Consider the following 72,089-nt stretch of genomic DNA (forward strand, 5'->3'; position numbering starts at 1 on the left):
GGTCCTTTTCCATAGTGAATACTGAAACCTCTGCTACCTCCTCTAGTTCCATACACACAGTTGGTTGAGAAGGATAACTAATCAGCCATGATCAAATTGCAGAGAAGATTTGATTGTCTAAATGGCCTAATTCTTCTCCTATGTCTTATGGTCTTATGATCTAGACCCAGCTGGAAAATGGGCAAAGATGGAATTTAACCTAGACAAGAGTGAAATGATGTATTTTGGAAAATCAGATTTGGCTAGGATATACACAGTGAATGGCAGGACCCTGGGGAGTGTTACTGAACAGAGAGAGATTGTGGGTACACATACACAGATGTCTGAAAGTTGTCACATGGGTAGGCAAGGTGGTGAAGAAGGCATATGATTTGTTTGCCTTCACAGCTGATCATTGACATGGTGCTATAGTTGTACAAATCATTGGCGAGGCCACATGTGGAGTTTTATGTGTGGTTCTGTCTCCACACCATAGAAAGGATGAGTGGTAGAAAAGATTCACAGGAATGCTGTCTGGACTGGAGGGCTTAGGTAATAACCGGATAATCTGCCTCTGTTTTTCTTGGAGTGTAGGAGGGCAGGTGACCTTATAGATGGACTGCTCAGGTAATGGCAGGGGTCCATGGCATATAAAGGATTGGGAACATCTTTTCAAGAGGATTGTAAATTCTGAGAAGCATAAACGGTGTGGATAGTTACAGACTTTTCCTCTGGGAGGGGAGTCTAAGAACAGAGGGCACAGGTTTAAGATCAGAGGGGAGCAATTTAAAACAAACTTGCAGGGCAAATTTTATTTCACACAGAGGGTGGTGGGCACCTGTATTGTTCTGCCTGGGCTGGTGGAGGAGGCAAATACAATAGGGGTTTAAGAGTACATGAATGTGTGGAGAATGGAGGAATATGGACATTGTTTAGGCAGAAGAGAACATTTAAGTTAGGCTTTTAATTATTAGTTTAATACTGTGGGGAGAAGGCAGGAGAATGGGGTTGAAAGGGAAAATAAATCAGCCGTGATGGAATGCGGCACATTCTCGATGGGCTGAATGGCCTAATTCTACTCCTATGTTTCATGGTCTCATTTAATCTAGCAGAACCTTGTGGGCCAGAGAGCTTAACTATGTTATATTGTCCTATGTTTTAATATGTCCCTTTTGCAACAGCTTCAGTATTGCTGAGGGATGATTCCTCAATGCTGGTATGATGTAAACCTTGTAAGTATACCTTGGGAAGGTGGTCACCAAGCTACAGATGTCAAAACATCTGTAACTGTGTCATCTAAAATCTAGCAGATGTGATCGGTGACCACACCATCTTCCTCTCCCTTCCTTTGCACGATGGTTTCTGCTTGACCTACAAAACATCAGGTCTAGATAGCATTCATCATTAAGGACCCCCATCACCCAGGACATACCCTCTTCTCATTGATACCATCAGGGAGGAGGGACAGGAGCCGGTAGCCACAAACTCAACATTTCTTCCCTTTCACCATCAGATTTCTAAGTGGACAATGAACCCAAGAATACTGTTTATTTTCTCTTCTTTTGCACTACTGATTTAATTTACATATGTTCTTATTGTAATTTATAGTTTTTATTATTATGTACTAAACTATCCTGCTATTGCAAAACAACACATTTCACTATATATGTCAGTGATATTAAACCTGATTCTGATTCGGATTCTAAACAGTTAACCAGGGTTTACTACACAAACTGAAAAACAAACAATATTCAGAAACATTAGCTTCCCACTGTAGGAACCAAAACGTGCCAACTTCGGATAGCTCAGGGCTAGGAAAAAGTGGTGATTCTTCTCCTTAATCCTTAACAAACCATTAAAGTTTCCACGAATGAATGTCTGCAGACCAAAACTTGGAAATGAGCCCGGAAGTCTGCTGGGCACTATAATTGTGCAACACTTCAACTTGCAAAGACATGGAATTTGTGTCTTACCCTTGTTTTGGCTCATTGCAATGCAATGCCATGCCTTGTTTATTTGTAAACACTCATTATTTGCCAACAACTCCCAGGACATTTCATTGGTATGTTATTGGCTACAATTTGGCATGGCAGAGTTCGAGGCCATGCATTAAAGAGATTTTAAGGAGTAATTTTTAAAAATGTGTGTGAAAGAGAGAAATGGAGGGACTTTCAGAATTAATGTCAGAGATTATTCAAGATTCAAGATTGGTTAATGTGATTTCAAGTACACAAGGTGCCTCAATGACCCGGAGAGCTATGTTGGCTGGAGATAGGGCTTTATGCTTTGGTTCATTGTAGGGTGACCCATGCCAAACAGGTCAAAGGGAGAGGCCAGCCTAAAAGTGGTCCAGGTCGGGGGTTCAACCTGACTAGTAAAAGAAAACTGTTACAGAAAGAGCAAGGAAGAATCCTTCTGCATCTGAGTGTGACGGTATTCCTGAGTCTCCACCTGGGACTTGTATGACCGACAATAGAGAAAACGGAGAGGAAGCTACTGGGACAATGAAGGAAGCCCTGAACACCACCAGAGATGGAGGACTTTCACTGCCTTCCCAACCAACAGCAGTGTAATGGCAGTAGGTAAGCAAGCAAGTCCAGTACACAAGCATAAAGGAGAATGAAATAGTTGTTACTCCAGATCCAATGCAGTACAAGAAACCACAATAAGATAAAGAACACCATACTAATAAAAATACAGTAAATATAAGTACATAAGATAGCATGTACACATAGATAGATTGTATACCCATAAAATGACACTAGGTGACTGACAGGAACTGATAAATTAGTGGTAGTTGGGTGGGTTAGTGCATCAGTTGGTTCCTACAGTGGGAAGCTAATGTTTCTGAAAATTGTTTGATCAGCCTTACTGTTTGGGTAAAGGAACTGTTTTGACTCTGGTGGTCCTTGCATGGATGCTACGTAGCCTCCTCTCTGATGGGAGTGGGGCAAACAGTCCATGAACAGGGTGGGTGGGATGCTTCATGATGGTTGGATAAACTTTATTAATATTGTACATTATGTGAGCATTACTCTCTCCACTCCAAGTGTAATTTCATATAAACTGTTCATTTGACATCCTCAGTTTTTTAATGCTACTAAGGAGATTTAGTTGGGATTAAAATGAGAGAGTGGGTCGGTATCATTGTCAGTCCTCTCCAAAGTTCGAACTATTGTGTTTGTGCTGAGTTGAAAATAAAATAGCTCCAAATGTGACCCTCCCACTGTGGGGAACACAAAATCAATTGCAGAATTCTGAAAATTAGGTGACAAAGGACATTTGCAGTCCAGGCTTCTGCTCCAGCTTGAAGGTCAGTGACCAGGTTTGCAGGTGAGTCGGAGGCATGAGGATGCGTGAAGGCTGGTCAGTCAGCTCGCCCAGATTTCAAACCTGCAGTTTGGTACCCTGTCATCGGCTAGTCTGCAGCTTGATACCAAATATTGGAGGCTAAAGGTCGATTAGTGGTCAAGGAGGCAAAGCCCATTGGCCGAAGCCTGGACTCACGGCTGGAGGCCTGTCCTGGAGTTGGAAGACTGCCTGTGTGTGTGTGGGGTGGGAGGGAGGAAGAAAAGTGGCTTATCTCGTTGTTATTGTCCTGTTGCTTGTTGTGTTTTGTTTGTTGTATCCTGCAATGGTCTGCCGAGTTTTGTGGACATGCTATTTTGGTACTGGAATGTATGGTGACACTCGCAGTATGAAAAACACAGCATATCCCTGGGTTGTGTTGGATGTGAACATACATGATACATTTCACTGTATGTGTTGATGTACTGTGATCAGTAAATTAATCTGAAAATTAAAGTGTTGGTTACATGTTGATTAAGCAATGAATCAGCTTCCCACACCACAGATCGGGTTTGGAACTTCATAATGACCGGACGTGGACAATGAGGGGGGCGTGTAGCAAAGGCAAAATCCTACTGTGCAGGGGGAGAAGCTATCCACCATCCAAGACTTATATACAGAAAAGATCCCACCTTTGGTTGTTGTCCCATTCCCTTCAGGGAAGAGGCTTTCAATACTTGATAGGGTTCAATGACATCCCCCCACTGTTCTTCTAAACTCCAGCAAGTACAGGCCCAGAGTCATTGAACTCCCCTCGTACATTAACCTTTTCAATCGTGGAATGACTCTCGTGAACCTCCTCTGGACCCTGTCCAATGCTAGCACACCCTTTCTTAGATAAGGGGTAGGTAAACTAAAATTCAGAATGGCATTTTCTAAACATCATAGTGATGAATTAAATATAACTCCTCACGAAAGTGGATCAGATTCACATGACTTAAAAGATACAAAAAGAGGGATAGATCAGTAGTGCCTTAGGGCCTCTCTCCATGTTGTATGGCTCTATCACTCTTGGTTTGATTTCAACGTTTAAAATAAATTTGGATAGGTATATAGATGTATATAGAGTATGGAGGGATATGGTGCAGGTGCAGGTTGATGGGACTAGATGGATTAATAATAATAATAATAATAATAATAATAATAATATTTAAAATACTTTATTGATCCCAAGTGGGAAATTCTTTCGTTACAGCAGCAACATTTAAAAACACACTTAACAGTGTGCAGAATAAAGTACAGAATAATAATATACACAATAATAATTTACTAGTGTACAATAATAATGTAGGAAATAATAGAGCAGAGACTATTGTACTATGATGTGTTCTCCTGTCACACAGAGATGAATTGTTGTATATGCTTATTGCATTTGGTAGGAAAGGTTTTCTGTAACGATCCTTGTGACAGCGAAGTTGAATGAGTTTGTTCGAAAGGGTGCTCTGCTGCTTATTTAGTTTGGTATGAACTAGATGGGCCGAATGGCCTGTTTCTGTCCTTCTCCAGCATGTTTAAGTGAAATGATTTGAACTAACTTGAATTTATGCAATAGACAGATTATTTCTTCTGAGAAACACCTGAAAATCATATCTTCTACTTCTTGAGATGGAAATAAGTTTTTAATGATATTTTCAGTCATGGTCCAGCTCTGAGCTAACAAGCGTGACTGGTCAGACAAGACTGTCATGGAGAAATGCTCCTCCATCAATGAGTGATGGTATTCCTGCTTCTCCACTGGGACTCACATGGCTGACCCTGAGCCACACCCAGGCACAATAGAGATGAGAATGATGCAGGACATTCATTGCTGCCCTAAACAGCAGCAAATGTTACAGGCAGTCATAGTTAGATCTGAACAAACTTTCCGCAACTAAAGTATTAATTTTATAGTGTCTAAGTGTCTTATAATTTTCTGATGATTGTTTTTAAGAAGTCAATATGATAATGATTCTCCAAGATCTAGCTCAGTCACAGGCACATGATCCAAATCTTTATTTAGCTCTCTGTTTGAAAAGTTAATTAAAATTGTGTCCTGTTCAACAGTCTGAGTGAATTGTTGAGGCAGCTTGATGAAATCACAGCTGCTGGATGCCAGGGTCCCCTTGAACTGACATTTGACTGGCACCCGAAAGGAAAACTCTTGCTGGATCTTCCAACTCTGCCATCAGCTTTCTGAACGGTCCATGAACCCATGAACAACACCTCGATATTGAGCTCTCTTTCTGCATTATTGTTCATTTTTTATATATTGTTATTGGAACTTATAATAAATTTTACATATTGCTCTGTGGTGCTGCCACAAACCATCAAATTTTATGATGTATGTCAGTGATAATAAAATTTGTGTAACAAGGTTACATGACATGTGACACCGTGTAATGTAACAGTTCACATGACACATGACAGTGCGTAACATAACAGTTGGCTTGACACGGGACATCGTGTAACATAACATATAGCATGGTACTTGACAGCACATAATGTAATGGTTAGGATGACGTGTGACAGCGCGTAATGTAATGGTTAGCATGACACATGACAGCCTGTAGGTGAAGGTGTTATACACACTGAGACTGTAGGTAGGGTGGTACACACTTTAAGTCTTATGTGGGGGTGGTGTGACACATCGAGACTGTAGGTGGAGGTAGTATGCACACATTGAGACTGCGGGGGGGGCGTGGTACATACACACTGAGACTGTAGGTGTGAATGGTGCACCTTTTGAGACTCAGGAGGGGGTGGTACACCCACACTGAGACTGTAGGTGGGGGCAGTACACACACGCTGAGACTGTATGTAGGGGGGTACACACTGAGACTGTAAGTGGGGGTGGGACACACACAGACCAAGTGGGAGCAGTCACACAGACTGTGAGACTGTATGTAGGGTTGTACACACACAGAGTACAACTGGGAGTGGTAAACACACTGTGAGACTGTAGGTGTGGGTGGTACACACATAGTGAGGCAGTAGATAGGAGTGGTACAACCCACACTAAGACTGTATGTGGGAATGGTGCAGGCACACTGAAACAGTAGATGGGGTTGATACACACAAAGGCTGTAGGTGGGGGTGTTACACACACTCAGACTTTAAGTGGGAGTGGCACAAACACTGAGACTGTAGTTGGGAGTGGTACACATACACTGAGACTGTAGTTAGGAGTGGTACACACACTGAGACTGCAAATGAGATTTTAAGTGGGAGTGGTACACACAGACTGTAGGTGTGGGTGGTACACACATACATTGAGACTGTAGGTGGGAAAGGTACACACAGACTGACACTGTAGGCAGGGGTGGTAGACAAACATTGTGACTGTATATGGGAGTGGTACACACACTGACTGTAAGTATGGGTGGCGTACACACACACAGTGAGACTGTAGGGGGTGGTACACTCTGTGGAGTATCAGCAGTACTTTGTTGTGGGGGTGTCCTGTGGTGTCTGGGTCTCTCCAATGTGGCTACAGAGTATGGTCCCTCTCCCCCATCACCTAGACTCCTTTCTCATCCCCACTCCCTAACCTGCCAGTTTGTACTGCTCCCCCTCCCCCAACGTCTTATTCTGGCTTCTGCTCCCCTCCTGCCCAGTCCTGAGGAAGGGTCTCTGTCTGAAACGTCGACTGTTTATTCTCTCTCCATAGACGCTGCCTGACCTGCTGAGTTCCTCCAGCGTTTTGCGTTCGTGTGGCTCAAGGTTTCCAGAATCCGCAGAATCTCTTGTGTCTATAATTAACGACTGATCTCCCTCGAAGCCCCGAGCTTTACCTGCCCGGAATACTAATCGGGGACCATCTGCGCTGGGACGGCGCCGAGCCTCCAGGGCGGTACTGGCGTCCGCGCTCGCTTCTCCGGTACACTAACAGGTAGTTTTACACCCCAACTCTGGGCAGCAATTAACGCTGACAGAAATCGCCTCGGCAACTCTTCCACTCCCCCTCCCCCCCTCAGCCGTCTACCTCGCTCATTCAGTATCTTCTCTCAGACAGGAGCAGGTCTCCTGTTCCTTGCCGTCTACCGCCGGTGAGTACCGGGCAAACCCGTGGGGCTGATGTCTGTGTACAGCGCTACTGGGGGTAGATGTTGCCGTTTGCTCGAGTGGCAGAGGTTACGTTTGCTCCGGGTTCTCGGTAATATCGTGTGATGGGCGGCGGTCGGTAGCGGGGTGGGAGCGAAGTCACTGTCCCGCCGCGGCCCGGTCCGGTGGGCTGCCACCGGGAGAGCCGGGTCAGCCTCCGCCCATGCGGATGTGAGACAATAGGGCTGGGGCAGAGGGTGAGCTTCTCGCCGGCACAGAGGGCAAGAAGGCAACAGTTAACCCTCCATCGTCTGAAGCCCCGCAACCGTTACCGGGGTCTCTCCTGCTCTGTGCAGCCGGGAAACCTGTCCATTATTGAGTGCCTGATGTCCGAGGATGGACCAGCCCAGTGACACCCACTTCTGAACGAAGGGCGAGAGCCGATTGTGTAGTTCAGGTGAAATGCCACGGAGTAGAGCGACGGTTCTCCCAGTAAATTCAGCGTGAAAGGGATGGATTAACGGCCATTCCCCCTGGGGGCGAGTGCAGGGAGGGGAGGGTGTGAGGGGGTGTGCAGGAAGGGGAGGGTGTGAGGGGGAGTACAGGGATGGGAGGGGAGGGTGTGAAAGAAGGGAGTGGAGGGCACGGGAGAAGGACTGGAAAACTGCAAGTGTCACTCCACTCTTTAATACCAGAGGATGACAAAAGAAAGTGTTGGGGTCTATTATTAAGGATGAGGTTTCAGGGTACTTGGAGACTAATGGTAAAATAAATCCAAGTCTGCATGGTTTCTGTAAAGGGAAATCTTGCCTGACAAATCTGCACTGAGTTCTTTGAGGAAGTAACAAATAAGGTGGACAAAGTAGAGGCAGTGGATGTAAGTTACTTGGACTATCAGAAGCCGTTAGATAAGGTGCCACACAGGAGGCTGCATAAAGAGATAAAATCCTGTGGCATTACAGGAAAGATACTGGCATGGATAGCAGAATGGCTGACAGGCAGAAGACAGTGAGTGAGAATAAAGGGGCCTTTTCTGTTTGGCTGCCAGTGACTAGTGCTGTTCCCCAGGGGTCAGTATTGGGGCCACTGCTTTTCACATTGCCTGTCATTGATTTGGATAATGGAATTGATGGCTTGGTAGCAAAGTTTGTGGATGATATGAAGACAGGTGGAGGGGTACATAGTGCTGAGGAAGCAATGTGATTGCAGCAGGACTTGGACAAATTGGAAGAATGGGCAAAAATGGCAGAGGGAATACAGTGTTGGGAGATGTACAATAAGGCATTTTGGTATGAACAATAGCGTGGACTATTATCTAAAGGGGAGAAAATTCAAACATCAGAGGTGTAGAGGGACTTAGGAGTCCTCATGCAAGACTCCCATAAGGTTAATTTACAGGTTGAGTCCATGGTAAAGAAGGCAAATGCAATGTTGGCATTAATTTCAAGGGGACTAGAATATAGAAGCAAGGAGATAATGCTGAGGCTTTACCTATCAGGCACTAGTCAGGCCACAATTGGAGTATTGTCAACAGTTTTGGACCCCATATCTCAGAAAGGATGTATTGTCATTGGAGAGAGTTCAGAGGAGGTCCATGAGGATGATTCCGGGAATGAAGGGGTTAACATATGAGGAATGTTTGGCAGCTTTGGGCCTGTTCTCATGGGAATTTAGAAGAATGTGGGGGGGGGGGGGGGTTCTCATTGAAACCTACCCAATATGGTCACCAAATTACAGGAAGGATATTAATAAGGTTGAAAGTGTGCAGAGAAGGTTTACAAGGATGTTGCTGGGACTTGAGAAACTGAGTTACAGAGAAAGGTTGAATAAGTTAGGACTTTATTCCATGGAGCATAGGAGAATAAGGGGTGATTTGATAGAGGTGTATAAAATTATGATGGGTATAGATAGAGTGAATGCAAGCAGGCTTTTTCCACTGAGGCCAGGGGAGAAAAAAACCAGAGGTCATGGGTTAAGGGTGAAGGGAGAAAAGTTTAAAGGGAACATGGGGGGGGGGCTTCTTCACACAGAGAGTGATGGGAGTGTGGAATGAGCTGCCAGATGAAGTGGTAAATGCAGGTTCACTTTTAACATTTAAGAAAAACTTGGACAGGTAATGGATGAGAGGTGTATGGAGGGATATTGGCCGGGTACAGGTCAGTGGGACTAGGCACAGCCAAGAAGAGCCAAAAAGCTTGTTTCTGTGCTGTAATGTTGTATGTTCTGTATTGAAAGGACTAGATAAGGTGGATGTGGAGAGGATGTTACCTATGGTGGGGGTATCCAGAACTAGAGGGTGCAGCATCAAAGTTGAGGAGCGACTTTTTAGAACAGAGGTAAGAAATAATTTTTTTTTAGCCAGACAGCTGTGGAGGCCAGGTCTAGGGGTATATTTAAAGGGGAAGTTGAGGGTTTCCTGATTTATCAGGGCATCAATAGATATGGCAAGAAGACAGGTGTATGAGATTGAGTGTGATCTGAGATCAGCCATGATGGAATGGCAGTGCAGACTCGATGGGCTGAATGACCTAATTCTGCTGCTATGTGTCCACCATACTCTATAGAAGAGCAGCAGAGTCCAGACCACATGCTCACCTCAAGCACTCAGCAGTAGAAACGAGAATTCCTTTGTCCACCCCCTGACTGTTCCCTCCCCTTGGGAGCAGATAGAAGCAATTCCATGCAACACCCAGGAGGAAGGTGAGAGAGGGGAGTGTGGAGAGGGGATGAGGTGAGAGAGAATGCAGGGAGGGGAGGAGGTGAGAGAAAATGCGCGGGGAGGGGGTGAGAGAGGGAGTATGGTGAGGGTGTGAGAAAGGGGAGTCGAGGGATGGGAGGAGGTGAGACGGGACTGCAGGGATCGGAGGGGATGGGAAGGGAGGTGAGGGGATGAGAGAGAGTGTGCAGGGAGGAGAGGGGGTTGAGAGAGGGTAGTTGCTTCCTGAAGTGAGACAGACACTGTTCATTCCAAGCTTGCTCTGCCGAACAATGAGACCATACTGTTGGAGAACTTTAATATCTGTTTTAACAGCTGTGGTGAGAGGAAGAGGGAGCTCCACAGTGAGGCTGGAGTTTAACATCCGTTTAACTGCTGTGACTGGAAGAGGCATCTCCACAGTGAGGCTGGAGCTGGGTTTGTCTCGAGGGGGAGAATTCAGGGTTCCCCACCCCCTGTAGAGCCAGAATGTTGGATGCTGGTGTGGATGGGGGTGGATTCTGCTGGGCTGAGGTCTGAGTGTAAAATTCAGCATCAAGGCCAGAGGAATGTGGACATTCATGAGACCGAGGAGTCGGGAGCTACTGTGGGAGGTGGGTCTGAGGTGAGAGATGAGCTGGGAGCTTCCGAATGGCTGCCTCCTGCTCTCATGTCTTGCGTGGGTGTTGCATGGAATTGCTTCTATCTGCTCTCGGGGGGGGGGGGGGAGCATTTAGGGGGTGGACAAAGGAATTCATGTTTCTACTGCTGAGTGCTTGGGGTGAGTGTGTGGTTTGGACTCTGAGTTTTGGCTGCTCTTCTATAGAGTATGGTGTGCACCGAGATGGGTTACAGCTTCTAAAGGGCTTGTGTGTGACACGACTGATACCTATGGCCCACCGGTCAAAAAGCAGCTCAGTTCCTGAACAATTGGCATTAGTTTAATACTAAAAAAAAAACAATCTTGGCTCAGAACTTTATCAAATGTCCTCATCTTGTCATCGGTTAATGTCACGAATTGGTCAAGGATTCAACAAGGTGTTGATTATTTTCAAAACGGGGAGGAGATTCTGAAATCTGAGATGCAAAGGAACTTGGGAGTCCTCGTGCAGGATTCCATGAGGGTTAACTTACAGGTGTAGTTGGTGGTAAGGAAGGCAAATGCAATGTTAACATTCATTTCATGAGAATATAAAAGCACAGATGTAATGCTGAGGCTTTGTAAGCCATTGGTCAGACCGCACTTCAAGTATTGTGAGCAGTTTTAGGTTCCATATCTGAAAAGGATGTGATGGCATTGGAGAGGGTCCAGACGAGGTTTGTGAGAATGATCCCAGTCGTGAAAGGGTTAACACATGAACAGCATTTGACGGCTCTGGGTCTGTACTCGCTGCAGTTTAGAAGAATGGGGGGAGGGGAGGGCAGGGGGGAAGGATCTCATTAAAGTCTACCGAATATTGAAAAACCTAGATAGTGTGGACGTTGAAAGTATGTTTCTAATCATGTGAGAGTCTAGGACCAGAGAGCTTAACCTTAGAACAGAGGGATGTCTGTTTAGAACAGAGATGAGGAGAAATTTCTTTAGAGAGAGTGAGGTGAATTGTGGAATTCATTGCCACAGACAGTTGTGGAGGCCAAGTCATTGAGTATATTTAAAGCAGAGGGTGATAGGTTTTTGATTAGTCAGGGCTTTGAAGGTTACAAAGAGAAGGCAGGAGAATGGGGTTGAGAGGGAAAATAAATCAGCTATGAGAAGAATGGTGGAATAGATGGGCCAAATGGCCTCGACTCCTATGTCTTATGGTCATATAGACCCAAGAGGTGGGTGCACAGAGGTGAGAAGAGGCTGCTGATGGAGTATTTTTGGATGGCTACTTTTGGGGAGGAAGAATGGGCAATGGGTGCTGACGGCTACACGGGCATCACAGACCTCAGTGCCTGTACCTCCCAGCAGGGTCAGTGGTTGTGCATCAGCAAATTTTGGTTGATTTATTATCCCTCTCAGCCCCAGTCTCCTGCCTTCTCTACATAACCTTTGATGCCCTGACTAATCAAGAAACTGTCTGGCTCAATATGTACCCCACAGCTCTGGTACAGCCCACACTGGGCTCCTTCCTTACAGCCAATGCCTCCCAGCTGGAGCACCCATATTTCACCGAATCCTATTGAGAGCCCTGCTATTGCTATCTGATCCCTGACCAGTCCCTGATATGCTTCTATATCAGTGCTATGTTTTGAACCGTGGGAAGAAACTGGAGCACATGGGGAAAACATACAGAGATCTCTGGGATTGGACTCTGAATACAACACCCTGGGCTGTGATAAAGTCATGCTAACCATTACACTACTGTGGCATCCAGAGTTCTCCTTGAACTTCAGGCCTGAAGCCCCTCCCCCCTCCCCATTAGAATATATCCATTTTCAGCTTCTTTGCTGGTTTCTGTCTGTTTACCCTGTGGCGAAACTGCTTGTGATGTTTGTCTTTTGAAGTGCAATGTGACTGCAAGTCGCTTTCACTGATTGAATGTGGCGCCAAACACCAGGCGGTGTTCACCGAGCACCGGAGGAGCCCAGTATCTGCTGATGCTCATTATCCAAAAATACAGTGCTCCCAATATCACATCGTTGTTCAGCAATCAGTTCACGTTCACGTCTATTATCATTCACCCATACGCACTGTCTACAGCTAAATGAAACATTGTTCCTCTGGGACCAAGGCACAAAACACAGTACATACTGTCACACACAGCAGATGTAGTTACGATCCAGTGCATACAGTCACAAAATAACAGGGCCTGGAGACTGACACAAATTGAGAAGTGCATGTTTCGTAAGACAATCTAATGTTATTGTCACCATTATAATAAAACAAGCAGTCATATAAATATGTGAAGCAGCAGCAATAAAAGATTGACCAATGCAGGATGAGAGTGTGTATGTGAGTTGGATGTGGGGGAGGAGGGGGTTAGCAGGGCATTCAGGCAGGGGTTCATGTGTGCCGGGGGGCAGCAGGGTGCTAACAAGTCTCAACAGTGTGGTGGCAGAAGCTGTTACCCAGCCTGACAGTTCTGGTTCCTGTGCTGTGCTACCTTCTGCCTGATGGTAGGAGGTCAGAGAGATTGTGGGGAGGATGGGAAGTGTCTTTGGCAATGCCAGGAGCACTGTGTATGCTGCTCTTCTGATGAGTCCTGTCTATAGAGATGAACCAGCTGCGTATATGATTGGTTTTTACCGAGTAGCACCATGGTAACGTGGCAGTTAGCACAACACTATTATAATTTGGGTCGTCAGAGTTTGAGTTAAATTCTGGTGTCCTTTGTTAGAAGTTTGTGTGTCCTCCCTTTCACTGCCTGAATTCCCGCAGGATGCTGCGGTGTCCTCCCACAGTCCAAAGCCGTACTGGTTAGTTGGTTAATTGCCCAGTGATTAGGCTAGGGTTAAATAGGTGTGTTGCTGAGCACCATGGCTGCTTGGATTGGAAGGGTCTGTTCCGTGCATCTCTCCAAGTAGATAAATAAATGTCCCGAATGGAGAAGAGGAAAGCCTCTCTCAGTGCCACAAGTTCCGTTTTAAGCTGCACTCACCGATCTGGAGAAATAACATACAACCTAGATGTGGCACGCATACCAAACGCTGGGGGAGCTCAGCTGGTCAGGCAGCATCTATGGAGGGGAATAAACTTCCTATGTTTCAGGCCAAGACCCTTCACTCCTCTTGCCTGACCTGTTGAATTCCTCCAGCATTTTGTGTGTGTTGCTCAGGATTTCCAGCATCTGCAGAATCTCTTGTGCTTATGGGTAGATGGAGCACAGCTCTCAATCCATAGATAATACTCGATGCAGGCAGCCTGTGAAAGGCAAAGTATGCACAATCTTTGATTGCCATAGAAGACTAGAGCCTGGAATGATGTATTGCAATATTCCTGCCCAAAGCAATGTTCCACCGTTTTGGGATGTAGCAGAAGGAGGCTATACTATAACAGAACATCACAGCCATTTGTATTCACACGCAGTGGCCACTTTATTAACCAATCACGTGGCAGCAACTCAATGCATCAAAGCATGTAGACATAGTCAAGAGGTTCAAATGTTCTTCAGACCAAATGTCAGAATGGGGACGAAATGTGATCCAAGTGACTGACCATGGAATGATTGTTGGTGCCAGATAGGGTGGTTTGAGTATCTCAGAAACTGCTGATCTCCTGAGATTTTCATGCAGAGCAATCTCCAGAGTTGACAGAGAATAGTGTGAAAACCAAACAAAAATCCGGTGAATGGCAGTTCTGTGGGCGAGAAGGTCTTGTTAATGAGAAAGCTCAGAGAAGAATGGCCAGACAGGAAAGTGACAGTAACTCAAATAACCACTCGTTACAACAGTGGTGTCAAACCTTAACATGGATGTGCTGCAGCAGCAGAAGACCACAAGCATACACTCAGTACAGGATGTCCTAATAAAGTGACCACTGAGTGTATATTACCACAATGAGGTATGTTCCAATTTGTTAATAGATTTAGATTCTAAAAATTTAGATGTGTTGTGATTCTGGATGGCAGGTTTGATCAGAGTTACATTTTGAACAAGATGGTAAGGTTTTTAAAATCCAAGCATTGTCTTGGATCCAAGGAGTTAATGTGGTTGAGTGAGCACGACAGTGAGGTTGAACTGCTGGTCTATCCACTGCTAACAGAGTATCATCACAAAGAAGGTACCATTGTGAATTATTACAGGATTCACAAAAGTGATATTCGAGTGTACTGTTGCTACTTTCTAAAAGATTCAGAGGTACCAGTCAAGATTCTAAATGCCAGGATTATTATGATAATGATTTTCAGAGCTTACAATGTGAAATTTGTGGATGGATATCATTGTGGTGATTGAAGATAAACGAGATGCAGAGTAACAAAAGGATGGGCTCTGATATAATACCCTGCTGAGAAGGTCACCCACTCTCTCCAGAGGACCCGAAGAAGTTGTTTCTCATTAGTGCCTCTCGCCTGCATAAATTGGTGAGACAATATTCACCCCTTTGTTGCTTGAAGCTAAAGCTTCATAGCCATAAACTGTTATTGTGAGATCAAACAGAAACTAATTAGATGAACGTATAAGGCAGAGGAATTTTAAGAATCTCATGGTGTGGAGATTTGTCATGCTTTGCAGAATCAATGCATTCCTTTCAAGACTTCCATCTTATTCCTTTTTTTTTACTGAAGATTCTCTTATGCGAACAACAAATATCAAAACTGCTTTCCAACTGAGTGTCAGAGTGCAGTGATATAATTACTTTTAAAGGAATTATTTTGAAGTGCAGCATTACGCAAGCCAACCTTTCCTGTGTTTGATTCTGTTTTGGAGGCTCACCCTAACCCTAAATTTCCCATGTAAACTTTGAAAGTTATTGCCATAATAATTCTGGCATTTATAATCCTGACCGGTATCTCTGAACCTGTCAGCAATGCTTCCCTCCGTGCATAAGATGTGATTTTACTGTAGATGTGCTGGGAACAGCGTTAAGATAAAAAAAAAACCCTCTTCTGTAAGGAAAGGATTACAGTGTGAACGGAAGTCCACGTAACTTCTGCCACTTTCTGGCAACTATTTTCAGTCAAAATTACTTGAGTAAAAGTAAAAATCTAATTGCCTTTTGATTCAATTCATTAAATGCAGTGGAACGGAAATAGACTGTCTTTTAAATAATTTAAAAGAGGGGGTAAGGTTTTAAGTGTTTCCAAATGGATTTGGATTGTAGACACGGAGAGGGTATGTCACACAGATTAATCAACATGTTCAAATACCCAGAGCAGCAGTCAGAATGTTTAAATTTAATTATGTAAAAATATTCCAGAATTAATTGTAGTTTTATCGAATGGCACTGTGAAACTAATGATTGTTATAAAAACCCATTTGGTTCACTAACAGAAAGGGCACAAAATCCTCCTTCCTTTCTTGATTCCAGAGCTGGTCTAGTTAGGTGGTCAGGCAGAGTAACAGCTGTTTGGTCAGCCATCTAGATCTTGTGACTGAGTGATAAAACAAGTGTGTTTGAGAAATGAAACATTTCTTTCCAAAAGTGTGTGCAATCTGCTCAAATTTAGAAATACTCAGAAATTGGCATTAAACTGAAAATTTTGTGTAGAAACAGAGCCGGAGTACTAATTATTCTGCAAAGTGGACCCACCTCTCTATATACAGACTATATTTCAACCACAGACTTGCGTGTGTGTGTGGGGAGGGAGGGATGGAAGAAACAGCTCATAGCTCTGACGGTGTCAGAGTGACGAAACATGCAAACTGCTTTCTAATTTTTGACGGGTTCCTGTCACCACCCCATCTCTCTGGTAGTGAAAATGAACCTAGTCTCAATAACAAAGGGAGTGGTCTCACAAAATGGTTCTGCACATGGATATGCGCCTGCTAAAAGATACCAGAACTGCTACAAATGGTGTTTTATTCCGCCTTCCAACACTAGGACTGAATGTACTAGAATTGATTAGGGTCTGCCCGATACCTGACAGGGAAGTGGGGGAACTGGAAAGCAATGCAGAGAGTGAGGAACAGGGGTAGATGGCAAAGGGAGTCCTTTCTGCTTGGGTGCTGGTGACCACTGGTGTTCCCCAGGGGTCTGCATTGGGACTGCTTTTTATGTTATATGCCAATGATTTGATAGAATTGATGGTTTTGTGGCCAAGTTTGCAGATGATATGAAGATAGGTGGGGGCAGGTAGTTTTGAGGAAATAGGGAGGCTACAGAAGGACTTAGACAGATTAGGAGAATGGGCAAAGAAGTGGCTGATGGTATACCGTGTTAGGAAGTGTGCTGGTCTTTCAACTTGCTCTATGATCAATCTAACTCTTCCTTCCTACATAGTTCTCAATTTTTCCATCATGCATGTGCCTATCCAAGTTTCTTAAATGTCCCTATTGTACCGCTCTACCACCACACCTGGCAGTGAGTTCCACACACCCACACTCTCCATGTAAAAAAACTACTTCTCTCTGACATCCCCCCTATACTTTACTCCAATCACCTTAAAATATTTGTCCCCTTTCCACCCTGGAAAATTATCTCTGGCTGTCCACACGATTATGCCATTTATCATCTTATACATCTTTATCAAGTCAACTATAAATTCTTAAAATTTATGTAAATTCTTTAAGTATTTTAATTAAATATTCCAATAATACACCTCTCAGCAACTGCTTTCAATGAGCTATCATAGTAGAGTGTGGGGAATCAGGTATGGGACCACTCATGAGGTGCTTTTCACATGATGTACAGCCTCTGGTTGAGAAAAGGACAGTCTTTGGACTCACACAAAAGGTCAGCAAAAAATACCTTTCACAGGAACCAGCAAGCCTGCCACAGACTGGATGCACAGATGTGGGCAATGGAGACTTCTTTGTTGAGAGATGTGGGCACAGCTGGGCATTTATTGCCTTTTCCCTTTTGCTCTTGAGTTAGATCACCACAGAGACCTTTTTCCTCATTGGAGTGTTGGAATTTTGAAAAGCAGTGCTGGTTTGGACAAGTGCAGGGTGACGATGCTGAGGCATTAATGTTCACTGGTCTGAGTTAGTGTGGACAAAGTTTAAAGCTTCCATTATAAGTCAGGCCATAATGACTATCCAGTTGAAGTTTAATTGTCATTCATGCATACACAAGAATACAGCCAAATGAAAGAGTGTTCCTCCGAGGCCAGGTGCACAACACAGTACCAACAGTCACACACAGTGCACAGCACATACTGTTCCAATAGCAGGAAAACATGCAGCCACAAAAAAATAACATACTCTACTCCCTGAGTGGCATGGTCTGTAGATTGATGGTGCATGAAGGTAGTAAAATCTGAGAGAAGGGAGTTAGATTCTATAGTCAGGAAGGACACACACACACAAGACTGTAACTCTGTTCTGACAGGGAGACAGAGAGACACACACACACACACAAGACTGTAACTCTGTTCTGACAGGGAGACAGAGAGACACACACACACACACACAAGACTGTAACACTGTTCTGTCACATCTCACAAATAACAGCAGCATTTCACTTTTAGTATCTGTATTTGGGATCATTTTACTTTTGTTTTATGAAGTGCATTTGACCTAGATAATGTGTGAAGGTTAAGACAAGCCGTTTGAGCTGCTTCTGATGACGTATGCTGGACCTTTTTACACTCAAGGCTTCATTGTTAGGAGTGGAGGACACTGAGTTAATCTGTGTCCTGATGCAGTTCCTAATCTTTACAGGATGGAATAAACTGCTGAATACAGGGAATGAAATCCCACACCTAGAAACTGGAAAAACACAAGGCTATGGATGCTGCAGTAACACAAAAGTGGGTGCAGAGAAGATTTACCAGGATGCTCTCTGGATTAGAGAACATGTCTTATGAGGATAGGTTGGGCAAGCTAGGGCTTTTCTTTCTGGAGTGAAGGAGGATGAGAGGTGACTTGATAAGAGGCACAGATCAAATCGACAGCCAGAAACATTTTCCCAGATGGCAATGGCTAATACAAGGGGACATAATTTTAAGGTGATTGGAGGAAAGTTTAGGGGCGGATGTCAGAGGTAGGTTTCCAGCATAGAGTGGTGGGTGCGTAGAACACACTGCCTGGGGAAGTGGTAGAAGCAGACTCCTATGAAACTCATAGATAGGCATGTGAATGATAGAAAAATGAAGGATTATGTGGGAGGGAAGGGTTAGATTGGTCTTGGAGTAGATTATAAGGTTGGCACAACATCATGGGTCAAAGGGCCTGTATTGCGACACTGTTCTAAGTTCTAAGTGGCAGCAGGTTAGGGAAGACTACATTGAACATCACCACTTCTTCATCCGAGGACCATCCATGTGAACTGTTTGAAGCAAAGAATATCTCTAGCTGAAGTTGTCTAGTTAATTAGCCTCAGGACTGAATCCAGACCCTTCTTGTTCTCTCCAAGATGGCAGGGCCCTTGCAGAGGTAAGCACTGATGGAGGAGAACTGCTGCATTCATCATGCTTCCTTAAATCACGGAAGGAGGCTATTCAGCCTATCAAGTCTGTGCTGGATCCCAGAGCACACACATCAGTTCATTGCCCCACCTACCTCTCACGTACCCCACTTTGGGTTGTGGGAGGAACATCCCCATTGAGATTACAGGGAGGCCACGCAAACTCCACACAGACTGCGCCAGAAGCCAGTCACGGAGCTGTGGCAGCAGCACGACTTCTTGTGCTGTTTCACTGCCCTGAGATGTCTGTGTACACCCAGTGACCACTTTATTAGGTACACCTGAACACCTACTCATTAATGAAAATATCTGATCATCCAGTCACGTGGCAGCAACTCGAGGCATAAAAGCATCAGAATGGGGAAGAAATGTGATCTAAGTGACTTTGACTGTGGAATGATTGTTGGTGCCAGATGGAGTGGTTTGTGTATCTCAGAAACTGCTGATCTCCTGGGATTTTCACACACAATAGTCTGTAGAGTTTACAGAGAATTGTGTAAAACAAAAAAACACAAAAGAAAAGATCCAGTGAGCAGCAGTTCTGTAAGTGAAAACATCTTGTTAATGAGAGAGGTCAGAGGAGAATGGCCAGACTGGTCCAAGCTGACAGGAAGGTGACAGTAACTCAAATAACCACATGTTACAGTGGTGGTGTGCAGAAGACCATCTCTGAACACATAACACATCAAACCTTGAAGTGGATGGGCTGCAGCAGCAGAAGACCACACTGGGTCCCACTGCTGTCCCTTATAAAGTGGCCTCTGGTTGTATATTACATGAATTAGCTGATTCGAGAACATAATCTGAATTTTCAGGAACAGCCACAAGCAAACGCTCACCAGAACTTTCTAAATGCCATGCACAATCTATTCAGAAAACAGTTTATTCTATTGGGAACTTTGATTGTATTTTTTAATTCATCATGGTCAAGATGACATGGCCAGCAAATTCTATTTTCTTTCTAATGATCTTCTTGTCAGCGAACATAAGAAATAGGAGCAGGAGTAGGCCATCCGGCCCATCGAGCTTACCCACCATTCAATAAGATCATGGCTGATCTGTCCGTAAACTCAGCTCCATCTACCTGCCTTTTCCCCATAACCCTTAATTCCCTTACTATGTAAAAATCTATCTAACTGTATCTTAAATATATTTAGTGAAGAAGCCTCAACTGCTTCCCTGGGCAGAAAATTCCACAGATTCACCACTCTCTGGGGGAAAAAAAACAGTTTCTCCTCATCTCCATCCTAAATCTTCTCCCCTGAATCTTGAGGCAATATCCCCTAGTTCTAGTCTCACCTACCAATGGAAACAACTTTCCTACTTTTATCTTATCTATCCCTTCCAAAATTTTGTATGTTTCTATAAGATCCCCTCTCATTCTTCTGAACTCCAGAGAGTACAGTCCCAGGGGATTCAATCTCTCCTCATAGGTTAACCCCTTCATCCCTAGAATCATCCTGGTGAACCTCCTCTGCACTGCCTCCAAGGCCAGTATATCCTTCATCAAGAATGGAGACCAGAACTGCACACAGTACTCCAGGTGCAGCCTCGCCAGTATCCTGTATAGTTGCAGCATGACCTCCCTGCTCTTGAATTCAATCCCTCTAACAATGAAGGCCAACATTCTGTTTGTCTTCTTAATAAATAACCTGTTGTACCTGCAAGCCAACTTTTTGTGATTCATGAACAAGCATGCCCAAGTCCCCCTGCACAACAGCATGCTGCAATCTTTCACCATTTAAATAATAATCTGCTCTTCTATTATTCCTTCCAAAGTGGATGATCTCGCATTTACCAACGTTGTATTCCATCTGCCAGACCTTGACCCACTCACTTAACCTATCTATATCCCTCTGTAGACTCTTCACATCCTCTGCACTATTTGCTTTTCCACTCATTTTAGTGTCATCAGCAAATTTTGACTCTTCCAAGTCATCAACGTAAATGGTAAACAGCTGCGGGCCCAGCACCAACCCCTGCGGCACACCACTCACCACTGACTGCCAACCAGAGAACACCCATTTATACCAACTCTCTGCCTTCTATTGGTTAACCAATCTACTATCCATGCCAATACACTTCCTCCGACTTTATACATCTGTATCTTATTTATAAGTCTCTTGTGCGGCACCTTATCAAATGCCTTCTGGAAATCCAAGAGTACGACATTCACCTGTTCCCCTCTATCCACTGCACTCATTATGTCCTCAAAGAACTCCAGTAAGTTTGTCAAACAGGACCTGCCCTTCCTGAATCCATGTTGTGTCTGTTAATGGAACCACACCTCACTTCACCAACTGAAAACTTCCAGTCCTTTAGCAACCAGAATTTATGGTTTGTGGAGAGACTTCTCACCAAGGCCAACTTTTGGATTGTTGCTATCTGTGAGGTGTGATGTACAGTTCCGGCTGGTGAATGGTACCAACCCAGATTTTCAAGACCTTAACCTGATGGAAAGTAAAGGCAAATTGACCCTGAAGTCTATGACCTTAGGACATCAAACCAGGGGAAGGAGCCCTGTGATCAACACAGAACAGTACAGCACAGGAACAGGCCCTTCAACCCACACTGTTGTGCTGAACCAAATAAATTAGTAATCAAATAGCTAGCCCCTTCTGCCTACACAATGTCCATATTCTTCCATTTCCCTCACATTGGTCAGTCTGTCTAAATGTCCATTTCCCCTCACATTCATCTGTCTAAATGTCCATTTCCCTCACATTCATCTATCTAAATGTCCATTTCCCTCACATTCATCTGTCTGTCTAAATGTCCATTTCCCTCACATTCATCTGTCTGTCTAAATGTCCATTTCCCCTCACATTCATCTGTCTAAATGTCCATTTCCCTCACATTCATCTGTCTGTCTAAATGTCCATTTCCCCTCACGTTCATCTGTCTAAATGTCCATTTCCCTCACGTTCATCTGTCTAAATGTCCATTTCCCTCACATTCATCTGTCTAAATGTCCATTTCCCTCACATTCATCTGTCTGTCTAAATGTCCATTTCCCCTCACGTTCATCTGTCTAAATGTCCATTTCCCTCACATTCATCTGTCTAAATGTCCATTTCCCTCACATTCATCTGTCTGTCTAAATGTCCATTTCCCCTCACATTCATCTGTCTAAATGTCCATTTCCCTCACATTCATCTGTCTAAATGTCCATTTCCCTCACATTGGTCAGTCTGTCTAAATGTCCATTTCCCTCACATTCATCTGTCTAAATGTCCATTTCCCTCACATTCATCTGTCTGTCTAAATGTCCATTTCCCCTCACGTTCATCTGTCTAAATGTCCATTTCCCTCACATTCATCTGTCTAAATGTCCATTTCCCTCACATTCATCTACCTAAATGTCCATTTCCCTCACATTGGTCAGTCTGTCTAAATGTCCATTTCCCTCACAGTCATCAGTCTAAATGTCCATTTCCCTCACAGTCATCTGTCTAAATGTCCATTTCCCTCACATTCATCTGTCTAAATGTTCATTTCCCTCATTCATCTGTTTGTCTAAATGTCCATTTCCCTCACATTCATCTGTCTAAATGTCCATTTCCCTCACATTCATCTGTCTAAATGTCCATTTCCCTCACATTCATCTATCTAAATGTCCATTTCCCTCACATTGGTCAGTCTGTCTAAATGTCCATTTCCCTCACATTGGTCAGTCTGTCTAAATGTCCATTTCCCTCACATTCATCTGTCTAAATGTCCATTTCCCTCACATTGGTCAGTCTGTCTAAATGTCCATTTCCCTCACATTGGTCAGTCTGCCAAAATGTCCATTTCCCTCACATTCATCTGTCTAAATGTCCATTTCCCTCACATTCATCTGTCTAAATGTCCATTTCCCTCACATTGGTCAGTCTGTCTAAATGTCCATTTCCCTCACATTCATCTGTCTAAATGTCCATTTCTCTCACATTCATCTGTCTAAATGTCCATTTCCCTCACATTCATCTATCTAAATGTCCATTTCCCTCACATTGGTCAGTCTGTCTAAATGTCCATTTCCCTCACATTGGTCAGTCTGTCTAAATGTCCATTTCCTTCACATTCATCTGTTTGTCTAAATGTCCATTTCCCTCACATTCATCTGTCTAAATGTCCATTTCCCTCACATTCATCTGTCTAAATGTCCATTTCCCTCACATTCATCTATCTAAATGTCCATTTCCCTCACATTGGTCAGTCTGTCTAAATGTCCATTTCCCTCACATTGGTCAGTCTGTCTAAATGTCCATTTCCTTCACATTCATCTGTTTGTCTAAATGTCCATTTCCCTCACATTCATCTGTCTAAATGTCCATTTCCCTCACATTGGTCAGTCTGTCTAAATGTCCATTTCCCTCACATTGGTCAGTCTGCCAAAATGTCCATTTCCCTCACATTCATCTGTCTAAATGTCCATTTCCCTCACATTCATCTGTCTAAATGTCCATTTCCCTCACATTCATCTGTCTAAATGTCCATTTCCCTCACATTCATCTGTCTAAATGTCCATTTCCCTCACATTCATCTGTCTAAATGTCCATTTCCCTCACATTCATCTGTCTAAATGTCCATTTCCCTCACATTGGTCAGTCTGTCTAAATGTCCATTTCCCTCACATTGGTCAGTCTGTCTAAATGTCCATTTCCTTCACATTCATCTGTTTGTCTAAATGTCCATTTCCCTCACATTCATCTGTCTAAATGTCCATTTCCCTCACATTGGTCAGTCTGTCTAAATGTCCATTTCCCTCACATTGGTCAGTCTGCCAAAATGTCCATTTCCCTCACATTCATCTGTCTAAATGTCCATTTCCCTCACATTCATCTGTCTAAATGTCCATTTCCCTCACATTCATCTGTCTAAATGTCCATTTCCCTCACATTGGTCAGTCTGTCTAAATGTCCATTTCCCTCACATTCATCTGTCTAAATGTCCATTTCCCTCACATTCATCTGTCTATCTAAATGTCCATTTCACTCACATTCATCTGTCTATCTAAATGTCCATTTCTCTTACATTCATCTGTCTGTCTATATGTCCATTTCCCTCGCATTCATCTGCCTATAAATGTCTCTTAAAATTCCCTCCACAAACGAGAAAATCTGCAGATGCTGGAAATCCAAGCACACACACAAGATGCTGGATGAACTCAGCAGGCCAGGCAGCATCTATGGAGAAAAGTACAGTCGACATTTCAGGCCAAGACCCTTCAACAGGACTGTAAGGAACAAATGTGACCCAAACACAATGCAGTCCTGTGTGCGTTCCACCAGCATTTTGTGCGTGTCACAGTCCTGTCAAAAGGTCTTGGCCCGAAACATTGACTGTTCGTTTTTCCATAGATGCTGCCTGGCCTACTGAGTTCCTCCAGCATTTTGTGTTTTTCTTAAAATTCCCTTATGTATCTGCCTGCAACACCAGCACTTTCCAGGCACCCACCACTCTCCGTGTTTTTTTAAAAAAAACTTGCCCCTCACATCTCCTTTGAAATTTCCCCCTCATACCTTAAATGCATGCCTTCTGGTATTAGATATTTCAACCCTGGATAAAAATATTGTTGATGAGTTGACAGTTGTTGAACTATGTGCTTCCATTCAGTACTAAGTGAAGTTCTCCCCAAATTAAAGGAAGCCTTAATACCCATATCCCAGAATAAGACTGTCTGTTTGACTCTGATGATAATGACTTCCAAAACATCCTAGTGTGTGAACAACTGTAATCCAAACAACACAGGACTCTGAATCTGTGAGTGTTACTGAGCTCGGATTAGATCATGAGATCTGCGGCGAAGTTGTATGTGATGGTGTGTGTGTAGTGAATTATAAATACACCTCTTATGAAAACTCTCGTGTGTGGTAATAATGAACTCTACTGATATGGGTATCAAGTAGAATATCTCAGTTTTACCAAAATGACCGTGTTATTGATGTTGGGCTTAGGCGGTAACGGGACGAGGCGAGGTAGGTTTACCTGTGTTAATTGCGGAAAGGAAGAATGTGTGTGAGGCCGGTTTTCTGTGCTCGCTGTCAGATGTGGGAGGTCCTGGAGTCTCCCAGCCTCCTGGACAGCCACATCTGCACTTGGTGTGTCGAGCTGCAGCTCCTAATGGACCAAATTATGGAAACGGAGTTGCAGCTCGATGACCTTCATCTGGTCAAGGAGAGCAAGGAGGTGATAGAGAGGAGTTATAAGTAGGTGGTCACATCGGGGCCACGGGAGACAGACAAGTGGGTCACAGTCAGGATAGGGAAGGGGAAGAGTCAGGTACAACCTCTGGCTGTACCCCCTGACAATAACTACTCCTGTTTGAGTACTGTTGGGGGGGACAGCCTACCTGGGGGAAGCAACAGTGGCTGTGCCTCTGGTGCAGAGTCTGGTCCTGTGGCTCAGAAGGATAGGGAAGGGAAGAGGAAGGTAGTAGTGATAGGGGGTCATAGTTATAGTTAGGTGGTCAGACTGGTGATTCTGTGGATGCAGGGAAGAAACTCGGATGGTAATTTGCCTCCCAGGTGCCAGGGTCTGAAATGTTTCAGATTGCGTCCAAGATATCCTGCAGTGGGAAGGAGAACAGCCAGAGGTCATGGTACATATTGGTACCAATGACGTAGGTAGGAAAAGGGAAGAGGTCCTGAAAAAAGACTACAGGGAGTTAGGAAGGAAGTTGAGAAACAGGACTGCAAAGGGATTACTGCCTGTGCCACACGACAGTGAGTATAGGAATAGAATGAGGTGGAGGATAAATGTGTGGCTGAGGGATTGGAGCAGGGGGCAGGGATTCAGATTTCTGGATCATTGGGACCTCTTTTGGGGCAGGTGGACCTGTACAAAAAGGACTGGTTGCATTTGAATCCCAGGGGGACCGATATCCTGGCGGGGAGATTTGCTAAGGCTACTGGGGAAAGTTTAAACTGGAATTGTTTGGAGGTGTGAACCGAACTGAAGAGACTGGGGAAGAGGCGGTTGGCTCACAAATAGAGAAAGCTTGGAGACAGTGTGTGAGGGAGGATAGGCAGGTGATAGAGAAGGGAAGCACTCAGCTGGATGGTTTGAAATGTGTCTATTTTAACGTATGGAGTCTGTGAACAAAGCGGATGAGAGAGTGTGGATCAGTACTTGGAGCTATGATGTATTGGCCATTACAGAGACTTGGATGGCTCAGGGACAGGAATGGTTACTTCAAGTGCTGGGTTTTAGATGTTTCTGAAAGGACAGGGAGGGAGGCAAAAGAAGTGGGAGCGTGGCACTATTGATCAGAGATAGTGTCACAGCTGCAGAAAAGGTGGATGCCATGGAGGGATTGTCTATGGAGTCTCTGTGGGTGGAGGTTAGGAACAGGAAGAGGTAAATAACTACTTCGTGTTTTTTATAGGCCACCTAATAGTAACAGCGATAACAATGAGCAGATAGGGAAACAAACCCTGGCAAGGTGTAATAATAACAGAGTTGTTGTGATGGGAGATTTTAATTTCCCAAATATCGATTGGCATCTCCCTAGAGTGAGGGGTTTAGATGGGGTGGAGTTTGTTAGGTGTGTTCGAGAAGATTTGTTGACACAATAGGTAGATAAGCCTACAAGAGGAGAGACTGTAGTTGATTTGGTATTGGGAAATGAACCTGGTCAGGTGTCAGATCTCTCAGTGGGAGAGCATTTTGGAGATAGTGATCATAATTCTATCTCCTTTACAATAGCATTGGAGAGAGATAGGAACGGACAAGTTAGAAAAGCGTTTAATTGGAATAAGGGAAATTATGAGGCTATCAGGCAAGAAATTGGAAGCTTAAATTGGGAACAGATGTTCTCAGGGAAAAGTATGGAAGAAATGTGGCAAATGTTCAAGGGATATTTGTGTGGAGTTCTGCATTGGTACATTCCAATGAGACAGGGAAGTTATGGTAGAGTACAGGAATCATGGTGTACAAAGGCTGTAATAAATCTAGTCAAGAAGAAAAGAAAAGCTTACAAAAGGTTCAGAGAGCTAGGTAACCTTAGAGATCTAGAAAATTATAAAGCTAACAGGAAGGAGCTTAAAAAGGAAATTAGGAAAGCCAGGAGAGGCCATGAGAAGGCCTTGAAGGGCAGGATTAAGCAAAACTCTAAGGCATTCTACAAGTATGTGAAGAGCAAGAGGATAAGACATGAAAGAATAGAACCTATCAAGTGTGACAGTGGGAAAGTGTGTATGGAACCGGAGGAAATAGCAGAGATACTTAATGAGTACTTAACTTCAGTATTCACTATGGAAAAGGATCTTGGTGATTGTAGTGATGACTTGCAGTGGACTGAAAAGCTTGAGCATGTAGATATTAAGAAAGAGGATGTGCTGGAGCCTTTGGAAAGCATCAAGTTGGATAAGTCACCGGGACTGGATGAGAATTACCCCAGGCTACTGTGGGAGACGAGGGAGGAGATTGCTGAGCCTCTGGCAATGATCTTTGCATCATCAATGGGGATGGGAGAGGTTCCGGAGGATTGGAGGGTTGTGGATGTTGTTCCTTTATTCAAGAAAGGGAGTAGTGACAGCCCAGGAAATTATAGACCAGTGAATCTTACATCAGTGGTTGATAAGTTGATGGAGAAGATCCTGAGAGGCAGGATTTATGAACATTTGGAGAAGTATAATATGATTAGGAATAGTAAGCGTGGCTTTGTCAAAGGCAAGTCGTGCCTTACGAGCCTGATTGAATTTTTTGAGGATGTGACTAAACACATTGATGAAGGAAGAGCAGTAGATGTAGTGTATATGGATTTCAGCAAGGCATTCGATAAGGTACCCCATGCAAGGCTTACTGAGAAAGTAAGGAGGCATGGGATCCAAGGGAACATTGCTTTGTGGATCCAGAACTGGCTTGCCCACAGAAGGCAAAGAGTGGTTGTAGACGGGTCATATACTGCATGGAGGTCGGTCACCAGTGGGGTGCCTCAGGGATCTGTTCTGGGACCCTTACTCTTCGTGATTTTTATAAATGACCTGGATGAGGAAGTGGAGGGATGGGTTAGTAAGTTTGCTGATGACACAAAGGTTGGAGGTGGTGTGAATAGTGTGGAGGGCTGTCAGAGGTTACAGCTGGACATTGATAGGATGCAAAACTGGGCTGAGAAGTGGCAGATGGAGTTCAACCCAGATAAGTGTGAAGTGGTTCATTTTGGTAGGTCAAATATGATTGCAGAATACAGTATTAATGGTAAGACTCTTGGCGGTGTGGAGAATCAGATCTTGGGGTCTGAGTCCATAGGATGCTCAAAGCAGCTGCGCAGGTTGACTCTGGTTAAGAAGGCATACAGTATTTCGGCCTTCATTAATTGTGGAATTGAATTTAGGAACCAAGATCTAACGTTCCACCTATATAGGACCCTGGTCAGATCCCTCTTGGAGTACTGTGCTCAGTTCTGGTTGCCTTACTACAGGAAGGATGTGGAAACCATAGAAAGGGTGTAGTGGAGATTTACAAGGATGTTGCCTAGATTGGGGAGCATGCCTTATGAAAACAGGTTGAGTGAACTCGGCCTTTTCTCCTTGGAGCGAAGGAGGATGAGAGGTGACCTGACAGAGGTGTATATAAGATGATGAGAGGCATTGATCATGTGGATAGTTAGAGGCTTTTTCTCAGGGCTGAAACGGTTGCCACAAGAGGACACAGGTTTAAGGTGCTGGGGAGTAGGTAGAGAGGAGATGTCGGGGTAAGTTTTTTACTCAGAGAGTGGTGAGTGCGTGGAATGGGCTGCCGGCAACAGTGATGGAGGCGGATATGATAGGGTCTTTTAAGAGACTTTTGGATAGGTACACGGAGCTTCGTAAAATAGAGGGCTGTGGGTAAGCCTAGTAATTTTTAAGGTAGGGACATGTTCGGCCCAACTTTGTGGGCTGAAGGGCCTGTATTGTGCTGTAGGTTTTCTATGTTTCTATGTCAGTGCTGGATGGAAGTAGGTGGATCAGTAAGAAGGTTTTTGTGTGTTTTCAACAACACAAAAGCAGAAGAACAGGATTAGGGCATTTAGCCTGTTGATTCATCAGGGTGTCAAAGGTCATAGGAAAAGGCAGGAGAATGTGGTTGAGAGGGGAAAGTAAATCAGCCATGATTAAATGGCAGAGCAGAATTGAAGGGCCAAATGGCCTCATTCTGCTCCTATATCTTACGGACTTATGAACCATCTGGAAGAACTCTAATCATTATAGTTTAACAACACCAGGATCCTTTCATTACTTTGCACTAGCATTGACTTCTTCTGTTTGAATTTTTTATATGCAAATTGTGTATAATTTGTTTAATTTGTGTTTTTGTTTTGAATGTGAAGTTTTTCATTGTGACTGTGCATTTATGTACTTGTGATGTAATCTCGATTTTGACTTGAACTGTACAGCTTTTCAGTTAAATGTGTTTCAGTCTCCACAGATACTTCCTGACTTGCTGAGTTATCTGTAGGCCCCTGTATCTGTTTTTTCATTATTGATCACCCATCTGAATCAGTATCTGTAGTTCAGGACTGGGCTGTGTCCTGCTCAGGGAATCACTTTAAAAATGAGTGTGGCAGCAATCTGGGAAGGTGGGTGTTCTGAGAAAGCTCTACAACAGACATGCTCATAAATTCCTGAACCAATTTCATAAGCAAACTAGCAGTGGAGTTTTGCACAGCAAGTGACCTTATTCCGCATTGAACACACGTGTCGTTGGTGGAGATGTGATTCATGGCAGATGTGCCTGGATGAATTTCTCACTTGACACATTCAACCTGAAAATGTTTGGAGATTTGTCCCATTCCAGAAATAGCAGATTTATGTCCCTGAACAGTGCTGTGCAACTGAACTTCTCAGAATCAGATTTAGCATCATGAGTATATGTCATGTCATTTGCTGTTTTGCAGCAGCAGTACTTTGCAATATATAATGTTTTGAAAACTATAAACTCTAAGTACAATATAAGGCCTCCATCAGTCAGAGTAGACCATGAACGTTACGTCCTGGCTATCTACGCAAGCCTGGGCAGTATGATCTGGGGAGCATGCTCTTGTCCATGTAGCCAGCTTCCCCTCCACACAACTGATGAACCCAAAGGAACGGTAGACACCGATACAGTTTGGTACCAGCAGAGTCACAGGAGTTACCAATCAGCATTGAACTCAACATAGGACTGCCTTAGGGACTCCAGCTCCGGATTTTTCCTCAGGGTTTACTCCTGAAGCCTTCCTCATGAGTGGGTATAGCTGCAAGGCAGAGGAGGTTTGAGATCAGAGTTTTCCTTCTCCTAGATGAGATGCCAACCGTGGCTGATGAGCCCCATCTGCCCAAAGTGACTGGTTTTAAGGCACCAGTAACCCGCCTTTGCCTCTTCTCATGTCAGTAGAAACTGTTCCGCCAAGCTTAGTAGCTAAACCACATGTGAAGGCCGGAAACTGGACTTGGTTTTCAGAGGCTATTTGAGATACGTGCCACTGGGAGCATTTAATAGGTAGTGCAAGCTTGTTCCCATTACCACTCCTGGCTATAACTACGTTAAGGAACCAAAGTGCAGCGTATATAATACATAAAAAATGAAGTAAGTTTGTAGTACAAAAAGAGCAAAAAAAGTGAGGTTGTGTCCACGGGTTCATTGTCCATTCAGAAATCCAATGGCAGAGGGGAAGAAATGTTCCTGAAATGTTGAATGTGTTTCTTCAGGCTCCTGTACCTCCCCCTATGAGAAGAAAGTATGTCCTGAATGATGGTGTGGGGGGAAAGGGGAGTTCTTCATGACAGATGCTGTCTTTTTGAGGCTTTGCCTTTTGAAGATGTCTTCAATTCTGGGGAGGCTGGTGCCCACGATGGAGTTGGCTGAGTCTACAACTTTCTGCAGCTTTTTCTGATCCTGTGCAGTGGCCCATCCATACCAGATGGTGATGCAACCTGTTAGAACACTCTTCATGGTACATCTGCACAAATCTGCTCTGCATTCCTGCTGTTTAGTGATGTGTTCACTCAAGTTTCAGTGTTACTGTTGGCCAGTAGTCAGCTAAACCTCTCCATTCTTGATAAAATGTGAGTTTATTTGTTTCCTGACTCCAATCAGATTCATGATTGTGGGTTAAACAGGCAAGGCCGTAAATTCTAAACACTACATTCTGTAGAAGCAGAACAACACACTAAATGCTGGAAGAACACAGCAGGTCAGGCAGCATCTATGGAGGGGAATAAACTGTTGATGTATTCGGCTGAGATCCTTCATTAGGACTAGAAAGGAAGGGGGGAGAAGCCAGAATAAGAAGGTTGGGGGAGGAGAGAAGTGCAAGCTGGCAGGTGATAGGTGAGACCAGGTGAAGGGGAATTTGGGTGGGGAGACAGGTGGGAAGAGTTGGAAAAAGGTAAAGAGCTGAAGGGAAAGGAAGTTGATAGAAGAGGATAGGGGACTATAGGAGAAAGAGGAGGAGGAGGGAAACCAGAGTGAGATGATGGGTGAGGAGAAGAGAAGAGGTAAGAGGGGACCTAGGATGAGGAATTAAAAAAGAGAGAAGAGGGAGTGGAGAGTATTTACCAGATGGTCAACTGTCCTCTCCTATCAGATTCCTTATTCGGCCCTTTATCTCTACCACCTATCACCTCCCAGCTTCTCACTTCATTGCCATCCCCTGCCCACTGACCTTCCCCCTCACCTGGTCTCACCTGTCAGCTTGTACTCCTCCCCCTTTCTCAGCTTCTTATTTTGGCTCCTGATGAAGGATCTCAGCCCAAAACACTGACAGTTTATTCCTCTCCATATTTGCTGCCTGACTTGCTGAGTTCCTCCAGCATTTTCAGAGAATTAACAATCACCCCAGAGTATAACAGAATATGTTCTTTAACTGCTAACTCTGAGTTGAGTTAGAACATCGGAAGTCTGTGGAAGCACCTGATTAACTTTCTCACTCACTTACAGGTGGGATTAATCGTTCCAATCAGACATGGTGAAGCCTGGATGCAATTTCTCTGAGAAAGCAGAGAAACAGCAGGGTACAGACGATGGGTTTGATAACATCCCTTTGATAACTCCACTTGATGTAAATCAACTTCAACAGCCACTCCCCGAGAAGGTACGTAATAAAATACACTGTGAGGGGAGGTCACACCTCACACATCTTTCCCTCTCTACTCCTCTCTGCTTTTTGCAGGGATCGTTCCCTCCGTGACTGCCTGGTCCACACGTCCCTCCCCACAGATCTCCCACCCAGCACTAATCCCTGTAAGCGCAAGTGCTACACCTGTCCCTACACCTCCTCTCTTACCACCATTCAGGACCCCAAACAGTCCTTCCAGGTGAGGCAACACTTCACTTGTGAGTCTGTTGGGGTAATCTATTGCATCCGGTGCTCCCGGTGCGGCCTCCTCTACATCGGCAAGGCCCGACACAGATTGGGGGACCGCTTCGCTGAGCACCTCCGCTCCGTCCGCCACAACAGACAGGATCTCCCGGTTGCCAACCACTTCAACTCTACTTCACATTCCCATTCGGATATGTCCATACATGGCCTCCTCTACTGCCATGATGAGGCCAAACTCAGGTTGGAGGAGCAACACCTCATATACCGTCTGGATAGTCTCTAGCCCCTTGGTATGAACATCGAATTCTCCAACTTCTGGTAATTCCCTCCCTCTCCCTTCCCCTATCCCACTTTCACTCCGTCTCCTCTTCTAGCTGCCTATCACCTCTCTCATGGTTCAGCCTTCTTCTACTACCCATAGTGTTTTCCCCTTTGATTCCCTCTTCACCTCTCCGGCCTATCCCCTCCCTGCTTCCCATCCCCCACCCCTTGATCTTTCCTCTGATTGGTTTTCCACCCTCCCCCCACCTTCTTTATGGGGCCCCTGCCCCCTCCTTCTTCAGTCTTGACGAAGGGTCTCGGCCCGAAACGTTGACTGCTCGTTTCAACGGATGCTGCCCGTCCTGCTGAGTTCATCCAGCTTGTTTGTATGTGTTAAGGTCACACCTCAGACAGGCAGATCACGGGTTGAAAGTTTATATGTACGCATAATTTAAATAATTAGCCCTGAGATTGTATTAATTTCTATTGATATAACACAATAAATCATTTAGGAAAGAATTTAAAAATGACATTGTAAAAGCTTAAGCACACACGATTCTACAGATGCTGGAAATCTTGAGCAACACGCACAGCAGAATCTGAATTAGGTTTAATATCACTGACATTTGTCATGACATCTGCTGTTTTATGGCAACAGCATAGTTCAATATGCAACAAATTCTATAAGTTACAAGTACAAAAATAATGAGGTAGTATCATTGGGTTCATTGTCCATGCAGAAATCTGGTGGCAGTGGGGAAGAAGCTGTTCCTAAAATGTTGAGCGTGTGTCTTCAGGCTTCCGCATCATCTCCCTGACGAGAAGAGGGCACGTCCTGGGTGATGCGGTCCTTAATGATGGATGCTGCCTTTTTGAGGCAGATGCTTTTGATGTTGGGGGTGTGGTGAATGCCCATAGTGGAGCTGGCAGAGTTTGTTGGAGGAACTCAGCAGGTCAGGCAACATCTTCAGAGAGGAATAAACTGTTGATGTTTCAAGCCAAGACCATTCATCAGGCTGGAGAGGAAGGGGAGAAAGCCAGAATAAGAAGGTGAGGGGAGGGGGAGGAGTATGAGCTGGGATGTGATAGGTGAGACCAGATGAGGGGGAAGGTGCATGGGTCGGGGAGGGAGCATGAAGTGAGAAGCTGGGAGCTGATAGGTAGAAAAGGGCTGAAGATAAAGGAACCTGATAAAAGACGAGAATGGACAATGTGACAATTGGAAAGAAGAGGGGAACCAGAGGGAGGTGATGGGCAGGTGAGGAGAAGAGAATGGGTAAGAGGGAAAGAGGAGGAGAACCAGAGAGAGTTGATGGTCAGGTGAGAAGACCACGAGAGACAGTGAAAGCCAGGGGAACCAGAGTCAAGTCAAGTCAATTTTTATTGTCATTTCAACCATAACTGCTGGTACAGTACACAGTAAAAACAAGACAACGTTTTTCAGGACCATGGTACTACATGGAACAGTACAAAAACTACACTGAACAATATGAAAAACAACACAGAAAAAAAACTACACTAGACTACAGACTGACCCAGGACTGCAAAAGTGCACAAAACAGTGCAGACATTACAATAAATAATAAACAAAACAATAGGCACAGTAGAGGGCAGTAAGTTGGTGTCAGTCCAGGCTCTGGGTATTGAGGAGTCTGATAGCTTGGGGGAAGAAACTGTTACATAGTCTGGTTGTGAGAACCTGAATGCTCCAGTGCCTTTTCCCAGATGGGAGAAGAGTTTGTCTGAGGGGTGCGTGGGATCCTTAATAATGGTGTTTGCTTTGTGGATGCAGCGTGAGGTGTAAATGTCTGTAATGGCAGGAAAAGAGACCCCAATGATCTTCTCAGCTGACCTCACTATCCGCAGGGTCTTGCGATCCGAGATGGTGCAGTTTCCAAACCAGGCAGTGATGCAGCTGCTCAGGATGCTCTCAATACAACCCCTGTAGAATGTGATGAGGATGGGGTGGGGGGTGGGGGGGGGGGGGGGGGTGGGAGATGGACTTTCCTCAGCCTTCGCAGAAAGTAGAGATGCTGCTGGGCTTTCTTTGCTACGGAGCTGGTGTTGAGGGACCAGCTGAGATTCTCCATCAGCTGAACACCAAGAAATTTGGTGCACTTAATTATCTCTACTGACGGGCCATAGATGTTCAGCGGGGAGTGATTGCTCCATGCCCTTCTGAAGTCAACAACCATCTCTTTTGTTTTGTTCACATTCAGAGACAGGTTGTTGGCTCTGCACCAGTCCGTTAGCCGCTGCACCTCCTCTCTGTAAGCTGACTCGTTGTTCTTGCAGTTGGGATCCACCATGGTTGTGTCATCAGCGAACTTGATGATGTGGTTCGAGCTGTGTGTTGCAGCACAGTCGTGGGTCAGCAAAGTGAACAGCAGTGGACTGAGCACACAACCCTGGGGAGCTCCCGTGCTCAGTGTGATGGTGTTGGAGATGCTGCATCTGATCCGGACTGACTGAGGTTTCCCAGTCAGCAAGTCTAGGATCCAGTTGCAGAGGGAGGTGTTCAGGCCCAGTAGGCTCAGCTTTCCAATCCATTCCTGAGGAATGATTGTGTTGAATTCTGAACTGAAGTCTATGAACAGCATTCGAACGTACATGTCTTTTTTGTCCAGGTAGGTTAGGGCCAGTTGGAGGGTGATGGCAATGGCGCGGTCTGTCGAATGGTTAGGACCACTTCTTTTTATGCTGTATATAAATGATTTAGATGATGGAATAGGTGGCTTTGTTGCCAAGTTTGCAGACAATACGAAGATTGGTGTAGGGGCAGGTAGTGTTGAGGAAACAGGTAGGATGCAGAAGGACTTGGACAGATCAGGAGAATGGGCAAGAGTGGCAAATGAAATACAATGTTGGAAAATGCATGGTCGTGCACTTTGGTGGTAGAAATAAATGTGCAGACTATTTTATCTAAGATGCAAAGAGACTTGGGAGTCCTACTGCAAAACACCCTAAAGGTTAACTTGTCAGTGGTGAGGAAGACAAATGCAATGTTAGCATTCATTTCAAGAGGTCTAGAATACAAGAGCAAGGATGTGATGCTGAGGCTTTATAAGGCACTGGTGAGGCCTCACCTTGAGTATTGTGAACAGTTTTGGGCCCCTCATCTTAGAAAAGATGTGCTGCCATTGGAGAGGGTCCAGAGGAGGTTCACAAGGAAAATTTTAGGAATGAAAGGGTTATCATACGAGGAACATTTGATAACTCTGGCTCTGTACTTGCTGGATCTTAGAAGGATGTTGAGGGATCTCACTGAAACCTTTTGAATGCTGAAAGACCTAGACAGAGTAGATGTGGAAAGGATGTTTCCCATGGTGGGGGAGTCTAAGACAAGAGGGCACAGCCTCAGGATAGAGGAGCATCCATTTAAAACAGAGATGCGGAGAAATTTCTTAGCCAGAGGGTGACAAATTTGTGGACTTTATTACCACAGGCAGCTGTTAAGGCCAGGTCATTGGGTGTATTTAAGGAGGTGATTGATAAGTTCTTGATTGGACAAGGCATCAAAGGTTACATGGAGAAAGCCGGTGAGTGTGACTGAGAAGGAAAAGAAGGATCAGCCATGATTGAATGGTGGAGCAGACTCGATGGGCCAAATGGCCTAAGTCTGCTCCTATATCTTATAGTCTTATATCAGAGGTAGCTTCAGAAACAGCTTCATTCTTCCAACATCAGATTTCTGAACGATCAGTGAGCCCATGAACATTACCTTCTCATCCCTTTCTTTGTGCTATTTATTTATTGATGTGATTTTTATGTCTTTGCACTGTACTACTGCCACAAAATAGTATATTTCACATCACATAAGTCAGTGGTAATAAACCTGAGTCACAGAGTAATGCAGGCTCTTTGGCCCAATCACTCCATGTTGGCTCGTCCCAATGTCCTGTGTTTGGCCCGTACCTCTCTAAGCCCTGCCCCTCCATGTGCCTCTCCAAATGCTTCCGAAATGATACTACTGGACTTGCCTTATCCACCTCCTCTGACAGCTCGTTCCATGTGTTCACCATTTGTGTGAAAAAAGTTGTCTCTCAGGGCCCTTTTAAATTTTCTCCTCACCCTAAATCGATGACCCCTAGTTTTATACCCCCCTACCCTGTACCATCCACCTTATCTTTGCTTAAGGTCACCCCTCATTGTCCTATGTTCCAAGGAATAAGACATAACCTGGCCAATCTCCCCCTCCGGGTCAAGCCCTCTAATCCTGCTAACGTCCTAGAAAATCTTATCTCACTGGTTCCAATTTGACCGCTACCTTCCTATAACAAGGTTACTAAAACTGCACTGTAGTCCTAGTGTGGCCTCACTAATACATCTGTAATAAATGCTGGGGGTCTTCAATAATGCTGATAATCTTGGACCAGAGGGCACAGCCTCAAAATGGAGAGAAATCACTTCAGTACAGAAATGAGGAGAGTGGTGAATCTGTGGAATTCATTGCCACACATTGCCGTGGAAACCAACTCATTGGGTATATTTAAAGTGGAGGTTGATGGATTTTTGATTAGTCAGGGCATCAAAGATTACAGGGAGAAGGCATAAGAATGGGGTTGAGAAGGAAATCAGCCATGGATTGAATGGCAGAGCAGACTTGATGAGTCAAACAGCCTAATTCTGCTGCTGTGTCTTATGATCTATCATAATGTTTCAACTCTTATTCTTAGCGCCCTGACCGATGAAGGCCGGCATACAAAGTGCTTTTTTCCGTTACCTCAGTACCTGTGACAACACTTTCAATGAACTGTGCACGTTGTCCCAATCTACAAAGCATGAGGCCAGTGTTCTTGCTATGTTCACAGCTCCTGTCTGCTCTAAACAGACAGTTTCAAAAAGCATTGCACTGAAGCTCCCTTCCTCACCGTCTAACTAATAGCTGGGGCAGGATGTCACACTGATTCATGGGGTCAAATAGAACTACTAGCATAGAGGCCATTCAGCCCTTCTATTATGTTCACATACCTTAGAAAGTGAAGACTGCTTTATGGAGATATGGCGAGTGAGGGGAACTTACTGAGTCCCATTTCACTTTGCTGCTGCCTCAATCTGCTCCTGATCTCTCTATCTTTCATGCACTGCCCAGGTGGTAGTGAAGACCAGGACTGAGTATCAGATCCAGCAGAAGAAGAAGAGGAACCTGCACATCCCGGGGATTAAGAAGCTGAACATTAATCTTTATGATGAAGTCTCTGAGAAAGTCAAGGTAGGTGACTCCGCTCGTTGCCCTCATTCTCAGCCTGCTCAATGGCTCTGTGTTCTCACGGGAGATCTGCTTTCATCCATACAGCTCACAGGATTGATCATCATCACCATGGCGTTCCTCGCCTGCCTCTTGATGCTCGTCATGTACAAGGCATTCTGGTACGATCAGTTAAGCTGCCCCGAAGGTTTCGTATTTAAGGTAAGCTCACTGTCAGCATTTCTACTAATTTCGTACATTGCCATACTGATTATAGGGATGATAGAAATATCATTAGGCAGTGTTGTAGGGAATGAGGGCGTGTTGTCAAAAAGTCTTCAGATACTTCAGTTGCCTGTCACAACAATGCGAAGAGATCTAGAAGTCTGTACAATGTGTTTCTCGTACATAGCTAACTCTTCCTGCCACACACGGGTGAGATCCATGAGTAAAGAGGACCATGGATTGTGAGGTCCTGGCTGTTCACCCTAAGGGAGTTTATCCACCTCTTGCAGATTAGTGCACAACAACATAAACATGTTAACAGATAACTGAAGGATAGGGCTCTGTGGAGTGAAAGGTTTCATTAAAGTAGTGAACTGTGTCTAGTGTGTTATAGTGTACTGTAATATAGGCCTACCTACTAGGAGTCAGGATTGTGGGAGGAAACCAGAGGAAACCACACATTCCACAGGGAGGGCGTATTGAGGCTTCCAACAGAGGACGCTGGGATAAAATTCTGAACCCTGATGTCTCGAGCTGTAATAACGTCACTACGCTACTGTGACATCCTGTTGTGTACTCTGTGTATTTTCTACCTGCCGAAGAACGACCTCTTCCATTACATTTCCGAGTGCTGAGAATGAAGACCATGGTGGCTTTTTATATCTTTGTGATTGGTGGATCATTTCATATTCTCAAATCGTGATGCTCTATTTCACAGACAGAATGAATCCAAGCTGGCTATTATCACCTGGGTTTAATTCCCCCAGGTCCTGTGAGATTATCTAAATATATAGAAGTTCATTTCATTACAGATCCTTGGATTCTGATGTTTAAATCCAAGGTTCTTTCAGAAGTCAGGAAAGAGGCATAAAACAAATTGCTTCACAATCATTTTATTAAGAGTTGATAGGACAAAAGAAAGTTGAACAGATAATGATAGAGGTCCACTACACAAAGAGAGACAAAGGAACTAAGACAGCGCCTACAAGAGATTCTGCAGATGCTGGCAATCCAAGCATCACACACAAAATGCTGGAGGAACTCAGCAGGCCAGGCAGCACCCACGGAAAAGAGTAAACAGTCGACATTTTAGGCTGAGACCCTTCATCAGGACTGGGAAAAAAGATGAGAAGTCAGAGCAAGAAGGTGGGGGAGTGGAGGAAGAAGTACAAGGTGAGAGGTGAAACTGGGAGAGGGGGATGGGTTAAGTAAAGAGCTGGGAAGTTGATTGGTGAAAGGGATAAAGGGCTGGAGAAGGAGGTAGAAGATAATGGAGCACTACAGGGAGGTGATGGGCAGGGAAGGAAGGTGAGAGAGGGAAACAGGAATGGGGGTATGGTGAAGCGAAAGGGAAGGGGTCAGTTACTGGAATTTGAGAAATTAATGTTCAGGTTGGAGGCTTCGCAGGCAGAATATAATGTATTGCTCCTCCAACCTGAGTGTGGCCTCATCACAGCAGTAGAGGGGGCCGTGGACTGACACGTTGGAGTGGGAATGGGGAGTAAAATTGAAATGGGTGGCACTGAGATATCCTGTTTTTTCTGGTGCATGAGGAAGCAGTCTCCCAATATATACTGGAGCTCACCAATATACAGGAGGCCATACTGGGAGCACCAGATACAGAAGAAGTTCCCAACAGACTCACAGGTGAAGTGTCACCTCACTGTTTGGGGCCCTGACTGGTAGTGAGGGAGTTGATGTAGGCACAGATGTAGCACTTGTTCCACCTGCAGTTTGTCTCTGCATAGATTTACTGCAGGTGACTAAAAGAACCCCCACCAGAGCTGTTTCCCTGCAGAGCAAGGTTCCACCTTGTTACAGAATCAGGTCAGGCCTAGATTCCAAATTAGCATTGGTGCCAATGGAGAAGTGCTCTTTTTCTGAGCTAACCTTGAAGGATGACGTGCCCTAGATTTGGGGTAGATTGCTTGCACTGAATGTCATTAAAGTTGTGAGTGTATTTTCTTGGAGTTTTTGGCGATAAGATGGCCTGGTAGCATTTTGCAGCACTAGTGACCTGGGTACAATTCTCACCACTGTCTGTGAGGAGTTTGAATGTTCTCCCTGTTTCCTTTGGCTGCTCTGGCTTACGGGCTAGTGAGCTGTGGGCATGCTGTACTGGGGCTGGAGGCATGACAACACATGCGGACTGCTCCCAGAGCTTCCTTGGACTGTGTTGATTAGTGATCCAAACGACTCATTTCGCTGTGTTTCAATGTTTCCACGTACATGTGACAAATAAAGCTCATCTCTTTATGTTGTGAGTTTGTGGTTCACACCCTTCATGGCAAGAAGGGTGGTTGAGGTTGTGGGAGGAATTCTGACAAGGTGGGAGTGGCATGCCAGCAAAGCAGTTACTCCATTGCTTTATAGTGTTTGCTGTAAGATGCAGCTTCGATTCGCACTGATGTCTGCTCACCCCATAACTGCGTTAGTTCCTGGTGGGTGCTCCTGCATTCTCCCACAGTCCAAAAAAAATTCCGGTTAGGGTTTCTGAGTCGCGGGCATGTTATATCAGCAGCGGAATCGTGGCAACTCTTGTGGGCTGCCCACCGCATTCCTCGCAGATTTCATTTGATGCAGGTGATACATTTCACTATGTTTCTCTATTTCAACATACACGTGACAAGTAAAACTAATTAATTTATTTCTTGCTATCATGATTTACACTCTTCATGGTGAGAGACATTGCTGAAGTCACAGGAGAAACAGCGATAAACTGATTGGGATAAGGGGGGGTGGCATTTACAAGGTGAGTCATTGCAGGAGTCAGCATCTGTCATCAGGGTCTCCCACCACCGGGCTGTGCTCTCCTGTCACTGCTGAATCGGGAAGAAGGTACCGGAACCTCAGGGCTAACACTATCAGGTTCAGGAACAGTTATTACCCCTCAACTGTCAGACTCCTGAACCAAAACCTACCCCAACATAGATTTGATGCTACAACCTATGAACTCACTTTTAAGGATTTACAACTAGTATTTTTAATATGAATTGCTTTATTTATTTTCCAATTTTTTTGTGTGCTTGCCACTTGTTGTCTTTTGCACATTGCACTGACGGTTTCAGTACTGTGTGAGCTGTGTGGACTGACGGTTTCAGTACAGTGTGTGAGCTGTGTGGACTGACAGTTTCAGTACAGCGTGTGAGCTGTGTGGACTGACTGTTTCAGTACAGCGTGTGAGCTGTGTGGACTGACGGTTTCAGTACAGTGTGTGAGCTGTGTGGACTGACTGTTTCAGTACAGCGTGTGAGCTGTGTGGACTGACGGTTTCAGTACAGTGTGTGAGCTGTGTGGACTGACTGTTTCAGTACAGTGTGTGAGCTGTGTGGACTGAATGTTTCAGTAGTGTGTGAGCTGTGTGGACTGACTGTTTCAGTACAGCGTGTGAGCTGTGTGGACTGACGGTTTCAGTACAGCGTGTGAGCTGTGTGGACTGAACGTTTCAGTACAGTGTGTGAGCTGTGTGGACTGACGGTTTCAGTACAGCGTGTGAGCTGTGTGGACTGACGGTTTCAGTACAGTGTGTGAGCTGTGTGGACTGACGGTTTCAGTACAGTGTGTGAGCTGTGTGGACTGAATGTTTCAGTACAGCGTGTGAGCTGTGTGGACTGACGGTTTCAGTACAGCGTGTGAGCTGTGTGGACTGAATGTTTCAGTACAGCGTGTGAGCTGTGTGGACTGACGGTTTCAGTACAGCGTGTGAGCTGTGTGGACTGACTGTTTCAGTACGGCGTGTGAGCTGTGTGGACTGACTGTTTCAGTACAGTGTGTGAGCTGTGTGGACTGACTGTTTCAGTACAGCGTGTGAGCTGTGTGGACTGACTGTTTCAGTACAGCGTGTGAGCTGTGTGGACTGACGGTTTCAGTACAGTGTGTGAGCTGTGTGGACTGACGGTTTCAGTACAGTGTGTGAGCTGTGTGGACTGACTGTTTCAGTACAGTGTGTGAGCTGTGTGGACTGACTGTTTCAGTACAGCGTGTGAGCTGTGTGGACTGACGGTTTCAGTACAGTGTGTGAGCTGTGTGGACTGACGGTTTCAGTACAGGGTGTGAGCTGTGTGGACTGACGGTTTCAGTACAGCGTGTGAGCTGTGTGGACTGACTGTTTCAGTACAGCGTGTGAGCTGTGTGGACTGAATGTTTCAGTACAGCGTGTGAGCTGTGTGGACTGACGGTTTCAGTACAGTGTGTGAGCTGTGTGGACTGAATGTTTCAGTACGGCGTGTGAGCTGTGTGGACTGACTGTTTCAGTACGGCGTGTGAGCTGTCTGGACTGACTGTTTCAGTACGGCGTGTGAGCTGTGTGGACTGAATGTTTCAGTACAGCGTGTGAGCTGTGTGGACTGAATGTTTCAGTACAGCGTGTGAGCTGTGTGGACTGAATGTTTCAGTACGGCGTGTGAGCTGTGTGGACTGACGGTTTCAGTACGGCGTGTGAGCTGTGTGGACTGAATGTTTCAGTACGGCGTGTGAGCTGTGTGGACTGACGGTTTCAGTACGGCGTGTGAGCTGTCTGGACTGACTGTTTCAGTACAGCGTGTGAGCTGTGTGGACTGACGGTTTCAGTACGGCGTGTGAGCTGTGTGGACTGACGGTTTCAGTACGGCGTGTGAGCTGTGTGGACTGACTGTTTCAGTACGGCGTGTGAGCTGTGTGGACTGACGGTTTCAGTACAGCGTGTGAGCTGTGTGGACTGACGGTTTCAGTACAGCGTGTGAGCTGTGTGGACTGACGGTTTCAGTACAGCGTGTGAGCTGTGTGGACTGACTGTTTCAGTACAGCGTGTGAGCTGTCTGGACTGACGGTTTCAGTACAGCGTGTGAGCTGTGTGGACTGACGGTTTCAGTACAGCGTGTGAGCTGTGTGGACTGACGGTTTCAGTACAGCGTGTGAGCTGTGTGGACTGACGGTTTCAGTACAGCGTGTGAGCTGTGTGGACTGACGGTTTCAGTACAGCGTGTGAGCTGTGTGGACTGACGGTTTCAGTACAGCGTGTGAGCTGTCTGGACTGACGGTTTCAGTACAGAGTGTGAGCTGTGTGGACTGACGGTTTCAGTACAGTGTGTGAGCTGTGTGGACTGACGGTTTCAGTACAGTGTGTGAGCTGTGTGGACTGACGGTTTCGGTACAGTGTGTGAGCTGTTTGGACTGACGGTTTCAGTACAGCGTGTGAGCTCTGTGGACTGACGGTTTCAGTACAGCGTGTGAGCTGTGTGGACTGACGGTTTCAGTACAGCGTGTGAGCTGTGTGGACTGACGGTTTCAGTACAGCGTGTGAGCTGTGTGGACTGACGGTTTCAGTACAGCGTGTGAGCTGTGTGGACTGACGGTTTCAGTACAGCGTGTGAGCTGTGTGGACTGACGGTTTCAGTACAGCGTGTGAGCTGTGTGGACTGACGGTTTCAGTACAGCGTGTGAGCTGTGTGGACTGACTGTTTCAGTACAGCGTGTGAGCTGTGTGGACTGAATGTTTCAGTACAGTGTGTGAGCTGTGTGGACTGACGGTTTCAGTACAGTGTGTGAGCTGTGTGGACTGACGGTTTCAGTACAGTGTGCGAGCTGTGTGGACTGACGGTTTCAGTACAGCGTGTGAGCTGTGTGGACTGAATGTTTCAGTACAGCGTGTGAGCTGTGTGGACTGAATGTTTCAGTACGGCGTGTGAGCTGTGTGGACTGAATGTTTCAGTACGGCGTGTGAGCTGTGTGGACTGACTGTTTCAGTACGGCGTGTGAGCTGTCTGGACTGACTGTTTCAGTACGGCGTGTGAGCTGTGTGGACTGAATGTTTCAGTACGGCGTGTGAGCTGTGTGGACTGACTGTTTCAGTACGGCGTGTGAGCTGTGTGGACTGAATGTTTCAGTACAGCGTGTGAGCTGTGTGGACTGAATGTTTCAGTACAGCGTGTGAGCTGTGTGGACTGACTGTTTCAGTACAGTGTGTGAGCTGTGTGGACTGACTGTTTCAGTACAGCGTGTGAGCTGTGTGGACTGACGGTTTCAGTACAGTGTGTGAGCTGTGTGGACTGACGGTTTCAGTACAGTGTGTGAGCTGTGTGGACTGACGGTTTCAGTACAGTATGTGAGCTGTGTGGACTGACGGTTTCAGTACAGTGTGTGAGCTGTGTGGACTGACGGTTTCAGTACAGTGTGTGAGCTGTGTGGACTGACGGTTTCAGTACAGTGTGTGAGCTGTGTGGACTGACTGTTTCAGTACAGTGTGCGAGCTGTGTGGACTGACTGTTTCAGTACAGCGTGTGAGCTGTGTGGACTGACTGTTTCAGTACAGCGTGTGAGCTGTCTGGACTGACGGTTTCAGTACAGAGTGTGAGCTGTGTGGACTGACGGTTTCAGTACAGTGTGTGAGCTGTGTGGACTGACGGTTTCAGTACAGTGTGTGAGCTGTGTGGACTGACGGTTTCGGTACAGTGTGTGAGCTGTTTGGACTGACGGTTTCGGTACAGCGTGTGAGCTCTGTGGACTGACGGTTTCAGTACAGCGTGTGAGCTGTGTGGACTGACGGTTTCAGTACAGCGTGTGAGCTGTGTGGACTGACGGTTTCAGTACAGCATGTGAGCTGTGTGGACTGACGGTTTCAGTACAGCGTGTGAGCTGTGTGGACTGACGGTTTCAGTACAGCGTGTGAGCTGTGTGGACTGACGGTTTCAGTACAGCGTGTGAGCTGTGTGGACTGACGGTTTCAGTACAGCGTGTGAGCTGTGTGGACTGACTGTTTCAGTACAGCGTGTGAGCTGTGTGGACTGAATGTTTCAGTACAGCGTGTGAGCTGTGTGGACTGACGGTTTCAGTACAGTGTGTGAGCTGTGTGGACTGACGGTTTCAGTACAGTGTGCGAGCTGTGTGGACTGACGGTTTCAGTACAGCGTGTGAGCTGTGTGGACTGAATGTTTCAGTACAGCGTGTGAGCTGTGTGGACTGAATGTTTCAGTACGGCGTGTGAGCTGTGTGGACTGAATGTTTCAGTACGGCGTGTGAGCTGTGTGGACTGACGGTTTCAGTACGGCGTGTGAGCTGTGTGGACTGACTGTTTCAGTACGGCGTGTGAGCTGTGTGGACTGAATGTTTCAGTACGGCGTGTGAGCTGTGTGGACTGACTGTTTCAGTACGGCGTGTGAGCTGTGTGGACTGAATGTTTCAGTACAGCGTGTGAGCTGTGTGGACTGAATGTTTCAGTACAGCGTGTGAGCTGTGTGGACTGAATGTTTCAGTACGGCGTGTGAGCTGTGTGGACTGACGGTTTCAGTACGGCGTGTGAGCTGTGTGGACTGAATGTTTCAGTACGGCGTGTGAGCTGTGTGGACTGACGGTTTCAGTACGGCGTGTGAGCTGTCTGGACTGACTGTTTCAGTACAGCGTGTGAGCTGTGTGGACTGACGGTTTCAGTACGGCGTGTGAGCTGTGTGGACTGACGGTTTCAGTACGGCGTGTGAGCTGTGTGGACTGACTGTTTCAGTACGGCGTGTGAGCTGTGTGGACTGACGGTTTCAGTACAGCGTGTGAGCTGTGTGGACTGACGGTTTCAGTACAGCGTGTGAGCTGTGTGGACTGACGGTTTCAGTACAGCGTGTGAGCTGTGTGGACTGACTGTTTCAGTACAGCGTGTGAGCTGTGTGGACTGACGGTTTCAGTACAGCGTGTGAGCTGTGTGGACTGACGGTTTCAGTACAGCGTGTGAGCTGTGTGGACTGACGGTTTCAGTACAGCGTGTGAGCTGTGTGGACTGACGGTTTCAGTACAGCGTGTGAGCTGTGTGGACTGACGGTTTCAGTACAGCGTGTGAGCTGTGTGGACTGACGGTTTCAGTACAGCGTGTGAGCTGTGTGGACTGACGGTTTCAGTACAGCGTGTGAGCTGTGTGGACTGACGGTTTCAGTACGGCGTGTGAGCTGTGTGGACTGACGGTTTCAGTACGGCGTGTGAGCTGTGTGGACTGACGGTTTCAGTACGGCGTGTGAGCTGTGTGGTCTGAATGTTTCAGTACGGCGTGTGAGCTGTGTGGACTGAATGTTTCAGTACGGCGTGTGAGCTGTGTGGACTGACGGTTTCAGTACGGCGTGTGAGCTGTGTGGACTGACTGTTTCAGTACGGCGTGTGAGCTGTGTGGACTGACGGTTTCAGTACAGCGTGTGAGCTGTGTGGACTGACGGTTTCAGTACAGCGTGTGAGCTGTGTGGACTGACGGTTTCAGTACAGCGTGTGAGCTGTGTGGACTGACGGTTTCAGTACAGCGTGTGAGCTGTGTGGACTGACTGTTTCAGTACAGCGTGTGAGCTGTCTGGACTGACGGTTTCAGTAGTGTGTGAGCTGTGTGGACTGACGGTTTCAGTAGTGTGTGAGCTGTGTGGACTGACGGTTTCAGTTGTGTGTGAGCTGGGTGGACTGGGATCTGTGGGATACTGCAGAAGTGATGGTACCAAAGAGTCATCTGTAGCTCCTTCTCTGATCCACTATGGTACCAAAGAGTCATCTGTAGCTCCTTCTCTGATCCAGTAATCCAGTAATGGGTTAATATGTGAGGTGCTTCTACTTGCTGAAGTTTAGGACAGTTGGGGGTGGAATCTCCTTGAAACCTATCAAAGGTAGGTGTGGAGAGGATGCAATGTCTAGGACCAGAGCGCACAGTCTCAGAATAGAGGGACGTCTATTTACAACAGAGATGAGGAGGAATTTATTTAGGTAGAGGGTGGTGAATCTGTGGAATCCTTTCTGACAGACAGTTATGGAGGCCAAGTCATTGTGTATATTGAAAGCAGAGGTTGATAGATTCTAGATTGATGATTTGTCAGGGTGTGAGAGGATACGGGAAGAAGGCAGGAGAATGGGCTTGAGAGGGATAATAAATCAGCCATGATGAAATAGAGGAGCACACTCGTTAGGCTTATTCTGCTCCTATGTCTTATGATCTTCTACCAGGAGCATCCCAAAAAGCCCCAATAGCCTCTCAGTCAGAGATCTGTGGAAAACAAGAATTTCCGCATCTTACTGATGCACCATCTGATTGGATGAGCGAGAGTGAAGGAGCTACTATAAAGGATCAGAAGGGCATCGTATTATCATGTCTAAAAAAACAGAGCCTTCCTAACATCGTTCTTTTACAACTCACACAGCAATGAGATGTGTCGTGTTGTGAAACTGTTTGAAGATTCATGATTCACCATGGCAACAGTGGTGTAACAGATGACAGGCTGAGTGAGCTAGTTCCCTCCGGAATGTAAATTTATAGATAAATTATTCAGGGACAAAAGCCCTGTTGGTGACATGCAAACACTGGGATATCTCCCACAATCGCCGTGTGACTGATATGCCAGTGGGTGCCCGAGTGGCGCAGTAAGATTTCCTGCACCGCTGTTGTTCAAACACAATGCATCAGAGCGAAATCCCTTATACATGTGTTGTGTTACTATCATGGTCCATATTGTCCATAGTTTGTGTAGTTGTATGAGGTGAATGCCCCGTGTGTGGACAGTATAGACTGGGTGGTCAAATGGAATCGGAATCAGGTTTATTGTCACTGATATATCTCATGAAGGTTGTTGTTTTTGCAGCAGCTGTACGGAGCAGGGCATAAAATACATAATAAATTACAAATAAAAATACAAATACAAATAAATACCTAGTACAAAAAGAGCAAAAGTAGTGAGGTAGTGTTGGACCATTCAGAAACGTGATGGTAGAGGGGAAGAACCTGTTGCGTGTTCATCTTCAGGCTCCTGTACCACCTCCTTGATGGTAGTAATGAGTAGATCTGGAGGGTGAAGGTCATTAATGATGGATGCTGCTTTCTTGAAGCTTTGTCTTTTGGAGATGTCCTTCATATGGGGAGGCTAGTGCCCATGATGGAGCTGGCAGGAGTTGCATCCGTCTGCAGCTTTTTCTGATCCTGTGCATTGGCCCGTCCATACCAGATCGTAATGTAACCAGTCAGAGTACTCTCCACATCTGTGGACATTTGCTAGAGTCTTTGGTAACTCCTAATGAAACATCGCCACTGGTTTGTCTTCTTCATGATTACATCAGTATGATTACATCCCAGGATAGATCTTCAGAGATATTGACATCCAGGAACCTGAAACTGCTCACCCTTTCCACAGTTGAGCTTCTCTGTGATAAGGAAATATGGGAAGTTTATATAATGTCTAGATCAGTTGCACACCCTGCACCTGTAACAGGTATCTCACCTATTGAATGCAGGGAATCGGGGCAAGATCTTTACAGCTTCGCCTGAGTCGAAGCTAGTTCAACTTCCTTAACACCTTGGTCCACCACTATTAGACAGGGAGGGGCCAAGTTGGGTGAGGAAGCCTCTCGATTATTGTTCCAACTCCACGTGCCACATAAAGTACCAATGGTGCTTTTGGTTTTAAGACCATAAGATATAGGAACAGATTAGGCCATTCGGGCCATCAAGGACTGTTAAGAAACTTCAAGAAATGTAATTAAATTTCACCTAATGAATTGTCTTTTGGCACATTTGCCTTCATAAACCAAAGTTCTGAGAACAGAAGTTATTAATGACAATGGTGAGGCCAAATTTGGAGTATTCTCTGCAGCTTTAGATTTGAGGAGATTTGTTATGTCATCTATGTTCAGGAAGATTGAAAGAGTATTGAGAAAATTTAGAAGAATGTTGTCGGGACATGAGGATCAGAGTTATAGGGAAAGGTTGGTTAGCACTTTATTCCCTGGAACATAGATGGGGGGAGATTTGATAGAGGTATACAAAATTATGAAGGGCATAGATAGGGTAAATGCAAGTAGGGTTTTTCCACTGAGGTTGGGTAAGTTTTTTATGCAGAGAGTGGTGAGTGCGTGGAATGGGCTGCCAGCAACGGAGGTGGAGGCGGATAAGATAGTCTTTTTAGAGGCTCCTGGATAGGTACATGGAGCTTAGAAAAAATAGAAGGCTATGGGTAACCCTAGGTATTTTCTAATATAAGTACATGTTCGGCACAGCTTTGTGGGCCGAAGGGCCTGTATTGTGCTGTAGGTTTTTCTGTGTTTCTAATTAGAAGTCATGGGTTAAGGGTGAAAGGTGAAATATTTAAGGGGAATATAAAGGGGAATGTCTTTACTCAGAGGACGTAGAGAGTAGAATGAGCTGCCAGCAGAAGTGGTGAATGTGAGTTTGATTGCAACATTTAGGAGAAGTTTGTATAGGTACATGGATGGGTGGAGGGCTATGGTCCAGTTCAGTGGGACTAGGCAGACAGTTTGGCATGGACTAGATGGGCTGAAGGGCCTGATCTGTGTTGTAGTGCTCTCTGTCTCTGTGTGTAAGAATGAATAACCATTGCATGGTTTATTCTACTGAACATTTTTTATTATGAATAAAAGTTATTATGGATAAAAAACTTCCCCTTTCCAGAACGGGAAACATTCCTGGGAATCACTCAGCGAGATCTGGGGAGGGATAATTCTGTCTGCCAAACAGTTGTCATGGTATGTTCTGTTTCCTCTTGCAGCATAAACACTGTACCCCTGCTGCTCTGGAGATGTATTACTCTGAGCAAGAGGCAGGTCCCCGCGGAAACCTCTACACGGCCATTAGCCACTTAAGTCAGGCTAAGAGAACCATTCCCGATCTCTCATCACCATGGCTACCGGGCATTCCTGCCTTGAAAGGAGCAGCATCGTCAAACGAGGAGCCTAACAAACCTCAGCAATAGAAGATTCAAGAAGAAAAATAAATTCATCTCATTGGTTATTGAAATACTCAAGCATTATATAAATGTCCTGACCAGGACAAGTCTTTCTCTTAGGGGTGTGTGTGCGCGCGTGTGTGTGTATGTACATGTTCATGTGTGAGGGTCTATCTCTGCGACTGTACAATAGAGATGTACACACACGTGCATGGTGTGTGTGGTAATTTGTTCTGTTTGTGCAATAGTGTGTGTATGAAAGAGAGCTCATCTATGTCTAAAATTGTGTGTGTGTACGTGTGTGAGAGTGTATGTTTGTGTAGGTATGAGTGTGAGAGAGACAGGGAGAGTATTTGTGTATCTATCTACGTGTATTTTTGTTGACTTGGGTCTGTGTGAATATGTGTCAGTGAATCTGTGAGAGAGAGAGACAGAGAGATGGGGGAGACAACCACAATCAAATCGCATTATATAATCAAATTTAGTTGGTTTGTCCAAGCTGCTGTTGGGGTTAAAGTGAAGATTAATTTGTTCATACCTGACCAATCAAATTCAACTCTCAGTAGGTAACAAAACAACAGGGCAGTACTGTTAAAACATTTCCCTGTAAATTGGCTTCAGGGACCAGGTCTGAAAAAGGCCCGTGAAACTGAGCACATTTTCCCATTGTGGCTATGCTAGCTGTTTCTAACACTCTAACATATCTGTGTAATGATTGTTTGACCTGACTCTAATTTCCAATGCTCTTTGGTTACTTCCCCCTAAGTCCCAGCTTTATTATTGTACGGCAAAACTCAATGGCCAAAGGTTTGTTCTCCCTTTGGAGCCCACTGTCAAAGGATGAGCCAGTGTCTGAAATAAACATCCAGAGGTTGAAAGAGAATCATCCAATGATTCATAGATGAGCCCCAAATAAAAAGCTTTCCGTCAACCAGCCAGATCCCTGGTGGCCTTGCCCTGGTAGTGGAGCTAACCACAGACAGTACGGCTGCAAGGTGAGAGAGAATGAGCTGAGGCAGCATCTGTGGAACGGGATACAGAGCCTACGTTTTGTGTCGTGATCCTTCATTAGTCCTGAGATGTCAAGACTTAATCTTAAGATAAAGAGTTACCTCTTTTGTAAGCAAACTAAACAACACACACAAAATGCTGGAGAAACTCAGCAGGTCAGGCAGCATCTATGGAAAGGAATTAACAGTCAATGTTTTGGGCTGAGACCCTTCAGGATTGGAAAGGAAGCATCTATGGAAGGTCTTGGCCCAAAACGTGGACTGTTTATTCCTCTCCATTGATGCTGCTGAGTTCCTCCTGAATTTTTTCATGTTGCTCTGGACTTGTCTTTATTACCTTATTCCTTCATTGAAATAATTGATGTTATTTGTTTTATTTTCTCTTCTAGTTTTCCCACTGAATGAGCTAATGTCCCTTGGTAAATGGTCTGTGGTTTGTGGCTGGATCACCACATAGGGATTAACATTTTGGCCCAAAGTCAGAATCCCAGTGAGTTACTAACCGTGCCTTCGGCATGTCAGCCAATCAGCAGCAATTAAAGATATTGATTTGCAGTAATAACGGGATTTAATTTGTTATTTACCATTTAAAACCAATTTTGTTCTTCATTAATTTCAAGTTCCATTTCCTTGAGTCTCAGCAGGAACTAGGACTTGACATCATTTAGAAACATAGAAAATAGGTGCAGGAGTAGGCCATTCGGCCCTTCGAGTCTGCACCACCATTCAGTATGATCATGGCTGATCATCCAACTCAGAACCCTGTACCTGCTTTCTCTCCATACCCCTGACCCCTTTAGACACAAGGGCCATATCTAACTTCCTCTTAAATATAGCCAATGAACCGGCCTCAACTGTTTCCTGTGGCAGAGAATTCCACAGATTCACCACTTTCTGTGTGAAGAAGTTTTTCCTCATCTTGGTCCTAAAAGGCTTTCCCTTTATCCTTAAACTGTGACCCCGCGTTCTGGACTTCCCCAACATCGGAAACAATCTTCCTGCATCTAGCCTGTCCAATCCCTTTAGAATTTTATACGTTTCAATAAGTTCCCCCCTCAATCTTCTAAATTCCAGTGAGTATAAGCCTAGTCGATCCAGTCTTTCTTCATATGAAAGTCCTGCCATCCCAGGAATCAATCTGGTGAACCTTCTTTGTACTTCCTCTATGGCAAGAATGGCTTTCCTCAGATTAGGGGACAAAAACTGCACACAATATTCTAGGTGTGATCTCACCAAGGCCTTGTACAACTGCAGTAGAACCTCCCTGTTCCTGTACTCAAATCCTTTTGCTATGAATGCCAACATACCATTTGCCTTTTTCACCACCTGCTGTACCTGCATGCCCACCTTCAATGACTGGTGTACAATGACACCCAGGTCTCGTTGCATCTCCCCTTTTCCTAATCGGCCACCGTTCAGATAATAATCTGTTTTCCTGTTCTTGCAACCAGTGGATAACCTCACATTTATCCACATTAAATTGCATCTGCCATGAATTTGCCCACTCACCTAACCTATCCAAGTCACCCTGCATCCTCTTAGCATCCTCCTCATAGCTAACACCGCCACCCAGCTTCGTGTCATCCGCAAACTTGGAGATGCTGCATTTAATTCCCTCATCTAGATCATTAATATATATTGTAAACAACTGGGGTCCCAGCACTGAGCCTTGCGGTACCCCACTAGTCACTGCCTGCCATTCTGAAAAGGTCCCGTTTACTCCCACTCTTTGCTTCCTGTCTGCCAACCAATTCTCTATCCACATCAATACCATACCCCCAATACCGTGTGCTTTAAGTTTGCACACTAATCTCCTGTGTGGGACCTTGTCAAAAGCCTTTTGAAAATCTAAATATACCACATCCATTGGCTCTCCCCTATCCACTCTACTAGTTACATCTTCAAAAAATTCTATAAGATTCGTCAGACATGATTTTCCTTTCACAAATCCATGCTGACTTTGTCTGATGATTTCACCTCTTTCCAAATGTGCTGTTATCACAAATGTTATCACATTTAGATAATTTGATAATTCTTCTCTTCCAAATTCCTTGCCTTTAAATTGGAATCTGTTGGGAGTGAGGAATGATGGAGGAAGTTTGGGTTTCACCTCCTGTCTGAACATGGTTCTTCAAGATCAGAAGACCTGCACACGGTGGAAATGGGAAATAAAATCAAGTTTCAGAAAGGTGGCAGGTCAACAGTGTCTGTGGAGAAGGGAACAGATATTACTCTCAAGGATGCCTGTTCTCAATACCAGGAAAGGGAATGAACGAACACAGGTTAATTTTACATTACAGAGATTGGGGAGAGATGAGTGGGTCAATCAGACTTTCTCTGGTCAGGGAGCTCATGGTTGTGGGGATCAGGCATCTGGTTGATAAAGTCAATGAGGTTGTTTGGGGGTTAGAAACAACAAGTGAACACACAGAAGTTGTGAAGTGCACATTTGGGCTGTGGGACACATTCTTGTCCTTTAGCTGTGAAGTGCACATTGGAGCTGTGGGACACACTCTGGTCCTTAATCCACAGACATGGCCTGCAATGTTGAGTGTTTCTGTATTTTCTTTAATTCCCTGTGAATCTGGTCACTGTTATTGCCTTCCATGTGTATGTAGAAATTGAAGGGATGTATTCCTCATTCTTGGCTGGAGCATCTGTGTTACTTGCCTGTATGTTTCTACAGAGACAGCGAAGTCCACGACATGACCACTTCTATTCCACGGCTTTGCATTCTTCCTTCAATGTTTCCACTGCATAGCTTTCAGTAATGGCCTCTCTTGAGCCATACCTAGGGTGAGTACAGATATCCTGGACCTCAATAGGCATCAGCTGTGCTAACTTTCACACAAATGAGTAGGCATTCCACCTTTCAGATGTTGTACAGGTGAGCTGGTGAATTCTTTTGTAGATGGTTGATATGGTCCATGTGAACATGTCTACAATGGATAACTGTTCTCACAGTAGATTCATGAAGGCTATATACAATGGAGTTAATTCCATCATGTGGGAAATCTCCAGAAGAACAGTGCCTCTGCTACAAAAGAGAAAAGTAAAGGACATTGTTGTGTACAGCAGGTTTAGGAAAAGAGGTGAAAGTAAGGTACCATCCAAAGAAACACAATTATATGCTATAGCATAGAGAGACATCCCTGACCCTGATTATAGCCTTCACATTCCCAAATAATTAGATTCAATGAAGTTGGGTCAATCGACCACATCACTTGGAGCTGCCCTGAGCATAGATTCTTGAATTCAACACCAGTTCTTGCAAGGGTGTGCATGTTGGAATCTCCCAGCACTGCACTCTGCCTAGTCTTTTAAAGCTGACTTTCCATGGGTCCACTGACACGGACAGTACCGGCTGGGTGGTGTTGGGGATCACCAAAGACCAGCAGACTGCATTGTGTGGGTAGCTTAGAAAACAGAACCCCATACCTCTCCATCCCTCCAGCAGCTGCTTTGCAGATACAACATAGAACTGTACAGCCCCTTCAGCCCACAGTATTGTGCCATTCTTTTAATCTCCTCTAAGACCAATCTAACCCTTCCCTCCCACATATAAACATAGAAAACCTACAGCACAATACAGGCCCTTAGGCCCACAAAGCTGTGCTGAACATATACTTACTTTAGAAATTTCCTAGGGTTACCCATAGCCCTCTATTTTTCTAAGCTCCATGTAACTATCTAGGATTCTCTTAAAAGATCCTATCGTATCCACTGCCACCACCATCGCCGGCAGCCCATTCCACACACTCACCACTCTCTGCACAAATGACTTACCCCTGACATAGCTCTCCATTTTTCTATCATCTGTGTGCCTATTTAAGAGTTCCCTAAATGTCCCTAATGTATCTGCCTCTTCCAGCACACCTGACCCACATACCCACCACTCTCTGTATAAAAAAAAATTACCTCTGACATCCCCATAAACTTTCTTCCAATCACCTTAAAGTATGCTCTCTCCTATTAGCCATTTCTGCCCCGGGTAAATGTCTGTGGCTGTTAACAATCTATGTCTATTATCATCCTGTACACCTCTGTCACATCACATCTCAAGACAGGCTGGGGATTAAACCTGGACAGATGTAAGGAGCATGCAGTCTGGAGAAATGGCCAGGGCTGCATCATGACATGAACATCAGGTCGAGCTGCTGTGGAACAGAAACATTTCAGTCTCTCTGTAGACTTCACTTGCAAGGAGCCGTACGAGAACCGACAGGATTTTAATTAAGTTGCCTTGGTTTGTCTAAAACTAATGAGGTTTTTCTTCTAATCAGTATAATGAATGTTGTAATACTGTTGTGGTACCTCTATCAGCATTTGTCCTTAGTACCAGCAATGTTCACAGTGTGACACTGTTAATTTAGCAACACTTTGTATGTATTTATAGATCTTGTGACTTTCACATTGCTGCCAGCACATTGGAGTGTTTAAAGTGCCAAATGGAGATAGTGATTACCTGCTTTGAAACCAGTAAAATAAATCGACAGTTTTCTCTTCAGATATGAGTCTCTCAGTTTATTGATCTGCAGGAGCTGCTCCTCAAGAACTCTGTGTCCACATGAAGCAGCAGCCAGCATTACTGACCTGACACTCCAGATAAAGGGCACAACATGGCTGCTCTCGGTCAGCGACTGGTCGATACATCGAAGGGGAAGCTTTGTAGAGATGTAAGGGGGATAGATTATCAAAGAATGTAAAAATTATTACAGCTTGCTTACAGGCAGCTACAAAGCAAGAAACCCAAATAACTTAATCTAAAAAAAAGACCAAAACCCACTGCACAGACAAAGAGAGAAAACACACATGCATCAGGCAAACAATAGAAGCAAGCCAACAGCATTTTGAACCAGACAGTCCCAGAGTGGGCCCAAAGTCTCAATTCCCAGTTCATCACACCAGCAGGGCAGAAACGGACAGCACCGAATCAGTTCACAGCTTTGGCACTGCGGAGAAAGGAATAAACATTCACGGGAGAAGGAGCAGAATTATCCAACCAACACATCACTATCCCGGGCACCGAGGCCAGCGGGTATCGGGTATTGGATAAGCACATATTACATTCATGAACTACACCGAGGCATTTACACAGACAGGGAATGGACAGTGCTGACATGTGAAAGAAAGTAGGATTGGTTTTAATTGGGATCACGGTCAGTGCAGAGGTAATGGGCTGAAGGGCCTGTTCCTGTGCTGTACTGTTAGATGGGCACAGAGGTGATAGAAAAATGGAGGACTGTGTGGGAGGGAAGGGTTAGATTGATCTTGGAGTAGCTTAAAGGGTTCTGTTGTACTGTTTTATAAATTCCATAGTATGTTCTACATTTTGTTCTCTTTTCTATGTTTTATAAGAATGGGTAACTAAGTGCAAGTCATTCTTTGTTACTCACCTACACATATCATTTTCCCTTGCTGCTGTTGTAATGAGTGCCTCAAGCCTGTACGGGGAGGCAGAGAACATTGGGCTCCAAGGTTTTTAAAGCACCTGAATTGGTTAATTATTGTTTAACAAGACTTGTTAATTGTTTCGAGTTCGTTGTGTTTTTCTCAAGTGACTCCACAGTCTCTTGGTGCTTTCCCTTTAAATTTACCTGACAGGCTCGGGGTTCTGTGTTACTTGTATTATTTAAGCGGATGCCCGATAAGTGCTAGTCATAGGGTCCGAGGCTTGAGAATGTTACTTCTCAGCAAGCTGATTCGGTGCTGTCCGTTTCTGCCCTGCTGGTGTGATGAACTGGGAATTGAGACTTTGGGCCCACTCTGGGACTGTCTGGTTCAAAATGCTGTTGGCTTGCTTCTATTGTTTGCCTGATGCATGTGTGTTTTCTCTCTTTGTCTGTGCAGTGGGTTTTGGTCTTTTTTTTAGATTAAGTTATTTGGGTTTCTTGCTTTGTAGCTGCCTGTAAGCAAGCTGTAATAATTTTTACATTCTTTGATAATGACATTGAAGTGTCATTCGGCTGTGTCACCAATGTTCTTTTGGCATTATTATGAAAAACCCTCTTCACCATCTCTACCTCTGCCTTTACTCTGCTCGTATTCCAATATTGCCAGCGCACATCGTGATGGTGGAGACCCACCTGCTCCTACAGCAGGAACGAAGTCTGTTTTGGCCTTTTAATGAGATCTTTCCCCTCGATCAGCATGCCATCAAAGTGAAGGAAATCTATTTCCTGTATAATCAGTAGCTAAAAGGTGTTTTGAAACTTGGAAGCTGGACTTCAAAAGACTTCCTGTAATGCAGGAAAAATGTGCTATTTTTTAAATTGAGATTTCCGTTCAAATTAGGAGTGATATAAACTGCATTTCTGTTGTAGTGCAGTTTAATTAGTTCAAACAGAAGGTGCCCAATAGCCTATTCTGAGATCTCAAGGGTACTGAACGACTGGCCACGGTACCCTCACAATCCTAGCAAGATTAAACCATAGGCAGTGACAATTTTGCTTTCCTGTAAATCTGACCTGGAAGTTTCTTAGTGTTATTATGGGCTGACAAACTGTTTATGGTTTTGCCGCTGTGTTAACAGGAGACTGCTGGCACTTCCCAAACAGTTGGCTATCTTTGGCATTGCAGTCAGATCTGGAACTCTTATACGGTAGTGTAGCGGCTGGAATAACACTACAGCGCTAATAAGGAGCTTGTAGATTCTCGCCATGACTGTGTGGGTTTCCTCCCAGTGCTCACGCGTGCTCGCTCTCTCTCTCCATCTCTCTCATATACATATATATATACACACACACACACACACACACACAAATATACATACATGCGCACGCACGCGCACACACACATACACAAACACACACAGTTCCTATAAAAAGTATTCACTCCCTTTGGAAGTGTTTATGTTTTATTGTTTTACAACATTGAATCGCAGCGGATTCAAGCAACACACACAAAATGCTGGTGGAATGCAGCAGGCCAAGCAGCATCTATAGGAAGAAGCAACGTTGACGTTTCGGGCCGAGAATCCGTTAATGCCCTTCCTCCCCTTCTTACCTCATTCCTGATTTATTTATTTTCCTGCCCCTCTTTTTTTTCTCTCTCTGCCCATCAATCTTTGCCTGTTCTCCATCTCCCTCTTGTGCTCCCCTCCCCCTTTCTTTCTCCCTAGGCCTCCCATCCCATGATCCTTTCCATTCTCCAGCTCTGTATCCCTTTTGCCAATCACCTTTCCAGCTCTTAGCTTCATCCCACCCCCTCCGGTCTTCTCCTATCATTCCACATTTCCCCCTCTCCCTCCTACTTTCAAATCTCTTACTATCTTTCCTTTCAGTTAGTCCTCACGAAGGGTCTCGGCCCAAAACGTTAACAGTGCTTCTTCCTACAGATGCTGCATTCCACCAGCATTTTGTGTGTGTTGCTTGAATTTCCAGCATCTGCAGATTTCCTCGTATGTGCACAGTGGATTTAATTTGGCTTTTTTGACACTAATCAACAGAAAAAGACACTTTTGTGTCAAAGTGAAAACAGATCTCTACAAAGTGATTTAAATTAATTACAAATATAAAGCACAAAATAATTGATTGCCTAAGTATTCACTCCCCCCCCCCTTTAAAATGACACTCCAAATCATCACTGATGCAGCCGATTGGTTTTAGAAGTCACATAATTAGTTAAATGGTGACTTGTTTTTGGAGGCTTGTGTGCAGTCAAGGTGTTTCAATTGATTGTAGTAAAAATACTCCTGTATCTGGAAGGTCCAACTGCTGGTGAGTCAGTATCCTGGCAAAAACTACACCATGAAGACAAAAGAACACTCCAAGCAACTCCACGAAAAGGTTATTGAAATGCACAAGTCAGGAGATGGATAGAAGAAAATTTCCAAGTCACTGAATATCCTTTAAAGTACAGTTTAGTCAATCATCAAGAAATGGAAAGAATATGGCATAACTGTATATCTGCCTGGAGCAGGCCGTCCTTAAAAACTGAGTGGCTGTATAAGAAGGGGACTAGTGAGAGAGGCCACCAAGAGATCTACGATCTGGTTTCACTTTGACACAAAAGAGTCTTTTTCTGTTGATCAGTGTCAAAAAAAGCCAAATTAAATTCACTGTGATTTAATGTTGTAAAACAATTAAACATTTAAACTTCCAAGAGGGTGAATACTTTTTATAAGCACTGTATAGAAACAAAGACTGACAAACAACCAATATGCAAAAGAAGACCATAAGACCTTAAGATACAGGAGAAGAATTAGGACTTTTGGCCCATCGACTCTGCTCCACCATTTCATCATTGCCAATCCACTTTCCCTCTCAGCCCCAGTCTCCTGGCTTCTTTTTGTATCCCCTCATACCCTGACTAATCAAGAAGCTATCAACCTCTGCATTGAATATGCCCAATGACTTCCACAGAATCAGCACCCTCTGGCTAAAGAAATTCCACATTCTCTTCATTCTAAAAAGATGTCCCTCTATTCTGAGGCTGTGTCTTGTGTTCTTAGACTCTTCCATCATAGAAAACATCCTCTCTACAGTCTCTCTATTTAGGCCTTTCAACATTTGGTAGGTTTTAACGAGGTCACCTCACATTATTCTGAATTCTAATGAATACAGGTCCGGAGACACCAAAAGCTCCTCATTCTATGACAAGCCATTCAATCCTGGAATTATTCTCGTGAACCTCCTTTGAACCCTCTCCAATGTCAACACATCCTTTCTTAGATAAGGGGCCCAGATCTGCTCACAATACTCCAAGTGAGGCCTCCCCAGTGCTTTATAAAGTCTCAACATTACATCCTTGCTTTGATATTCTAGTCCTCTCAAAGTTAATGCTAATGTCACATTTGCTTTCCTCGCCACCGATTCCATCTGCAAATCAACCTTTCGGGAATCCCACACGAGGATTCACAAGTCCCCTTAGACCTCAGATTTTTGAATCTTCTCTCCATTTAGAAATAGTCAACCCTTTTATTTGTTCTACCAAAGTGCATGACCGTACACTTCTCAACACCCTATTTCTTCTGTCACTTCTTTGTCCATTCTCCTCATCTGTCTAAACCTTCTGTAGTCTCCTTACTTACTGAAAACTACCTGCCCCTCTACCTATCTTCATAGCATCTGCAAACTTGGTCTCAAAGCCATCAATCACATCATCCAAATCATTGATATCTAATGTGAAAAGAAACAGACCCCTGTGGAACACCACCAGTCATTGGCAGCCAACTAGAAAAGGCTCCCTTTATTCCCACTCTTTACTTCCTGCCAATCAGCCAATGCTCTATCAATGCTAGTATCTTTTCTGCAATACCAAGGTCTCTTAGCTTGAAAAGCAGCCTCATGTGTGGCACCTCGTCAAAGGCCTTCTGAAAATCCAAGTACACAACATCTACCTTTTCTTTTTTTTCTGTCTGTTTCGCAAAACATATTGTGAAAAAGACATATTGTGTAAATCAGTTCAGAGTTGAGGTGAGTGAAGTTATCTACGCTGATTCAGGAGTCTGATGGTTGTAGGTTAATAACTGTCCCTGAACCTGGTGGTGTGGAACCAAAGGCTCCTGTATGTCCTATCCACAGGTAGTAGTGAGAAGAGAACATGATCTGGACTGGGTGGGGTTGTGGGGGGTCCTTAATAATGGATGCTTCTTTCTTGTGGTAGTGCTCTGTGTAAATGTGTTCAATAGTGGGAAAGCTTTGCCTGTGATGAACTGGACCGTAAACTTTGCAGTTCCTGGTTATTGGTGTTTCCATACCAAGCCATGAGCAACCAGTCCAGATACTCTTCACCGTGCACCTGCAGAAGTGCAAAGCTTTTGGTGACATGCCAAATCTACACAAACTTCAAAGAAAGTGGAAGTGCTGTTATGCTTCCTGTGATAGAACTTACTGTATCCCAGGAAGTATCCTCTGATATGTTAACTCCAAAGTATTTAGAGCTATTGACCCACTCCACCTCTGATTCCCTAAAGAGGACTGGTACATGGACGACTGGCTTTTAGCTCCTGCAGTACATAATCAGCTCTTTGGTTTTGCTGCATTGATTAGGAGGTTGTTGCTGTGGCACCATTCAACTGGACTTTCAGTCTCCTTCCTATATACTGATAAATCACCACCTTTGAGAGTAACCCTTTGATTCTGTGTTCTGAAGGGCACTGTGAAACAGGCAGACCCAGTCCATCACTGAACAGACCACGTGACACGACCCAGCCCTGGCACTGTGAAACAGGCAGACCCAGTCCATCACTGAACAGACCACGTGGCACGGCCCAGCCCGGGCACTGTGAAACAGGCAGGCCCAGTCCATCACCGAACAGACCACGTGACACGGCCCAGCCTGGGCACTGTGGAACAGACCCAGTCCATCACTGAACAGACCACGTGACACGACCCAGCCCTGGCACTGTGAAACAGGCAGACCCAGTCCATCACTGAACAGACCACGTGACACGACCCAGCCCTGGCACTGTGAAACAGGCAGACCCAGTCCATCACTGAACAGACCACGTGGCACGGCCCAGCCCGGGCACTGTGAAACAGGCAGGCCCAGTCCATCACCGAACAGACCACGTGACATGGCCCAGCCTGGGCACTGTGGAACAGACCCAGTCCATCACTGAACAGACCACGTGGCACAACCCAGCCCGGGCGCTGTGGAACAGACAGACCCAGTCCATCACTGAACAGACCACGTGGCACGACCCAGCCCTGGCACTGTGAAACAGGCAGACCCAGTCCATCACCGAACAGACCACGTGACACGGCCCAGCCCTGGCACTGTGGAACAGACCCAGTCCATCACTGAACAGACCACGTGGCACGACCCAGCCCGGGCACTGTGGAACAGACAGACCCAGTCCATCACCGAACAGACCACGTGACACGACCCAGCCTGGGCACTGTGGAACAGACCCAGTCCATCACCGAACAGACCATGTGGCACGACCCACCCGGGCACTGTGGAACAGACCCAGTCCACCACCGAACAGACCACGTGGCACGACCCACCCGGGCACTGTGGAACAGACTCAGTCCATCACCGAACAGACCACGTGGCACGACCCAGCCCGGGTACTGTGGAACAGACCCAGTCCATCACTGAACAGACTACGTACACGGCCCAACCGGGCACTGTGGAACAGACTGACCCAGTCCATCACCGAACAGACCACGTGGCACGACCCACCCGGGCACTGTGGAACAGACCCAGTCCATCACCGAACAGACCACGTGGCACGACTCAGCCCGGGCACTGTGGAACAGACAGACCCAGTCCATCACCGAACAGACCACGTGGCACGACCCAGCCCGGGCACTGCGGAACAGACCCAGTCCATCACCGAACAGACCACGTGGCACGACCCACCCGGGCACTGTGGAACAGACAGACCCTGTCCATCACCGAACAGACCACGTGGCACGACCCACCCGGGCACTGTGGAACAGACAGACCCAGTCCATCACCGAACAGACCACGTGGCACGACCCAGCCCGGGCACTGTGGAACAGACCCAGTCCATCACTGAACAGACCACGTGGCACGACCCAGCCCGGACACTGTGGAACAGACCCAGTCCATCACCGAACAGACCACGTGGCACGACTCAGCCCGGGCACTGTGGAACAGACCCAGTCCATCACCGAACAGACCACGTGGCACGACCCAGCCCGGACACTGTGGAACAGACCCAGTCCATCACCGAACAGACCACGTGGCACGACTCAGCCCGGGCACTGTGGAACAGACCCAGTCCATCACCGAACAGACCACGTGGCACGACTCAGCCCGGGCACTGTGGAACTGACCCAGTCCATCACTGAACAGACCACGTGGCACAACCCAGCCCGGGCGCTGTGGAACAGACAGACCCAGTCCATCACTGAACAGACCACGTGGCACGACCCAGCCCTGGCACTGTGAAACAGGCAGACCCAGTCCATCACCGAACAGACCACGTGACACGGCCCAGCCCTGGCACTGTGGAACAGACCCAGTCCATCACTGAACAGACCACGTGGCACGACCCAGCCCGGACACTGTGGAACAGACAGACCCAGTCCATCACCGAACAGACCACGTGACACGACCCAGCCCTGGCACTGTGAAACAGGCAGACCCTGTCCATCACCGAACAGACCACGTGACACGACCCAGCCTGGGCACTGTGGAACAGACCCAGTCCATCACCGAACAGACCATGTGGCACGACCCACCCGGGCACTGTGGAACAGACCCAGTCCACCACCGAACAGACCACGTGGCACGACCCACCCGGGCACTGTGGAACAGACCCAGTCCATCACCGAACAGACCACGTGGCACGACCCAGCCCGGGCACTGCGGAACAGACCCAGTCCATCACTGAACAGACCACGTGGCACGACCCAGCCCTGGCACTGTGGAACAGACCCAGTCCATCACCGAACAGACCACGTGGCACGACCCAGCCCGGGCACTGTGGAACAGACCCAGTCCATCACCGAACAGACTACCTGGCACGACCCAGCCCTGGCACTGTGGAACAGACCCAGTCCACCACCGAACAGACCACGTGGCACGACCCAGCCCTGGCACTGTGGAACAGACCCAGTCCATCACCGAACAGACCACGTGGCACGACCCAGCCCGGGCACTGTGGAACAGACTCAGTCCATCACCGAACAGACCACGTGGCACGACCCAGCCCGGGTACTGTGGAACAGACCCAGTCCATCACTGAACAGACTACGTACACGGCCCAACCGGGCACTGTGGAACAGACTGACCCAGTCCATCACCGAACAGACCACGTGGCACGACCCACCCGGGCACTGTGGAACAGACCCAGTCCATCACCGAACAGACCACGTGGTACGACCCAGCCCGGACACTGTGGAACAGACCCAGTCCATCACCGAACAGACCACGTGGCACGACCCAGCCCGGGCACTGTGGAACAGACAGACCCTGTCCATCACCGAACAGACTACGTGGCACGACCCACCCGGGCACTGTGGAACAGACAGACCCTGTCCATCACCGAACAGACCACGTGGCACGACCCACCCGGGCACTGTGGAACAGACAGACCCTGTCCATCACCGAACAGACCACGTGGCACGACCCACCCGGGCACTGTGGAACAGACAGACCCTGTCCATCACCGAACAGACCACGTGGCACGACCCACCCGGGCACTGTGGAACAGACAGACCCAGTCCATCACCGAACAGACTACGTACACGGCCCAACCGGGCACTGTGGAACAGACTGACCCAGTCCATCACCGAACAGACCACGTGGCACGACCCAGCCCGGGCACTGTGGAACAGACAGACCCAGTCCATCACCGAACAGACCACGTGGCACAACCCAGCCCTGGCACTGTGGAACAGACAGACCCAGTCCATCACCGAACAGACTACGTACACGGCCCAACCGGGCACTGTGGAACAGACTGACCCAGTCCATCACCGAACAGACCACGTGGCACGACTCAGCCCGGGCACTGTGGAACAGACCCAGTCCATCACCGAACAGACCACGTGGCACGACCCAGCCCGGGCACTGTGGAACAGACAGACCCAGTCCATCACCGAACAGACCACGTGGCACGACCCACCCGGGCACTGTGGAACAGACCCAGTCCATCACCGAACAGACAACGAACACGGCCCATCCTGGGCACTGTGAAACAGGCAGACCCAGTCCATCACCGAACAGACTACGTGGCACGACCCAGTCCGGGCACTGTGGAACAGACCCAGTCCATCACCGAACAGACCACGTGGCACGACTCAGCCCGGGCACTGCGGAACAGACCCAGTCCATCACCGAACAGACCACGTGGCACGACCCAGTCCGGGCACTGTGAAACAGGCAGACCCAGTCCATCACCGAACAGACCACGTGGTACGACCCAGCCCGGGCACTGTGGAACAGACCCAGTCCATCACCGAACAGACCACGTGGCACGACCCACCCGGGCACTGTGGAACAGACAGACCCTGTCCATCACCGAACAGACTACGTGGCACGACCCACCCGGGCACTGTGGAACAGACCCAGTCCATCACCGAACAGACCACGTGGCACGACCCACCCGGGCACTGTGGAACAGACCCAGTCCATCACCGAACAGACCACGTGGCACGACTCAGCCCGGGCACTGTGGAACAGACCCAGTCCATCACCGAACAGACCACGTGGCACGACTCAGCCCGGGCACTGTGGAACAGACCCAGTCCATCACCGAACAGACCACGTGGCACGACTCAGCCCGGGCACTGTGGAACAGACCCAGTCCATCACCGAACAGACCACGTGGCACGACCCAGTCCGGGCACTGTGGAACAGACCCAGTCCATCACCGAACAGACCACGTGGCACGACTCAGCCCGGGCACTGTGGAACAGACCCAGTCCATCACCGAACAGACCACGTGGCACGACCCACCCGGGCACTGTGGAACAGACAGACCCAGTCCATCACCGAACAGACTACGTGGCACGACCCACCCGGGCACTGTGGAACAGACCCAGTCCATCACCGAACAGACCACGTGGCACAACCCAGCCCTGGCACTGTGGAACAGACAGACCCAGTCCATCACCGAACAGACCACGTGGCACGACTCAGCCCGGGCACTGTGGAACAGACCCAGTCCATCACCGAACAGACCACGTGGCACGACCCACCCGGGCACTGTGGAACAGACCCAGTCCATCACTGAACAGACCACGTGGTACGACCCAGCCCGGGCACTGTGGAACAGACAGACCCAGTCCATCACCGAACAGACGACCCAGCCCGGACACTGTGGAACAGACAGACCCAGTCCATCACTGAACAGACCACGTGGCACGACCCAGCCCGGGCACTGTGGAACAGACAGACCCAGTCCATCACCGAACAGACTACGTGGCACGACCCACCCGGGCACTGTGAAACAGACCCAGTCCATCACCGAACAGACCACGTGGCACGACTCAGCCCGGGCACTGTGGAACAGACCCAGTCCATCACCGAACAGACCACGTGGCACGACCCAGCCCGGGCACTGTGGAACAGACAGACCCAGTCCATCACCGAACAGACTACGTGGCACGACCCACCCGGGCACTGTGGAACAGACCCAGTCCATCACCGAACAGACAACGAACACGGCCCACCCTGGCACTGTGGAACAGACCCAGTCCATCACTGAACAGACCACGTGGCACGACTCAGCCCGGGCACTGTGGAACAGGCAGACCCAGTCCATCACCGAACAGACCACGTACACGACCCACCCGGGCACTGTGAAACAGACAGACCCAGTCCATCACCGAACAGACCACGTGGCACGACCCAGCCCGGGCACTGTGGAACAGACAGACCCAGTCCATCACCGAACAGACCACGTGGCACAACCCAGCCCTGGCACTGTGGAACAGACAGACCCAGTCCATCACCGAACAGACCACGTGGCACGACCCAGCCCGGGCACTGTGGAACAGACCCAGTCCATCACTGTGAAACAGGCCCAGTCCATCACCGAACAGACCACGTGGCACGACCCAGCCCGGACACTGTGGAACAGACCCAGTCCATCACCGAACAGACCACGTGGCACGACCCACCCGGGCACTGTGGAACAGACCCAGTCCATCACCGAACAGACCACGTGGCACGACCCACCCGGGCACTGTGGAACAGACAGACCCAGTCCATCACCGAACAGACTACGTGGCACGACCCACCCGGGCACTGTGAAACAGACCCAGTCCATCACCGAACAGACCACGTGGCACGGCCCACCCGGGCACTGTGGAACAGACAGACCCAGTCCATCACCGAACAGACTACGTGGCACGACTCAGCCCGGGCACTGTGGAACAGACCCAGTCCATCACCGAACAGACCACGTGGCACGACCCAGCCCGGGCACTGTGGAACAGACCCAGTCCATCACCGAACAGACTACGTGGCACGACTCAGCCCGGGCACTGTGGAACAGACAGACCCAGTCCATCACCGAACAGACTACGTGGCACGACCCACCCGGGCACTGTGGAACAGGCAGACCCAGTCCATCACCGAACAGACCACGTACACGACCCACCCGGGCACTGTGAAACAGACAGACCCAGTCCATCACCGAACAGACCACGTGGCACGACCCAGCCCGGGCACTGTGGAACAGACAGACCCAGTCCATCACCGAACAGACCACGTACACGACCCACCCGGGCACTGTGGAACAGACTCAGACCATCACTGTGAAACAGGCCCAGTCCATCACCGAACAGACCACGTGGCACGACCCAGCCCGGGCACTGTGGAACAGACAGACCCAGTCCATCACCGAACAGACCACGTGGCACGACCCAGCCCGGGCACTGTGGAACAGACCCAGTCCATCACCGAACAGACAACGAACACGGCCCACCCTGGCACTGTGGAACAGACCCAGTCCATCACTGAACAGACCACGTACACGACCCACCCGGGCACTGTGGAACAGACTCAGACCATCACCGAACAGACCACGTGGCACGACCCACCCGGGCACTGTGGAACAGACAGACCCAGTCCATCACCGAACAGTAAATGTAACTATTTCACTGTACGATCACACCATCCAGCAGAACAAAACTACTCTTCAGCTGCACAACATAACATCAATTAAAAATGCTTCCAAAATGTTAACCTGCCACGTTGTCCACCTCTATTCAATATTGTGAGCAAAATCATTTTCAATTTATATGCTGATGTATTCTGAAATCAGATTACCATCCTTATTACTGAATATTCTGAGGATTTTCTAAAAACATCTGTTATTTCTGATAAAGTGAATGTTTAATAAAATATAATTATCATCCTTGAAAGTGGCAACAAACAAAAAATCTAACTTGCTAAATTAAAATCCACATGGCAGACAATCTTGGGTTGACCACAAGGGGCTTTATTCATTTAAATATTAAATCTTACACCAGCTCTGTGGGTCGTATGGAGGACATGAAGACTCTGCTGGCTGCCTGAGGTACTGTCCGTTCTACTCCGCACTCACCTCCAGTATTTATTCACTCTGTTCATGGAAGGCCTTGTTCATAAGTTAGATATGGCCCTTGTGGCTAAAGGGATCAGGGGGAATGGAGAGAAAGCAGGTACAGGGTTCTGAGTTGGATGATCAGCCATGATCATACTGAATGGCGGTGCAGGCTCGAAGGGCCGAATGGCCTACTCCTGCACCTATTTTCTATGTTTCTATGTTTCTATCTGTGGGATGTTGACCCACTGGGTCCACAACTTGTCTTTGCCTCATCTCTTTGGCTTTGGAGATTGTGGAGGCATTGGAAATAATCTTCCAGCAATCAGTAGACTCTGGCACGGTTCCGGAGGACTGGAAGGTCGCAAATTTAGTTCCGTTGTTTAAGAAAGGGGGGAGGCAGCAAAAAGAAAATTACAGACCTATTAGTCTGACATCGGTAGTTGGAAAGTTATTGGAGTCGATCCTCAAGGATGAGGTTGTGAATTACCTTGAGGTGCATGACAAAATAGGCCCAAGCCAGCAAGGTTTCATGAAGGGAAGATCCTGCCTCACCAACCTATTGGAATTTTTTGAGATAATCTCAAATAAGATTGACAAGGGAGAGGCTGTGGATGTTGTGTATTTGGATTTCCAAATGGCCTTTGATAAGGTGCCGCTTAAGAGGCTGCTTAATAAGATGAGGGCCCATGGAATTACAGGAAGGATATTGGAATGAGTGGAGCATTGGCTGATAGGCAGAAAGCAAAGAGTGGGAATACAGGGATCCTGTTCTGGTTGGGTGCCGGTTACCAGTGGTGTTCCGCAGGGGTTGGTGTTGGGGCCTCTTCTTTTTACACTGCATATCGACGATTTAGATTATGGATTAAATGGTTTTGTGGCTAAGTTTGTGGATGACAGCAAGATAGGTGGAGGAGCAGGAAGTGTTGAGGAAACGGAAAGGTTGCAGAGAGACTTGGTCAGTTTAGGAGAGTGGGCAAAGAAATGACAGATGAGATACAATGTTGAAAAATGTACAGTTGTACATTTTGGAAGAAGAAACAATCAGGCAGATTATTATTTAAATGGGGAGAAAATTCAAAAATTGGAAGTGCAAAGGGACTTGGGGGTCCTAGTGCAGGATAACCTAAAGGTTAACCACCAGGTTGGATCGGCAGTAAGGAAAGCGAATGCTACGTTGGCATTCATTTCAAGAGGAGTAGTGTATAAGAGTAAGGAGGTGTTGATGAGGCTCTATGGGGCACTGGTGAGACCCCATTTGGAATACTGTGTGCAGTTTTGGGCCCCCTATCTTAGAATGGATGTGCTGATGTTGGAGAGAGTTCAGAGAAGATTCACTAGGATGATTCCTGGAATGCAGGGACTAACATCTGAGGAGCGTTTGTCAGCTCTTGGATTGTACTCATTAGAGTATAGAAGAATGAGAGGGGATCTCATAGAAACATTTCGAATGTTGAAAGGGTTGGACAGAGTAAATGTGGAAAGTCTGTTTCCCTTGGTGGGTGAGTCCAGGACAAGAGATCACAGTCTTAGAATTAGAGGGTACCCATTTAAAACAGAGATGAGGAAAAAATTTTTTAGCCAGAGGGTCGTGGATTTATGGAATTCGTTGCCACATTCAGCTGTGGAGGCCCAATCATTGAGGGTGTTTAAGGCGGAGATTGATAGGTATCTAATTAGTCAGGGTATCAAGGGATATGGGGAAAAAAGCCTGAAATTGGAACTAGATGGGAGAATAGTTTAGCTCATAGTTTAGTGGCAGAGCAGACTTGATGGGCCAAATGGCCTACTTCTGCTCCTTTGTCTCGTGATCTTGTGATCTCCTCAGGCCAAAACCCACTGGCTTTATGCTGATACCATCATACCAAGCTACAGCAGATAAACTGGCCATTCAACTCATCACTTCCTTACAAGTTTGTGTTGATTTGGCATGTTACCTAAAACACTGATGAATTTCTATAGATGCACAGTGGAAAGTATCCTAACTGGTTGCATCATGACCTGGTGTGGAAACACCAATGCCCAGGAACAGAAAAGGCTACAGAAAGTGGTGGATACAGCCCAGTCCATCACGGGCGAAGCCATCCCCACCATTGAGCACATCTACGTGGAGTACTATGCGGAGAACACCAATGACCAGGAACAGAAAAGGCTACAGAAAGTGGCGGGTATTGTCCAGGCCATCATTCAGTCCTCTCCACCATTGAGCACGTCTACAAGAAGCACAGCCACAAGACAGCAGCATCCACCATTAAAGACCCTCACCACCCAGGCCACGCTCTCTCCTCACTACAACCATCAGATAGGAGTTACAGGAGCTTTAGGTCCCACATCACCAGGTCCAAGAACAGTTATTATCCCTTGACCATCAGGCTCCCGAACCAATTCTCAAATCTGTACTAATTCCCGAAACCGACTGACTCACTTTCAAGGATTCTCCAACTCATGTCCTAGTATTATATTTCTTTGTATTTACACAGTTTGCTTTCTTTTGCACATTGGTCAGGCATTTTTGGGTGTAGTTTTTCATTTGTTCTATTATTTTTATTTATTTTTCTGTAAATGCCTACAAAAAAATGAATGTCAAAGTAATAGGAGGTGACTAAGATATGTACACTTCTCAGGCCGAAGTTCATCAGGACTGGAAACGAAGAGAAGAGAAACCAGAATAAGAGGGTGAGGGGAGGGGGACAAGTTGGAAGGTGATGGGTGACACCGGGTGAGTGGGGGGGAGTCATGGAGTAAGAAGCAGGGAGGAGATAAATGGAAAAGGTAAGGGGTTAGAGAAGGAGGAATCGGATAGGAGAGGAGTGTAGACCATGGAAAAAAGGGAAGGAGGGGAGGCACCCAGGGGAAGGCTATAGGCAGGAGAGGAGAAGAAGCCAGAGTGAGGAATTGAAGAGGGAAGGGGGAAGGGAAAATTACCAAAAGTTGGAGAAATTGATGTTCATGGCATCAGGTTGGAGCTACCTAGACAGAATATGAGATATTGCTCTTCCAACCTGAGAGTGCCTTCATCATTGTAGAAGAGAAGGCTTAATTGAATTGACTTTATTTCTTATATCCTTCACATACATGAGGAGTAAAAATCTGTACGTTACATCTCCATCTAAATGTGCAATCAAAGGTTTCAAAGGTACTTTTAATGTCAGAGAAATGTATACAATATACATCCTGAAATGCTTTTTCTTCTCAACCATCCACAAAAATAGAGGAGTGCCCCCAAAGAATGAATGACATTCAAATGTTAGAACCCCAAAGTCCCCCCCCAGCTCCCTTCCCTCCCTTGTGTAAGCAACAGCAAGCAAAGATTACCCCTCCCCACACCGGCAAAGAAAAGCATTGGCACCCACCACCAAGCACTCAAGTGTGAGCAAAGCAACAGCAAAGACACGGACTTGCACTACTCCAAAGACTACATTGTTCACCTGACATAAGACAGGCTCTCTCTCTCCCGAATAAGGAAGAAAGAGGTGTCTCTGTTTCACAGCGAGAGGGGAAGTGTAACAAACAACTTGCTGGTTTACGATGTTAAAATTTCATTGCATTGCTTTTTCTGAGCTCTGTTCCCAAAGATCTCAGGTCTCTGGGCACACAGCCAAAGGTATTCCGGCTCCCACAACACCGGTTCGGGACATGGACCGTTGATCTGCCCATCTCCAGCGCCCCGAGATCCTAGGCCTTCAAAGGCGAGCCGAGCTCATAGGTTGCACCCTTGGCACATTGGATAATGGCCGGTTGTGACACCCCGACAATGGGTCCCATTCCCGCAAAAAACAACAAAGTCAGCATGTAACTCCAGGTCAGGGTCTTCAAAAGAACTCTGAAAGGGAAAAATAGAGATATTAAAGATGGAAATAGAGCTGTTTCCGAAGATGCAAGCAAAGGAGTCACTGTTTAGCACTATCGTCACTTCGCTCCGCCTCTGTCTAGAAACTTAATATAAATAGAACATTCAATGTAACGTAGAAATACACTCAGTGTGAGTTAATCAGTCTGATGGCCTGGTGGAAGAAGCTGTCCTGGAGCCTGCTGGTCCTGGCTTTTATGCTGTGGTACCGTTTCCTGGATGGTAGCAACTGGAATAGACTGTGGTTGGGGTGACTCGGGTCCCCAAAGATCCTTCGGGCCCTTTTTTCACACCTGTCCTTGTAAATATCCTGAATCATGGGAAGTTCACAACTTCAGATTCATTGGTCGGTCTGCATCACTCTCTGCAGAGTCCTGCGATTGATGGAAGTACAGTTCCCATACCAGGCAGTGATGCAGTCAGTAAGGATGCTCTCAATTGTACCTCTGTAGGAAGTTATTAGGAATTGGGGGGCCCCATCTCAAACTTCCTCAAACCTCTAAGGTGAAATAGGCACTGTTGTTGCTTTTTCATGTAAGGGGGTTTCTTCTTTTGTGGGGTTTTTTGTGTAAGGGGTTCTTTTGTTACTGTGTATGTTAATCAAAATGGCTCCTTTGTTTTGTTAAAAGTAGGAATGCTT

At 46.3% G+C, this 72,089-nt stretch overlaps 1 protein-coding gene across 2 annotated transcripts; it reads left to right on the top strand.

Moving 5' to 3' along the window:
- The first annotated feature begins 6,934 nt into the window (after positions 1-6,934).
- On the top strand, positions 6,935-55,152 carry caly (calcyon neuron-specific vesicular protein). Of its 2 annotated transcripts, none has more exons than XM_073025692.1 (5): positions 6,935-7,195; positions 31,920-32,073; positions 37,655-37,774; positions 37,859-37,972; positions 49,459-55,152. In XM_073025692.1, exons 2-5 carry the CDS (start codon positions 31,945-31,947, stop codon positions 49,660-49,662), a joined length of 567 nt encoding a protein of 188 aa, XP_072881793.1. In that variant the 5' UTR covers positions 6,935-7,195; positions 31,920-31,944; the 3' UTR covers positions 49,663-55,152. The 2 variants fall into 2 exon arrangements, with proteins under 2 accessions (XP_072881793.1, XP_072881792.1); XM_073025691.1 differs by lacking the exon at positions 6,935-7,195 and adding an exon at positions 7,203-7,352.
- The last annotated feature ends 16,937 nt before the right edge of the window (positions 55,153-72,089 follow it).

The sequence above is a fragment of the Hemitrygon akajei genome, chromosome 21 (assembly GCF_048418815.1).
Source record: "Hemitrygon akajei chromosome 21, sHemAka1.3, whole genome shotgun sequence".
NCBI lineage: Eukaryota > Metazoa > Chordata > Chondrichthyes > Myliobatiformes > Dasyatidae > Hemitrygon > Hemitrygon akajei.

What these genes read in the sequence shown, in the direction of transcription:
- caly (XM_073025692.1), top strand. Translation starts at nt 31,945, where the DNA reads ATGGTGAAGCCTGGATGCAATTTCTCTGAGAAAGCAGAGAAACAGCAG. An exon ending in AACAGCCACTCCCCGAGAAG is followed by an intron (nt 32,074 to 37,654) that starts GTACGTAATAAA and finishes TGCACTGCCCAG; the next exon opens with GTGGTAGTGAAGACCAGGAC. An exon ending in AAGTCTCTGAGAAAGTCAAG is followed by an intron (nt 37,775 to 37,858) that starts GTAGGTGACTCC and finishes TCATCCATACAG; the next exon opens with CTCACAGGATTGATCATCAT.